General features: G+C 44.2%; 3 protein-coding genes across 3 annotated transcripts in view; all 3 read left to right on the top strand.

The window, feature by feature from the left end:
* Positions 1-7,149, top strand: part of LOC139401999 (cysteine protease atg4da-like) — an 8,556-nt gene extending 1,407 nt beyond the window's left edge. The window contains exons 2-11 of the mRNA XM_071146041.1: positions 491-800; positions 1,137-1,220; positions 1,372-1,545; positions 1,977-2,340; positions 2,841-2,905; positions 3,180-3,337; positions 3,455-3,533; positions 3,634-3,710; positions 3,843-3,962; positions 6,360-7,149. Coding sequence (XP_071002142.1) covers positions 539-800; positions 1,137-1,220; positions 1,372-1,545; positions 1,977-2,340; positions 2,841-2,905; positions 3,180-3,337; positions 3,455-3,533; positions 3,634-3,710; positions 3,843-3,962; positions 6,360-6,560 — 1,584 coding nt within the window. The 5' untranslated portion in view covers positions 491-538 and the 3' untranslated portion in view covers positions 6,561-7,149. The remainder of the gene's footprint in view (positions 1-490; positions 801-1,136; positions 1,221-1,371; positions 1,546-1,976; positions 2,341-2,840; positions 2,906-3,179; positions 3,338-3,454; positions 3,534-3,633; positions 3,711-3,842; positions 3,963-6,359) is intronic.
* A 6,170-nt stretch (positions 7,150-13,319) lies between these two features.
* On the top strand, positions 13,320-42,949 carry LOC139401993 (transcription activator BRG1-like). Its single transcript, XM_071146032.1, has 35 exons — positions 13,320-13,477; positions 14,027-14,314; positions 18,288-18,765; positions 20,473-20,783; positions 21,020-21,227; positions 21,669-21,764; positions 22,273-22,531; positions 24,024-24,150; positions 24,657-24,830; positions 25,376-25,549; positions 25,961-26,131; positions 26,441-26,491; positions 28,886-29,016; positions 29,130-29,184; positions 29,412-29,551; positions 30,583-30,736; positions 30,964-31,127; positions 31,711-31,777; positions 32,051-32,161; positions 32,361-32,603; positions 33,998-34,111; positions 34,406-34,513; positions 36,324-36,410; positions 36,552-36,598; positions 36,693-36,859; positions 37,277-37,440; positions 39,123-39,392; positions 40,056-40,133; positions 40,345-40,563; positions 40,768-41,030; positions 41,291-41,399; positions 41,476-41,577; positions 41,970-42,126; positions 42,307-42,458; positions 42,611-42,949. The coding sequence occupies exons 2-35, from the start codon at positions 14,090-14,092 to the stop codon at positions 42,644-42,646; spliced, it is 5,412 nt and encodes a 1,803-aa protein (XP_071002133.1). The 5' UTR covers positions 13,320-13,477; positions 14,027-14,089; the 3' UTR covers positions 42,647-42,949.
* Positions 42,950-66,266: 23,317 nt separating this feature from the next.
* The window catches only part of LOC139401991 (low-density lipoprotein receptor-like), a 19,669-nt gene continuing 13,846 nt past the window's right edge, over positions 66,267-72,089 (top strand). The window contains exon 1 of the mRNA XM_071146030.1: positions 66,267-66,609. Coding sequence (XP_071002131.1) covers positions 66,531-66,609 — 79 coding nt within the window. The 5' untranslated portion in view covers positions 66,267-66,530. The remainder of the gene's footprint in view (positions 66,610-72,089) is intronic.

Below are 72,089 nucleotides of genomic sequence, written 5' to 3'. Positions count from 1 at the left end.
GAAGGATTTCCTTCTGTGAACTGTAACTCAGTAAAATTTTAGAAATTGTAGCATTTCGCATTTAATTTTGTTCAGCGCAGGGGAAGGAGGGAGAAGTGGTTTACTTTGAAACTGACTGTGACTAATATTGTTTTTCCCAATAGCATTCACTAGCCTAACCACTGCGACAGCTGCTCTGGTCTGCATAATAATAGCAAAGTCGTCAAAAATGTTTAATCCCTGCCACTTTCAGATCCACTTTCTTGTGAATCAGCATGAAATGAGAGAAAATCGGCCTCGCATCAGTCATTGTTTAGACGTACAACTAGCTTAACCTTTCTGTCTTTCAATGTTAATGTTTAAACTTCATCTTAGTGCTGGACAGACAAAAGGAGAGCGACACATATAGCACTTACTCCATAGCTAATCAAATTACACATGCATGCACTGTCGTAGAAAATCAATGTTTATCTCTCTTCCCCACCCCTCTCTCATCCCTCTCTTCCGTCAGGTCCCTATTGCTATGAGGATCTGCAGAGCCCTGCTGTAAGCCTGAGCCATGAACTCTGTGTCTCCCAGTGCAGTTCAGTATGTGGGGGGAGTAGGAGTGGTGTGTCAGGATGACGCCCTCCAGAGAGAGGAGACCAAGAGGCCTCAGCAGCCACAGCTGGTGGACGCTGGTGGAGGAAGTGGCTTTGGGAAGTGGCAGGGTACTGATGTCGGTGGGGGTGGAACCAGAGATGCCGCCACCGCTGGAGAGCCAGACGAGGTGGACAAACTCAAGACCAAGCTGATGTCGGCGTGGAATAATGTCAAATATGGTCAGTCAGTGGGTTCATTTGAACTTTTTTCCATAAGGCGGATAGTTCTATATAGCTGTTTAACTAGCGACAAACATAACTTCCAGTTTTTCTATACAGTCAGTTTTAACAATGGCTTTTTATTTTCTTAAGAAATAGCAACAAGGGGGATTTTATAGTCTTTGTACTTTCTGTGTGAATAATCTTTGTTAGGTCTTTTTTTTTTCTCAACAGAAGTCTCATACAAAGCTATGTGTAATAGCCCTCCCGAAGTCAACTTCCCCCTTCCTCACCCAGTCATCAAGACATAAAGAATCCCCTCTAAAAAGGTCCGTTCTGTTTCTTTTCCCTCTTTAGGCTGGTCAGTCAAGTCGAAGACCACATTCAACAAGAGCTCTCCGGTGACTTTAATGGGCCACTCCTATCTGCTCAATAGTGAAGGTAGCTAACCTCCAACAACCCCACTCCCAACTTCAAAAGACTTCCTGGTAAAATAGATGACTCTCTCTGCTCCATACCCAGTGAGGAAAAACTGGTTGGAAATATGTATTTTAACCAGTTCTGCTCACTGGGTATCTCTCTACCCTTCCAGACGAGGTGGAGCGGTTCAGGCGGGCGTTCGTGTCTCGGCTGTGGCTGACCTACCGTAGGGAGTTCCCCCAGCTGGAGGGCTCCACCTTGACTACAGACTGTGGCTGGGGCTGCATGCTGCGGAGCGGACAGATGCTGCTGGCCCAAGGCCTACTGCTACATCTGCTGCCACGAGGTGAGACAACTCATAGAGTTAGAAAGAGGGCTCTCAATGGGTAGAGATACAAAGATGGGTCCTCTTCCTAACTCTGAGACAACTGCACCAAATCTGGCCCAATCCCAAATGGACCCCTATGCACATACAATTGTGGAGATCTGAGAGGATTTGTTTGGTATAAGAAATATGATCGGTGAAACTTACACCTAGCAGGGTGGAGCTATTAACATATTGCATACACCTGTCAGATCCTCTCTCCAACATTTGGTAGGGCGTAGGGGTCCATTTGGGATGGGGCCCCTGTCTCTCTCTCTCACTCTTGTTTCTCTTTCTGCCACATCTCTCTTCAACTGTTTCTCTCTCTCTTTCCTGGTCTGTCTCCCCTCTCTCTCCTCCATCCACCTCTCCATCGATCACTACTAACTAACTGTCTGTATTGTGTTGTCTAGACTGGTCGTGGCCAGACGCCCAGCAGTTCGCTGATGTAGACTTTGAGGCTCTGAGACCCCGCTCCCCGTCCCGTGCTGGTGGCGTACCCATCCCCTCCTTCGGCTACTCCTCCTCCTCGCGGACCCCCACCACGCCCCAGAAGACCTCCATGCCAGGGGGCACGGCTCTCAACCATACCCAGAAGAAGAGGCCCGAGTCGGGCAGGGACAGGCAGGCTGAGCCCCTCCACCGGAGGGTTGTGGCCTGGTTTGGGGATGAGCCCCCGGCCCCGTTTGGGGTGCACCAGCTGGTAGAATTGGGGAAGAGCTCAGGGAAGAAGGCGGGGGACTGGTACGGCCCCTCAGTGGTGGCACACATACTACGGTGAGGAGCCCTCCATGGGGTGTGGTCAAGATAATGATGCTGTCAGAGCATCAGCCATAGAAGTAGAATCTATAGAACATACCTCATTCAAGTCAGTGATGTCATTAGCATGCATTTGATTTCTGTACTTAGATTTTTGATAGATGTCTGTAATGCCATAGTGCATCAGAATGATCTCCAGCAGACATGTTTACTGATGCACCTTTATTGTGTAGATGTTTTGGCTGCTATTATATTTTTTAAGAAGGCTCGGTGGTATGCCTGACTGCATGTTGACGTTTACCAGGGTTGGAGTCAATTACATTACAATTCCACTCAATTCAGGAAGTAAACTGAAATTCCAATTGTTTTCAATGTTGTTCAATGAGGAACATTTGGAATTAGAATCAACATTTGGTTTACTTTCTGAATTGAAATGGAATTGAACCAAACCCTGATATTTACTTCATGCCCAGTAGCATCAGTATGTTGTGACATTAAACAACATACTTGTTTTCCAGAAAAGCAGTTGCCAAGACTTCTGAGGTTCACAACCTGGCTGTATATGTAGCGCAGGACTGTACCGGTGAGTTTGACTTTACACTGTACCTTTCCTACTGGTTGGTGTTGTCATTTGTCGAATTCACCAGATATTGTATGTTTGGTCTGTTCTGTTCTCGTCATAAGTGATGTTTTTGCCATTGGTCTTCTGAATGTAGCTTAACTGTGTCTCATTTCTGTATCACAATTAAATTACAAAATGGGGAGGGCAAAAATTACATTTCAGAATGGGGGGGGGGGGGGGACGACATGTCCCTAGTGAAACTTAGGCCCATAGTAGCATTGTGTGTTTCTTTCAGTGTACAAAAAGGACGTGGTGCATCTGTGTGACCAGTCGTTGAACCAGAGTATATCAGATCCTGAGCCCAGTGGTCCAGGCTGGAAGTCTGTCATCATACTGGTTCCAGTCCGACTAGGAGGAGACTCTCTCAACCCCTCCTACATCAAGTGTGTCAGGGTGTGTACACGCATGTACACACACACACTTTCATAACCTAACCTTCGTCACAAAGCTTGTTATTTCTCCATGGTTGATGTCGCTCTAACATGAATATGGATTTCTTTGTGTCTGAAGAACATTCTCAGGTTAGAATGCTGTATCGGGATCATCGGCGGCAAACCCAAGCATTCGCTGTTCTTTATCGGCTGCCAAGGTAAGAAATGCACTCTTCTTCCTGGTTCAGTTGCTTCTGATTGGACAGTGGGCTGTCATTTAACCTAACCTCGCCTTCTTCTTATTTCCTGTCCAATCAGACGAGCAGCTGCTGTATCTGGACCCTCACTACTGTCAGTCCGTGGTGGATGTCACTCAAGACAACTTCCCACTGGAGGTTGGTTGGACTTTATATCGCTCTGCTATGACACAGATAAGCATGTTTTGACTGGATCAAAGTAGGTCATTTCAGATTCAGATGTGTACCTTGTCTGTAATGCTCTCCCTCTCTCGCTCCCCACCTCCCCAGTCGTTCCACTGTAGCTCGCCCAGGAAGATGCCCTTTAGTCGCATGGACCCCAGCTGTACTATAGGCTTCTACGCCAAGAACAAGAAGGACTTTGAGTCTCTGTGTTCTGCCGTCTGTGTGGTGAGCTCAGCCTCTTGTCCTCATTTCAAGTCTCTTCTTACTCATGTATACATTCCTCACTTATGCATCATTTATACATTAGTTATGCATCACATATAGATCATTTATAGATCTTTGACGCTGATATGATTTATAGATGCATGAGTTGAAGCAACGCAACTTAGATGGCTTATTCGTCACTTATAGATAGATAGACATGTTACACGTCTCTTACGCGTCAGTGATACATCACTTATACATCAGTTACTGTATACATCACTTATACATCAGTTACTGGATACATCACTTCTACATCTGTTACTGGATACATCAGTTACTGGATACATCAGTTACTGGATACAGCACTTATACATCAGTTACTGGATACAGCACTTATACATCTGTTACTGGATACAGCACTTATACATCTGTTACTGGATACAGCACTTATACATCAGTTACTGGATACAGCACTTGTACATCAGTTACTGGATACAGCACTTATACATCAGTTACTGGATACAGCACTTATACATCAGTTACTGGATACAGCACTTATACATCAGTTACTGGATACAGCACTTATACATCAGTTACTGGATACAGCACTTATACATCAGTTACTGGATACAGCACTTATACATCAGTTACTGGATACAGCACTTATACATCAGTTACTGGATACAGCACTTATACATCTGTTACTGGATACAGCACTTATACATCAGTTACTGGATACAGCACCTATACATCAGTTACTGGATACAGCACCTATACATCAGTTACTGGATACAGCACTTATACATCAGTTACTGGATACAGCACTTATACATCAGTTACTGGATACAGCACTTATACATCAGTTACTGGATACAGCACTTATACATCAGTTACTGGATACAGCACTTATACATCAGTTACTGGATACAGCACTTATACATCAGTTACTGGATACAGCACTTATACATCAGTTACTGGATACAGCACTTATACATCAGTTACTGGATACAGCACTTATACATCAGTTACTGGATACAGCACTTATACATCAGTTACTGGATACAGCACTTATACATCAGTTACTGGATACAGCACTTATACATCAGTTACTGGATACAGCACTTATACATCAGTTACTGGATACAGCACTTATACATCAGTTACTGGATACAGCACTTATACATCAGTTACTGGATACAGCACTTATACATCAGTTACTGGATACAGCACTTATACATCAGTTACTGGATACAGCACTTATACATCAGTTACTGGATACAGCACTTATACATCAGTTACTGGATACAGCACTTATACATCAGTTACTGGATACAGCACTTATACATCAGTTACTGGATACAGCACTTATACATCTGTTACTGGATACAGCACTTATACATCAGTTACTGGATACAGCACTTATACATCAGTTACTGGATACAGCACTTATACAGAACCATTCAAAAGTTTTGACACCTACTCATTCCATGTTTTTTCTTTATTTTGACTATTTTCTACGTTGTAGGACAGTAGTGAAGACATCAAAACTATGAAATAACACGTATGGAATCATTTAGCAACCAAAAAAGTGTTAAACAAATCAAAATATATTTCAGATTGTTCAAAGTAGCCACCCTTTGCCTTGATGACAGCTTTGCACACTCTTGGCATTCTCTCAACCAGCTTCATGAGGTAGTCACCTGGAATGCATTTCAATTAACAGGTGTGCTTCTTTCCTCAATGCGTTTGAGCCAATCAGTTGTGTTGTGGCAAGGTAGGGGTGATATACAGAAGATAACCCTATTTGGTAAAATACCAAGTCCATATGGCAAGAACAGCTCAAAGAAGCAAAGACAAATGACAGTCCATCTACTTTAAGACATGAAGGTCAGTCAATATGGAAAATGTCAAGATCATTGACAGTTTCTTAAAGTTCAGTCGCAAAAACCATCAAGCACTATGAAGAAACTGGCTCTCATGAGGACCGCCACAGGAAAGGAAGACCCAGAGTTACCTCTGCTGCAGAGGACAAGTTCATTAGAGTTAACTGCACCTCAGATTGCAGCCCAAATAAATGCTTCACAGCGTTCAAGTAACATACACATCTCAACATCAACTGTTTAGAGGAGACTGTGAAAATCATGCCTTCATGGTCGAATTGCTGCAAAGAAACCACTACTAAAGGACACCAATAAGAAGATGAGACTTGCTTGGGCAATGTAGAAAATAGCAAAAATAATGAAAAAATCATGGAATGAGTAGGTGTGTCCAAACTTTTGACTGACTACACCAACTGTATACATCAGTTGCACTAACTGTTACTGTATACATCACTTACATAAAGCTCTTATCTTATTCTGGGTGACTTTAATAAGTGACCAATTCAACACTTTCATATTCCCCCCCCCCCCACCCCAGGCCCTATCGTCGCCCGAAGAGAAGTACCCCATCTTTACCTTCGTGGAGGGCCAGGCCCAGGACTATGGACTGGTGGGCCACAGCTCCTCCTATCCTCACTATGACACCTCCCCCACCCCTGGCCCCGCCCACATGCCGCCCCAAGGCAAGCTCAGCAGGAGCAACAACATAGGCAGCTCTGACGACTTTGTCTTCTTGTGAGTACTGGTTTGTGTTCCTGAGGAACGAAATGTAAGCAAACAGGGAAAGACTGACTTAGAATTTTGGGATGGATTCCATTTCCCTGTTTTTATAGAGCTCAAAGTGGATATATGCTTTCTGCTATATCACAAACTCTGGCATTTGTGTCCATCATATTCGAGGCGAGGCTTCAACTGAATCTCACTGTCGGCCTGTCTCTGTCTGGGCAGAAACAGGTCTTAGAAACTAACGCTAGGCATTACTAAATTGGATTGTTGCCCCATCCCAAATGGACCCTAAGCCCTATACACTTATGGAGATCTGACAGGTGTTAGTAATATAAACTAGGCTAGGTGTAAGCTTCACCATATTGCTTATTTATACCAATCAATTCCGCTCAGATCTCCAAGGCCGTAGGGATTTGGGATGGGGCCTCTGACTTCATTTTGGGAACAATAACAACTGGAAACACGGAGCCTGTATGCTACATGACAGGGGTCACTAGTAGTGGAAGACAAGGTACTCAGCCTTCTTCTCTCTGACTTGTATTATAATACTGCTGTACAATTCTTACATTAATTTCTGTTTTGTAAGATTTATTAAGTGTGTGTGTGTGAAATGAGTGTGTGAACTGAAGCTGTTGGTGTGTTGATTTGCTGTTACGTTCACATTCCTCTACTGTACTCTCTTGTATTCCCTATGCCATCTTAATTCAGTGTCATGGCTATAGTACTATATTCATACTACATGGCTATATGAATTTCATTGCAGCATTCCAACCCTCTCTTTAGTTGTGCTGTCCTTTGACATACCATTCAGGCAACAGTAAATGGCCTGAGCCGGGCTCCCTACCTAACCTCGCTCACTGTTTTCCAGAACTGGGTTCAAATAGTATTAGCTTTTTTTTCCTTCCAAAAGGCACTTACAGTGCCTTGCGAAAGTATTCGGCCCCCTTGAACTTTGCGACCTTTTGCCACATTTCAGGCTTCAAACAAAGATATAAAACTGTATTTTTTTTGTGACGAATCAACAACAAGTGGGACACAATCATGAAGTAGAACGACATTTATTGGATATTTCAAACTTTTTTAACAAATCAAAAACTGAAAAATTGGGCGTGCAAAATTATTCAGCCCCCTTAAGTTAATACTTTGTAGCGCCACCTTTTGCTGTGATTACAGCTGTAAGTCGCTTGGGGTATGTCTCTATCAGTTTTGCACATCGAGAGACTGAAATTTTTTCCGCCAAACATAACGTTTTGCATTGTTGCCAAAATGTTCAATTTTGGTTTCATCTGACCAGAGCACCTTCTTCCACATGTTTGGTGTGTCTCCCAGGTGGGTTGTGGCAAACTTTAAACGACACTTTTTATGGATATCTTTAAGAAATGGCTTTCTTCTTGCCACTCTTCCATAAAGGCCAGATTTGTGCAATATGCGACTGATTGTTGTCCTATGGACAGAGTCTCCCACCTCAGCTGTAGATCTCTGCAGTTCATCCAGAGTGATCATGGGCCTCTTGGCTGCAAGAGGGACGGCCAGGTCTTGGTAGATTTGCAGTGGTCTGATACTCCTTCCATTTCAATATTATCGCTTGCACAGTGCTCCTTGGGATGTTTAAAGCTTGGGAAATCTTTTTGTATCCAAATCCGGCTTTAAACTTCTTCACAACAGTATCTCGGACCTGCCTGGTGTGTTCCTTGTTCTTCATGATGCTCTCTGCGCTTTTGACGGACCTCTGAGACTATCACAGTGCATGTGCATTTATACGGAGACTTGATTACACACAGGTGGATTGTATTTATCATCATTAGTCATTTAGGTCAACATTGGATCATTCAAAGATCCTCACTGAACTTCTGGAGAGAGTTTGCTGCACTGAAAGTAAAGGGGCTGAATAATTTTGCACGCCCAATTTTTCAGTTTTTGATTTGTTAAAAAAGTTTGAAATATCCAATAAATGTCGTTCTACTTCATGATTGTGTCCCACTTGTTGTTGATTCTTCACAAAAAAATACAGTTTTATATCTTTGTTTGAAGCCTGAAATGTGGCAAAAGGTCGCAAAGTTCAAGGGGGCCGAATACTTTCGCAAGGCACTGTACTTTTGGGACTATTCTTTTTGCCCTAGCAAGCTCAGAAAACACCAAGCAAGCTCAGAAAACCAATACTAATTGAACCCCAGGTCTGCTACACTCTCACACTATTTCATCAGCTCTCTCTTGTCAATTAGTCTACCAGTATCAACTTGCAACACACTAACAGGAATCCACTATTACAACAATAGCCCCTTTTGTGTAATGTGTTACACTAGCTCCTATCTAGATGATGGTAAATGATCCATTTACCAAGAGGCTATGTCCAAAATGACACCCTATTCCCTACATCGTGCACTACATAGAGAATATGATGCCTTTTTGGATGAGGACAGTTTTTTGGTTGTAGTGAAACTTGTTGAATGAGTGATTCTGAACTCTATTCCTTTTAGGGTCCTCCATAATGTTTTTAACAAGGTGGTGCTGCTGAGTACTGGCAGGGGGGATGCCTCACTTTGGACTCAGATTTTTTGCATTTTTGAACACGTGTAACTTCAATTTATTATGGTAGAGTTAAAAGCCTTGAACTTTGGAGACCTGCATATTAATATCTAAGCCAGGGCTGTTCAATTCTGGTCCTAGAGGGCCAAAACAATTCTGTTTTCTTTGTTTCTACCTGGTAGTTAATTGCACTCACCTGGTGTCTCAGCCAGGTCTCTCCTTATTAGAAGGAGAGGATGAAAACCAGGACCGACATTGAACAGCCCTGATCTAAGCATTAAACCCCCCCAAGCTCCCTCAACCCCAAAATGAAATAGTCTGGGAAGTGGTTAAAACACTGTTGATTGGATGCTTGATCTCACATTTTAATTAGGCTTCTGACCTGTGTGCAACAGGTATCCTCTAAGGGGCAAATCTTGACTTTCACTTAACCTGAATGTTCACTGATCATTCATTGAAGTCAATGGGAGAATAAGTGAGAATGTGAGGTTAGCGAGTTAGGATTCACCCCAGTAATCTGTGTATTTCATTCTTGTCCATGTGTATATTATCTCATAAAGGTGACATTTATTTTCTAAATAAAGTGAAGAATTGGCATATGTAGAAGTCTTAAATGTGCTAATGACCACCCTAATAAGGGACTGCATTCATGTGGACAACATGACTTTGTAATACTGTTGTATAGAATGTTATTAAAGGTAACTTTTTTTGTATTTATTGTCTGAATATAAGATGAACTGAACTCTTGGCCTACATGTGTATGTTGTTTTTGTGCCAGCCAGGATTCTGGCGAGTAACAACCTCCTTATCCAAGTATCTATTGTCCCACAGTCACAATCTTTATCCTGTATAAAAACCACTATCTCCTACAGTGCCTTGAGAAAGTATTCACACCCCTTGACTTTTTCCATATTTTGTTGTAACAAATTGGGATTCAAATTAATTAACTTTTTGTGGAAGGAAAAATTCTAACACTTAAAAAAAATAATATATATATATATATATATATATATATATATATATATATATATATATATATATATATATATATATATATATATATATAGTGGGGAGAACAAGTATTTGATACACTGCCGATTTTGCAGGTTTTCCTACTTACAAAGCATGTAGAGGTCTGTAATTTATCATAGGTACACTTCAACTGTGAGAGACAGAATCTAAAACAAAAATCCAGAAAATCACATTGTATGATTTTTAAGTAATTAATTTGCATTTTATTGCATGACATAAGTATTTGATCACCTACCAACCAGTAAGAATTCCGACTCTCACAGACCTGTTAGTTTTTCTTTAAGAAGCCCTCCTGTTCTCCACTCGTTACCTGTATTAACTGCACCTGTTTGAACTTGTTACCTGTATAAAAGACACCTGTCCACACACTCAAACAGACTCCAACCTCTCCACAATGGCCAAGACCAGAGAGCTGTGTAAGGACATCAGGGTTAAAATTGTAGACCTGCGCAAGGCTGGGATGGGCTACAGGACAATAGGCAAGCAGCTTGGTGAGAAGGCAACAACTGTTGGCGCAATTATTAGAAAATGGAAGAAGTTCAAGATATACGGTCAATCACCCTCGGTCTGGGGCTCCATGCAAGATCTCACCTCGTGGGGCATCAATGATCATGAGGAAGGTGAGGGATCAGCCCAGAACTACACGGCAGGACCTGATCAATGACCTGAAGAGAGCTGGGACCACAGTCTCAAAGAAAACCATTAGTAACACACTACGCCGTCATGGATTAAAATCCTGCAGCGCACGCAAGGTCCCCCTGCTCAAGCCAGCGTATGTCCAGGCCTGCCAGAAGTTTGCCAATGACCATCTGGATGATCCAGAGGAGGAGGGGGAGAAGGTCATGTGGTCTGATGAGACAAAAATAGAGCTTTTTGGTCTAAACTCCACTCGCCGTGTTTGGAGGAAGAAGAAGGATGAGTACAACCCCCAAGAACACCATCCCAACCGTGAAGCATGGAGGTGGAAACATCATTCTTTGGGGATGCTTTTCTGCAAAGGGGACAGGACGACTGCACCGTATTGAGGGGAGGATGGATGGGGCCATGTATTGCGAGATCTTGGCCAACAACCTCCTTCCCTCAGTAAGAGCATTGAAGATGGGTCGTAGCTGGGTCTTCCAGCATGACAACGACCCAAAACACACAGCCAGGGCAACTAAGGAGTGGCTCCGTAAGAAGCATCTCAAGGTCCTGTAGTGGCCTAGCCAGTCTCCAGAGCTGAACCCAATAGAAAATCTTTGGAGGGAGCTGAAAGTCCGTATTGCCCAGCGCCAGCCCCGAAACCTGAAAGATCTGGAGAAGGTCTGTATGGAGGAGTGGGCCAAAATCCCTGCTGCAGTGTGTGCAAACCTGGTCAAGAACTACAGGAAACATATGATCTCTGTAATTGCAAACAAAGGTTTCTGTACCAAATATTAAGTTCTGCTTTTCTGATGTATCAAATACTTATGTCATGCAATAAAATGCAAATTCATTATTTAAAAATCATTCAATGTGATTTTCTGGATTTTTGTTTTAGATTCCGTCTCTCACAGTTGAAGTGTACTTATGATAAATTACAGACCTCTACATGCTTTGTAAGTAGAAAACACTGCCGATTTGGCAGGTTATCAAATACTTATTCTCCCCACTGTATATATATATATATATATATATATATACACACCAGTGCATTCTAAAAGTATTCATTCCACTTGACTTTTTCAGAATTTTGTCACATTACAGCCTTATCCTAAAATTGATTAAATTGTTTTTCCCCTTATCTATCTACACACAATGCCTCAATGACAAAGCAAAAACAGGTTTAGAAATGTATTAAAAATAAACTGAAATATCACATTTGCATATGTATTCAGTCCCTTTACTCAGTACTTTGTTGAAGCAGCAATTACAGCCTCAAGTCTTCTTGGGTATGACACTACAAGCTTGGCACACCTGTATTTGGGGAGTTTCCCCCATTCTTCTCTGCAGATCTTCTCAAGCTCTCAGGTTGGATGGGGAGCTTCGCTACACAGCTATTATCAGGTCTCTCCAGAGATGTTCGATCTGGTTCAAGTCTGGGCTCTGGCTGGGCCACTCAAGGACATTCAGAGACTTGCCCTGAAGCCACTCCTGCGTAGTCTTGGCTGTGTGCTTAGGGTCGTTATCCTGTTCCTTCGCCCCAGTCTGAGGTCCTGAGTGCTCTGGACCAGGTTTTTATCAAGGATCTCTCTGTGATGTGTTGTGTTGGATTTGCCCCAAACATAATGCTTTGTATTCGGGACATAAAGTTAATTTCTTTGCCACATTTTTTGCTGTTTTACTTTAGTGCCTTATTGCAAACAGGATGCATGTTTTAGACTGTTTTTATTCTGTACAAGCTTCCTTCTTTCCACTCTGTCATTTAGGTTACATTTGTGGAGTAACTACAATGTTGTTGATCCATCCTCTGTGTTCTCCTATCACAGCCATTAAACTGTTTTAAAGTTACCATTGGCGTCATGAGCAGTTTCCTGAGCGGTTTCCTTCCTTTCCGGCAACTGAGTTAGGAAGGACGCCTGTATATTTGTAGTGTATTGATACACCATCCAAAGTGTCATTTATAACATCTCCATGCTCAAAGGGTTGTTCAATGTCTGCTTTTTTATCATTGTTTTACCCATCTTCCAATAGGTGCCCTTCTTTGCATTGGAAAACCTCCCTGGTCTTTGTATTTATAAAGGATCCCGTCAGCAGCTACTCTTCCTGGGGTCCAGCAACGTTAAGGCAGTTATATACTATTTAAAATATTACATGACATTCCATAACCCTTTACACAATACATTGTGTTTGTGGTTGAATCTGTGTTGTGAAGGCACTGTATGCCCCTACGTGGATGGTGGTATTTGGTTTAGATAGAACATCTGTAACATGGCTTCAAATCAAATAGTATCCTTGGATCTGATGTTGATCTAAATTCAGTCTGGAAATAAGAGTCACTGCTCAGTCTGTGCGAATGATTCATCTTTGCATTGTTTTTTTTATCGAAATATCAATCATGAAATAACATATGACTTGGAAATCTAGACAAGACAAATAACTAAAATACAATGTACAGTGTGTATCCTAGCCTACGGTCAGTTTGTAACAATACACAATAGGCTACCTTGGCTCTGTTGCTGCACAGGGACGCATGCGCAATTCTCGGCGGCCGTGACTCTACAGTCGGTCCTCACTGCAACGGTGAGGGAGGGGGCGCTCGAGCCACGTCGTTGAATCAAATAACCGCTTCAAGCGCAGCTCCACTGTTTACGAAAGAGCAAGGGTGAGAACATTAATTACGACAGTCGCGACGTGTCTAATAGAACCAAATTCAGGACAACGGGACACCGGCGAGCCTTGAATTTATCCCGGGTAAGTCCGACTGTGGCACAATCACAGACAGTCCGCCATTCCCCCTTCATCGAGACTCCCATTTAATGCTCTATAGGCAAGGGATAATATAATGTTCATGTCTCCCCCTTTTTAAGTTGAGTCGATAGACCGACGTGTATAAACAGCGGTGTAATTGCTATGCAACGAGAGGCTGTGCGCAACGAGTGCTTTGATGCAGCGCAGGGTGTGAGTGCATCAAACTGCCAGACAGAAAGGATGGATAACTAGTGAAATCATATTTTTCTATGAAGCAATCGCGACTTAGTAGCGATAGACGGATAATCGATAGGTTATTGGCTTTATATATTTCTTCAATAACCTCCGGCATGTCATCATTCCAAACATTCATTTTATTATGGCCATACCATTTAGCTATCATGGGTGGGTCCTATTAAAACGCTTATTACATAGTAATTTATTTATAGACATGACAAACTACACACATTTTAAAAGATTAGGCCCAATGAGATTTCAGTACTAATTAATGATCAGTCTTAATGCACATTTATCCTCTGTCTCGCTCTCCAGTGGTCCTTACTATCATCCAATAGCAGGAGGATCTTCCCCCTCCAACCATCCCATTCATTCAGGATGTCCACTCCAGACCCTCCCATTGGGGGTACCCCTCGACAGGGTCCTTCCCCAGGCCCGGGGCCCTCTCCTGGGGCAATGCTTGGCCCCAGCCCTGGTCCTTCTCCAGGGGGGTCCTCTCACAGCATGATGGGGCCCAGCCCAGGGCCTCCATCTTCAGGTCACCCCCTGCCTCAGCCTGGGCCCTCTGGATACTCCCAGGAGAACATGCACACTCTGCACAAAGTAAGGACACCTTGTGGATTATTGAGTGCTACTGTACCTAACCAGCTGTACCCTTCAGAACCAAAGGCACATTTCCACATTGTGTGGACAATTACGTTTTTCTTCTTCTGTTGTGTTCTATTATATTCCATGCTACTTTGTCTGCCATCTACAGTGTCAGTCAAAAGTTTGCATAGACCTACACATTCAAGGGTTTTTCTTAATTTTGACTATTTTCTACATTGTAGAATAATAGTGAAGACATCAAAACTATGAAATAGCACATATGGAAGGAATCATGTTGTAACTAAAACAGTATTAAACAAATAAAAATATATTTTATATTTGAGATTATTCAAAGTAGCCACCCTTTGCCTTGATGGTAGCTTTGCACACTCTTGGCATTCTCTCAACCAGCTTCATGAGGTAGTCACCTGGAATGCATTTCAATTAACAGGTGTGCCTTTTTAAAAGTTAATTTGTGGAATTTCTTTCCTCAATGTGTTTGAGCCAATTAGTTGTGTTGTGACAAGGTATGGGTGGTATACAGAAGATAGTCCTATTTGGTAAAAGATCAAGTCCATATTATGGCAAGAACAGATCAAATCAGCAAAGAGAAACAACAGTACATCATTACTTTAAGACACTTTGACAGTTTCTTCAAGTGCAGTCGCAAAAACGATCAAGTGCTATGATGAAACTGGCTCTCATGAGGAATGCCACAGGAAAGGAAGAACCAGAGTTACCTCTGCTGCAGAGGATACATTCAGTAGAGTTGCCAGCCTCAGAAATTTCAGCCCAAATAAATGCTTCACAGAGTTTAAGTAACAAACATATCTCAACATCAACTGTTCAGAAGAGACTGAGTAAATCAGGCCTTCATGGTTGAATTTCTGCAAAGATACAGTGCCTTGCGAAAGTATTCGGCCCCCTTGAACTTTGCGACCTTTTGCCACATTTCAGGCTTCAAACATAAAGATATAAAACTGTATTTTTTTGTGAAGAATCAACAACAAGTGGGACACAATCATGAAGTGGAACGACATTTATTGGATATTTCAAACCTTTTTAACAAATCAAAAACTGAAAAATTGGGCGTGCAAAACTATTCAGCCCCCTTAAGTTAATACTTTGTAGCGCCACCTTTTGCTGCGATTACAGCTGTAAGTCGCTTGGGGTATGTCTCTATCAGTTTTGCACATCGAGAGACTGACATTTTTTCCCATTCCTCCTTGCAAAACAGCTCGAGCTCAGTGAGGTTGGATGGAGAGCATTTGTGAACAGCAGTTTTCAGTTCTTTCCACAGATTCTCGATTGGATTCAGGTCTGGACTTTGACTTGGCCATTCTAACACCTGGATATGTTTATTTTTGAACCATTCCATTGTAGATTTTGCTTTATGTTTTGGATCATTGTCTTGTTGGAAGACAAATCTCCGTCCCAGTCTTTTGCAGACTCCATCAGGTTTTCTTCCAGAATGGTCCTGTATTTGGCTCCATCCATCTTCCCATCAATTTTAACCATCTTCCCTGTCCCTGCTGAAGAAAAGCAGGCCCAAACCATGATGCTGCCACCACCATGTTTGACAGTGGGGATGGTGTGTTCAGGGTGATGAGCTGTGTTGCTTTTACGCCAAACATAACGTTTTGCATTGTTGCCAAAAAGTTCAATTTTGGTTTCATCTGACCAGAGCACCTTCTTCCACATGTTTGGTGTGTCTCCCAGGTGGCTTGTGGCAAACTTTAAACAACACTTTTTATGGATATCTTTAAGAAGTGGCTTTCTTCTTGCCACTCTTCCATAAAGGCCAGATTTGTGCAATATACGACTGATTGTTGTCCTATGGACAGAGTCTCCCACCTCAGCTGTAGATCTCTGCAGTTCATCCAGAGTGATCATGGGCCTCTTGGCTGCATCTCTGATCAGTCTTCTCCTTGTATGAGCTGAAAGTTTAGAGGGACGGCCAGGTCTTGGTAGATTTGCAGTGGTCTGATACTCCTTCCATTTCAATATTATCGCTTGCACAGTGCTCCTTGGGATGTTTAAAGCTTGGGAAATCTTTTTGTATCCAAATCCGGCTTTAAACTTCTTCACAACAGTATCTCGGACCTGCCTGGTGTGTTCCTTGTTCTTCATGATGCTCTCTGCGCTTTTAACGGACCTCTGAGACTATCACAGTGCAGGTGCATTTATACGGTGACTTGATTACACACAGGTGGATTGTATTTATCATCATTAGTCATTTAGGTCAACATTGGATCATTCAGAGATCCTCACTGAACTTCAGGAGAGAGTTTGCTGCACTGAAACTAAAGGGGCTGAATAATTTTGCACGCCCAATTTTTCAGTTTTTGATTTGTTAAAAAAGTTTGAAATATCCAATAAATGTCATTCCACTTCATGATTGTGTCCCACTTGTTGTTGATTCTTCACAAAAAAATACAGTTTTATATCTTTATGTTTGAAGCCTGAAATGTGGCAAAAGGTCGCAAAGTTCAAGGGAGCCGAATACTTTCGCAAGGCACTGTATGTAGTAACCAAAAAAGTATTTAAACAAATCAAATTAGATTTTATATTTGAGATTCTTCAAAGTAGCCACCCTTTGCCTTGATGACAGTTTTAAACACTCTTGGCATTGTCTCAACCAGCTTCACCTGGAATGATTTTCCAACAGTCTTGAAGGAGTTCCCACATATGCTGAGCAATTGTAGAATGCTTTTCCTTCACTCTGCAGTCAAACTCATTCCAAACCATCTCAATTGGGTTGAGGTTTGGTGATTGTGGAGGCCAGGTCATCTGATGCAGCACTCTCCCTCTTGGTCAAATAGGCCTTACACAGCCTGTAGGTGTGTTTGGGTCATTGTCCTGTTGAAAAACAAATGATAATCCCAATCCCCAAGCGCAAACTAGATGAGATGGCGTATCGCTGCAGAATGCTGTGGTAGCCATGCTGGTTAAGTGTGCCTTGAATTCTAAATACAGTGTCACCAGCAAAGCACCATCACACCACCTTCTCCATGCTTCACGGTGGGAACCACACATGCGGAGATCATCCATTCACCTACTCTGTGTCTCACAAAGACACGGCGGTTGGAACCAAAAATATCAAATTTGGACTCATCAGACCAAAGGACAGATTTCCACCAGTCTAATGTCCATTGCTCTTGTTTCTTGGCCCAACCAAGTATTTTCTTCTTATTGTTGTCCTTTAGTAGTGGTTTCTTTGGAGCAATTCGACCATGAAGTCCTGATTCACTCAGTCTCCTCTGAACAGTTGATGTTGAGATGTCTGTTATTTGAACTCTGTTAAGCATTTATTTGGGCTGCAATTTCTGAAGCTGGTAACGCTAATGAACTTATCCTCTTGCGACGGCACTTGAATAAACTTTCAAAGTTCTTAATTTTCTGCATATACTGACCTTCATGTCTTAAAGTAATGATGGACTGTCGTTTCTGTTTGCTTATTTGAGCTGTTCTTGCCATAATATGGCCTTGGTATTTTACCAAATAGGGCTATCTCCTGTATACCACCCCTACCTTGTCACAACACAACTGATTGGCTCAAATGCATTTAGAAGGAAAGAAATTCCACAAAATAACTTTTAACAAGGCACACCTGTTAATTGAAATGCATTCCAGGTGACTACCTCATGAAACTGGTTGAGAGAATACCAAGAGTGTGCAAAGCTGTCATCAAGGCAAAGGGTGGCTACTTTGAAGAATCTCTTTGTTTAACACTTTGTTTACTACATGATTCCATATGTGTTATTTCATGGTTTTGATGTCTCCACTATTATTCTACAATGGAGAACATAGTAAAAATGAAGAAAAACCCTTGAATGAGTAGGTGTGTCCAAACGTTTGACTTGAACTGGAACTCCTCCCTATAAATACAGTGCATACACTTTTTTGAAACAATTCCTTGCAACAATCAAAACCTGTTGCCATGTAGATATATCTACATTTGTTTGTATCTATGTCTCCCTCCCTGTAGCCACTGGAAGGTATGGAGAGAACTACCATGGAGAGGACTGCCATGGAGAGGACTGCCATGGAGAGGACTGGAATGGAGAGGACTGCCATGGAGAGGTCTGCCATGGAGAGAAGTGCCATGGAGAGAAGTACCATGGAGAGGACTGCCATGGAGAGAAATGCCATGGAGAGGACTGCCATGGAGAGAACTGCCATGGAGAGGACTGCCATGGAGAGGACTGGTATGGAGAGGACTACCTTGGAGAGGACTGCCATGGAGAGGACTGCAATGGAGAGGACTGCCATGGAGAGGACTGGTATGGAGAGGGCTGGTATGGAGAGAACTGGTATGGAAAGGACTGGTATGGAGAGAACTGGTATGCATGAGAAGGGCATGAGTGAGGAGTCCCGCTTTGCCCAGATGAAGGGCATGCCCATGAGACAGGGAGGGCACAGTGGCATGGGCCCTCCTCCCAGCCCCATGGACCAACACTCTCAAGGTAGGTACACACTCTCACCAGGGGTCTGTTCAGGAGGGTGCACAGTTGAACAATGTTCAGAAATACAGTGGGGCAAAAAAGTATTTAGTCAGCCACCAATTGGGCAAGTTCTCCCACTTAAAAAGATGCGAGAGGCCTGTAATTTTCATCATAGGTACACGTAAACTATGACAGACAAAATGAGAAAAAAAATCCAGAAAATCACATTGTAGGATTTTTAAGGAATTTATTTGCAAATTATGGTGGAAAATAAGTATTTGGTCACCTACAAACAAGCAAGATTTCTGGCTCTCACAGACCTGTAACTTCTTCTTTAAGAGGCTCCTCTGTCCTCCACTCGTTACCTGTATTAATGACCAAAGAGCTGTCAAAGGACACCAGAAACAAAATTGAAGACCTGCACCAGGCTGGGAAGACTGAATCTGCAATAGGTAAGCAGCTTGGTTTGAAGAAATCAACTGTGGGAGCAATTATTAGGAAATGGAAGACATACAAGACCACTGATAATCTCCCTCGATCTGGGGCTCCACACAAGATCTCACCCCGTGGGGTCAAAATTATCACAAGAACGGTGAGCAAAAATCCCAGAACCACACGGGGGGACCTAGTGAATGACCTGCAGAGAGCTGGGACCAAAGTAACAAAGCCTACCATCAGTAACACACTACGCCGCCAGGGACTCAAATCCTGCAGTGCCAGACGTGTCCCCCTGCTAGAGATCATTTTGATGATCCAGAAGAAGATTGGGAGAATGTCATATGGTCAGATGAAACCAAAATATAACTTTTTGGTAAAAACTCAACTCGTCGTGTTTGGAGGACAAAGAATGTTGAGTTGCATCCAAAGATCACCATACCTACTGTGAAGCATGGGGGTGGAAACATCATGCTTTGGGGCTGTTTTTCTGCAAAGGGACCAGGACGACTGATCCGTGTAAAGGAAAGAATGAATGGGGCCATGTATCGTGAGATTTTGAGTGAAAACCTCCTTCCATCAGCAAGGGCATTGAAGATGAAACGTGGCTGGGTCTTTCAGCATGACAATGGTCCCAAACACACCGCCCGGGCAACGAAGGAGTGGCTTCGTAAGAAGCATTTCAAGGTCCTGGAGTGGCCTAGCCAGTCTCCAGATCTCAACCCCATTGAAAATCTTTGGAGGGAGTTGAAAGTCTGTGTTGCCCAGCAACAGCCCCAAAACATCACTGCTCTAGAGGAGATCTGCATGGAGGAATGGGCCAAAATACCAGCAACAGTGTGTGAAAACCTTGTGAAGACTTACAGAAAACGTTTGACCTCTGTCATTGCCAACAAAGGGTATATAACAAGGTATTGAGATAAACTTTTGTTATTGACCAAATACTTATTTTCCACCATAATTTGCAAATAAATTCATTCAAAATCCTACAATGTGATTTTCTGGATTTTTTTTTCTCATTTTGTCTGTCATAGTTGAAGTGTACCTATGATGAAAATTACAGGCCTCTCTCATCTTTTTAAGTGGGAGAACTTGCACAATTGGTGGCTGACTAAATACGTTTTTGCCCCACTGTAACTGTATTGTATAGAACCTATATGATTATCTGTTATGGTAGAATTGGATATTGTGTCAAATCTTTTCATTTTTATATGTCATGTTTCACCTCACTAAATATCCCCTTTCTCTCTCTCTCTCTCTCTCTCTCTTTCCATCTCCCTCTCTCTCCACCAGGCTACCACTCCCCACTCGGCGGCTCTGACCACTCCAGCCCCGTCCCTTCCAACGGGCCCCCCTCTGGCCCTCTCCAACCCTCTAGCGCTGGCCCAAATCCCTCAGACACCTCCTCCAACCCAGACTCCCAAACCCTGGGGGGCCAGAACCAGCAGCAGAACCGGCCCGGTGGGCCCCAGCAAAGTGGCTCCGGCCCTGGCCCTCATGGCCCCAGCCCTGGCCCCACCACCCCTGGTGGCCCCGGAGGAGGCCCTACTCCTTTCAACCAGAACCAGCTTCACCAGCTGCGGGCCCAGATCATGGCCTATAAGGCATGTACAGAATATTGATGATTTAAGGGTTGAAAGACCGATACGTGTTTAAGATGATACATTATAACTGATATATAATGTGTAATGTGTAATGACTGCCTATGGTTATTTATAATGTCTCCAAACTCTGAGTGGTCCACAATGTTGTTTTTAATATGTAGCTAATATGCCTTGTCACCTGTTGTATAAATATTGTAGAGTGGATTGCTACTTTAATAAACTTTTGTCCCTGTAAGATGCTGGCCAGGGGGCAGCCACTACCGGACCATCTCCAGATGGCTGTCCAGGGGAAGAGGCCCATGGGGTGCAGCCCAGGGATGCAGGGTCAAGGGCCAGGGCAGGGGGGACTGGGGCAGCCCATGCCCAGCCTGGCTCCTGGAGGTCCTGGAGGTGTGGGACCAGGACCAGGAGGACCCATGGGCCAGGGCTACAGCAGAGCTCACGGTGAGGGAGGCAGAATGAAGAGCATTGGATATTGATCTATGTAATTACAGTAGCTAGTTGAAACGGGAAGATTGATAATTCAATCTGCTCCAGCCTCAGTCTGCTCCAGCCTCAGTCTGCTCCAGCCTCTCCGACCTAATGTGTGTGTATCGGGTGGGTTTGGATACAAAGCAGAAGACACATTTCCATCTCGTGTGGACTAATAAAATATATTTTATCTCAAGCATTTCACTGCACCCGCAATAACATCTGCTAAACACGTGTATGAGACCAATAAGATTTGATTTGATCAGTCAATTAATCAGCATCTAAATGCTGTGAGAAGTAGCAAGCTTGTATTGTTTTGATCTGGTACAGTAGCTGGATATCTGTTTTCCAATAGGTCTGAAAAGTATGAAACATGAGATTTTCTCTGAATATACCACTGATATAATGTTGTAGGGATGATGGGACCCAACATGCCCCCTCCAGGCCCCTCTGGTCCAACCGGCATGCAGGGACAGAACCCCAACGGACCCCCCAAGTCCTGGTCTGAAGGTGAACATAATAACACCAGCGTTATTGTCACTTTCTTCTGATTGGCAATGAGTTCAAGTTTATTATAGTTAGTCACATAGTAGGAACAGATGTGGGATCTTAATTTGATCACTGTTTTGTTGCTGAGAATTTTCCTTCAAAGCTGGAAATGTGAACATGTAGTGTATTTGAGTTTTTAAAAGTCTTCTAAAGTTTGTAATTTCCACTTTGAAATTGTTGACTTGATTTGCCCTAATGAACAATATATCAACCCATACAAAAATGTCCTGTTGCTGCAGGATTATTTTCCTGCTGTAGCAAACTAAGATCCTACATCTGTACTCACATAGTAGTTAGTCACATAGCAGTTAGTCAACACAGAGTTAATTGTTAAAACATTATTCATGATGGCATTTCATGATTTAGTCCTGTATATCATTTGAATCCATGTTAGGTTTTGGTCAGTTACAATCACATCAATAAATTGATTGATGGTTAGTTACCTTTGCCCTTTCTTTTCTTCCCCCAGGTCCGATGGTAAACGCCGCCGCCCCCTCTAACGCCCCCCAGAAGTTGATCCCTCCCCAGCCGACGGGCCGTCCCTCCCCCGCTCCACCCTCCATACCCCCTGCGGCCTCCCCGGTCATGCCCCCCCAGACCCAGTCCCCTGGGCAGCCGGTCCAGCCCTCACCCATGGTGCCCCACCATGCCAAGCAGAACCGCATTACCCCCATCCAGAAACCCCACGGACTCGACCCGGTGGAAATACTGCAGGAGAGGGAGTACAGGTAACCTATGAACCCTGACCCTTAAGCCCTGACTCTTAAGCCCTGACCCCGTGGAGAAACTGCAGGAGGGGGATTACAGGTAATACACTAACCCTGACCCTTAACCCCTGACCCCTAACCCGATACTGCAGGAAAGGGATTACAGGTACAGTACACCGTTAATCAAAATGTATTTATAAAGCCCTTTTTACATCACAAAGAGCAGTAACCTGGCCTAGACCACCTAGAGCAGTAACCTGGCCTAGACCCCAAAGAGCAGTAACCTGGCCTAGACCACCTAGAGCAGTAACCTGGCCTAGACCCCAAAGAGCAGTAACCTGGCCTAGACCACAAAGAGCAGTAACCTGGCCTAGACCACAAAGAGCAGTAACCTGGCCTAGACAACAAAGAGCAGGAACCTGGCCTAGACCCCAAAGAGCAGTAACCTGGCCTAGACCACCTAGAGCAGTAACCTGGCCTAGACCCCAAAGAGCAGTAACCTGGCCTAGACAACAAAGAGCAGTAACCTGGCCTAGACAACAAAGAGCAGGAACCTGGCCTAGACCCCAAAGAGCAGTAACCTGGCCTAGACCACCTAGAGCAGTAACCTGGCCTAGACAACAAAGAGCAGTAACCTGGCCTAGACAACAAAGAGCAGTAACCTGGCCTAGACAACAAAGAGCAGGAACCTGGCCTAGACCCCAAAGAGCAGTAACCTGGCCTAGACCACCTAGAGCAGTAACCTGGCCTAGACCCCAAAGAGCAGTAACCTGGCCTAGACCACAAAGAGCAGTAACCTGGCCTAGACCACAAAGAGCAGTAACCTGGCCTAGACAACAAAGAGCAGTAACCTGGCCTAGACCACAAAGAGCAGTAACCTGGCCTAGACCCCAAAGAGCAGTAACCTGGCCTAGACCCCAAAGAGCAGTAACCTGGCATACACCACAAAGAGCAGTAACCTGGCCTAGACCCCAAAGAGCAGTAACCTGGCCTAGACCCCAAAGAGCAGTAACCTGGCCTAGACCCCAAAGAGCAGTAACCTGGCCTAGACCTCAAAGAGCAGTAACCTGGCCTAGACCTTAAAGAGCAGGAACCTGGCCTAGACCTCAAAGAGCAGTAACCTGGCCTAGACCCCAAAGAGCAGTAACCTGGCCTAGACCCCAAAGAGCAGTAACCTGGTCTAGACCCCAAAGAGCAGTAACTTGGCCAAGACCCCAAAGAGCAGTAACCTGGCCTAGACCCCAAAGAGCAAACAGCATAATACATCATACATTAATTAATTGAATAGATAGATACATAGTTACACAGCTAGTTGTACTATATATACATTTATAATAGCAGACTGAGTTCTCTACAGCACTAGTACTGTCTCTCTCTCATACTATCCCCCTCTCTACTTTTCTCTCTCTCTCTCTCTCTCTCTCTCTCTCTCTCTCTCTCTCTCTCTCTCTCTCTCTTGCTCTCCTTTCTCTCCCTCCCTCCTCCCTATCTCGTGTCTCTGTGGTATCTCCAGACTGCAGGCTCGTATCACCCATCGTATAGCTGAGTTGGAGAACCTCCCTGGCTCTCTGGCTGGAGACCTGAGGACCAAGGCCACCATCGAACTCAAGGCCCTCCAGCTGCTCAACTTCCAGAGACAGGTAGACTACTGGCCCGCCCTGCGGATCACACACAGGACTGTGTTGTACTGCAGCACTCCTTCGTAGCGTCTACATGACACTGTCATTACAATGACCCTTCATAACGTCTACATGACACTGTCATTACAATGACCCTTCATAACGGCTACATGACACTGTCATTACAATGACCCTTCATAACGGCTACATGACACTGTCATTACAATGACCCTTCATAACGGCTACATGACACTGTCATTACAATGACCCTTCATAACGGCTACATGACACTGTCATTACAATGACCCTTCATAACGGCTACATGACACTGTCATTACAATGACATAACAGAAGTCCTATAAACAGTCATGACTCTTTAGCTGTGTTGTGCTGTTGTAACAGTCCTGAAAACACTGGAGCCTGTTGAGACCCTCTCCCCTACAGTATTCCCACACATGATGAGGACGATGATGATGATGCATTTATATCCACATTTCTCATGCCTCCGGTCTCTTCCAACCCCACAGCTGCGCCAGGAGGTAGTGGTGTGTATGCGTAGGGACACCGCTCTGGAGACAGCTCTGGATGCGAAGGCCTACAAGAGGAGCAAGCGCCAGTCCCTACGAGAGGCTCGCATCACAGAGAAACTGGAGAAACAGCAGAAGATCGAACAGGAGCGTAAACGTCGACAGAAACACCAGGTAGACTAACACAAACCTGGGGCCGGGTTACACCTGCTTCTAGACTAAGAACTATTTACAATGGAGATTATTTGCGGGAAGTGTTGTGCTTTTCAAGGCACAATGTCAGATAACATCCTTTATGAAGTTTAGATTATTTGAACTCCTTTTATCCGCAATGAGGATATTTGGGAGAAGTATATCTCACTCTAATATATTTCACTCTTTTGCTGTTCGTCATAAAAACAGAAGTTATTAGATACATTATGTTAATCAGTAGTAGTAGTAGCAGTAGGGAAGGGGGATATCTAGTCATGTGGAACAAACGAATGCCTTCAACTGAAATGTGTCTTCCACATTTAACCCAACCCCTCTGAATCAGAGAGGTGCGGGAGAGCTGCCTTGATCGACATCCACGTCTTCGGCGCCCGGGGACCAGTGGGTTAACTGCCTTGCTCAGGATTAGAAGCAGCAGTAGTAGTAGTAGCAGCAGTACCACCACGCCAGCTAGAAATGCTTGCTATGGGACAGAACTGAATACTGACTCTCATCTGGTCTGTCTCCAGGAGTATCTGAGCATTATCCTGGCCCACGCCAAAGACTTTAAGGAGTACCACCGCTCTATCACAGCTAAGATCCAGAAAGCCACCAAGGCCGTGGCCACATACCACGCCAACACAGAGCGCGAGCAGAAGAAGGAGAACGAGCGCATCGAGAAGGAGAGGATGAGGAGGCTGATGGTGAGGACCATTACATACATAGACAGACAGTACATATTCTTATTCACACACTTGTGTGTGTATAAAGACACACATGTGCAAACACTCATACTCTTTCCCGTACTTAGACACACACTCATGTGTATACAAAAACACACACTAATGTGGAAACACGCTCTTACAATGCACATTACTTTTCACTACTCTCTCTACTCTGATTCCCGCACACACACTCATCCGTCTCACATCAATGAGTTTTGTCTGAATATCTCCCCCACTCTCTCTCTCTCTCTCTCTCTCTCTCTCTCTCTCTCTCTCTCTCTCTCTCTCCCTCCCTCTCTACACCCTCTCTCCCTCCCTCTCCACCCTCTCTCCCTCTCCACCCTCTCTCTCTCTCCACCCTCTCTCTCTCTCCACCCTCTCCCTCTCTAGGCTGAGGATGAGGAGGGCTACCGTAAACTGATTGACCAGAAGAAGGACAAGCGTCTGGCCTACCTGCTGCAGCAGACGGATGAGTACGTGGCCAACCTCACTGAGTTGGTACGGGCTCACAAGCTGGTACAGGCCCTCAAAGAGAAGAAGAAGAAGAGGAAGAAGAAGAAGGTATGAGAGAGAGAGAGAGAGAGAGGTGCGACAAAGGACACATACACACATCCAATAGGTTCAGGTGCTGGACAGAAGGGGGGACGGGGACGTATGCCCATGACTGATATGTTCCTGTAGTGATTCGTTGAGACGGACACATGACAGACAAGGTTTCAACCCGACTGGGATCTCCTGAGGAATTTGTGTGTGTAGATGTGGTTGTGAGCTGTCGTCAGCACTAGTCTCTGTAGGGAGTTGATAGAGTCGGTGTGTAGATGTGGTTGTGAGTGTGATAAACACACTGATGTGTGGATGTCTTTCCTACAGAAGCTGGAGAACGCTGAGGGTCAGACTCCTGTACTGGGACCTGATGGAGAAGTGAGTGGGATATTAAACTAACGTACTGGACATTTGAGTCATTTATCAGATGCTCGTATCTAGAGAAACTTACTGTAATGAGTGCATATATGTTCATACTTTTTCATAACCAATCTACAGTACACTGTTATAGATACATCACTATGGTTACCAGTATGTTCCCTGTTGTTATACAGTACTACTAGACATAGTATTTGCCAGCACAAAAACATTCTGTGGCGTACTGCACTAGCATTGAATAGTCCCCACGATATGCAACTTTTCAGGGAAGTCAGGAACAAATACACACAGTCAGTCAGGAAAGCAAAGGCTAGCTTTTTCAAGTGGAAATTTGCATCCTGTAGCTCTAACTCCAAAAGGTTTTGGGACACTGTAAAGTCCATGGAGAATGAGAGCACCTCCTCCCAGCTGCCCCCTGCACTGAGGTTAGGAAACAATGTCACCACCGATAAATCCATGATAATCGAGAACTTCAAGAAGCATTTCTCTACGGCTGGCAATGCTTTCCTCCTGGCTACCAGAACCCCGGCCAACAGCTCCGCACCCCCGCAGCTACTTGCCCAAGCCTCCCCAGCTTCTCCTTAGCTGATATTCTGAAATAGCTGCAAAACCTGGACCTGTACAAATCATCTGGGCTAGACAATCTGGAACCTCTCTTTCTAAAATTTTCCGCCAACCATTGTTGCAACCCCTATTACTAGTCTCTTTAACCTCCTTCGTATCGCCCGAGATCCCTAAAGAAAACTGCCGCGGTCATCCCCCTCTTTGAAGGGGGTGACACTCTAGACCCAAACTGTTACAGAACTATATACATCTTGCCCTGCCTTTCAAGTCTTCGAAAGCCAAGTTAACAAACAGATCCCTGACCATTTCGAATCCCACAGTACCTTCTCCGCTGTGCAATCCAGTTTCCGTGCTGGTCACGGGTGCACCTCAGCCACGCTCAAGGTACTAAACGATATCATACCCGCCATAGATAAAAGACAGTACTGTGCAGCCGTCTTCATCGACCTGGCCAAGGCTTTCGACTTTGTCAATCACCATATTCTTATCTACAGACTCAACAGCCTTAGTTTCGCAAATTACTTCCTCGCCTGGTTCACCAACTACTTCTCGGATAGAGTTCAGTGTGTCAAATCGGACGGCCTGTTGTCCGGACCTCTGGCAGTCTCTATGAGGGTACTACAGGGTCAATTCTCGGGCCGACTCTTTTCTCTGTAAATCTCAATGATGCCGCTCTTCCTGCGGGTGATTCCTTGATCCACCTCTACGCAGACGACACCATTCTGTATACATCTGGCCCTTCTGTGTTAACAAACCTCCTAACAAGCTTCAATGCCATACAACACTCCTTCTGTGGCCTCCAACTGCTCATAAATACAAGTAAAACTAAATGAAGGCTCTTCAACCGATCGCTGCCCGCACCTGCCTACCCGACTAGCATCACTACTCTGGACGGTTCTGACTTAGAATATGTGGACAACCTCAAATACCTAGGTGTCTGGCTAGACTGTAAACTCAACAAAGCCTCATTCACTCATGCTGCCAAACATAGCCTGGTAAAATTGACTATCCTACCGATCCTCGGCTTCGGTAGTGTCATTTACAAAATAGCCTCCAACACTCTCCAGCAAACTGGATGCAGTCTATCACAGTGCCATCCATTTTGTCACCAAAGCCCCATATACCACCCACCACTGCGACCTGTATGCTCTTGTCGGCTGGCCCTCGTTACATATTCGTCGCCATACCCACTGGCTCCAGGTTATCTATAAGTCTTTGCTAGGTAAAGCTCCGCCTTATCTCAGCTCACTGGTCACCATAGCAACACCCATCAAATACAACACCTCTTTTGGCCGCCTTTCCTTCCAGTTCTCTGCTGCCAATGACTGGAACAAATTGCAAAAATCGCTGAAGTTGGAGACATATCTCCCTCACTAACTTTAAGCATCAGCTATCTGAGCAGCTTACCGATCGCTGCAGCTGTACACAGCCCATCTGTAAATAGCCCATCCAACTACCTACCTCATCCCCATATTGTTTTCATTTACTTTTTTGTTCTTTTGCACACCAGTATTTCTACTTTACACACCATCATCTGCACATCATCATCTGCAAATCTATCACTCCAATGTTAATTTGCTAAACTGTAATTACTTTGCTACTATGGACGATTTATTGCCTTACCTCCTTACTTCATTTGCACACACTGTATATAGACTTTCTATTGTGTTGTTGACTGTACTTTTGTTTATCCTATGTGTAACTCTGTGTTGTTGTTTTATGTCGCACTGCTTTGCTTTATCTTGGCCAGTATTTGTAAAGGCCAAGAATAGTATAGTTCCCCTTCAACGTCAGCATCCAGTGTTTTTCTGATTCACCCCCCTCCTCCAGCCTCTAGATGAGACGTCCCAGATGAGTGACCTACCAGTGAAGGTGATCCACGTGGAAAGTGGTAACATCCTGACAGGGGCGGACGCTCCTAAAGCTGGACAGCTGGACACATGGCTGGAGATGAACCCTGGGTACGAGGCTGGAGGAGGAGGATGAGATGGGCCTATTAGGTTTTTAGGGGTATATTTTAGAGGGGGTAAAGGTATGTTTGTGGTTGTAATACTGATGTTTTCTGCTGTTCCAGGTACGAGGTGGCCCCTCGCTCTGACAGTGAAGACAGTGGATCGGAAGAGGAGGAGGTGGGTTGGGTCATAAAAGATAGTACCCAACCATGACTAAACTCTTATTATAGAGATTACAGGATGAAAACGCTACAAGTAGGAACCAAATCAACTGAATTGGTTGAACAGTCATAAAGACTAGATCCATTCCACACTCTCTCTGTACCAAAGCTATGACCAGTCTGTCTGAGTGGTGATTGACAGGTTGTTGTTGTCCCGCCCCTGGCCTGTCATTGGCCTGTCAGGAGGAAGAGGAGGAGCCCCAGCCGGCAGTGCCTCCAGTAGTGGTCCTCCCAGTGTTAGTGGGGTTAGAGGAGAAGAAGAAGAAGATCCCAGACCCAGACAGTGAAGAAGTATCAGAGGTGGACGTACGACACATCATAGAGTGAGCACACTACAGCTGGGTCCCTATAGAGTCATAATACCCATAAAACCTAGCGGTCAAGCAGGGAAATGGTTCCAATTGTCACCATTCCTTTTTCCCACGTCAAGATTTTAGAAAGACTTAAAATTAGGGCTGTGTTTCGTGTAGGCTTACCCTGGCATGACATTTTGATAACCATGGAAACCTCTCTATCAATATTTACCCCAAAAAAATTGAATGCTAATGAGCTCCTAATGTAGCATTTTCTAATCGTAGTAAATTGAGACAAATATATTGATTAAAGTCACCTTGTCCTAGAGAGATTTACATGGTTATCAAAATGTCATGTAAGCCTACACGAAACACAGCCCTTATTTTAAGTCTTTCTAAAATTGAGACGGGATTTGACTTAAATTGTTTGGAAGGGCCCATAAGTAAGCATTTAACTGTTAGTCCACACCTGCTGTTTACAAGGCATGTGACAAATACATTTAGATTAGATTAGATGATGTGAAATGTCTGGTGTATGATTCAGGGTTGGAGTCAAAAGAAACATTGATTTTCAGTGAGGAATTGGGTGAATCTCAAACCTCTGACCTTCTCCAATGTGTTTTGAGGAGGCAAGAATAAAGGTTACAAGGAGACACAATTGAGATTCACCTGTTGTGCACTCCTGCCTACACATGGGATTTATTTAAATAAGCCATAAAGACAGAAATGCCTACAATTCAGGTTTGGGGTCAAACGTTCCATTTAATATTCAGTGAGAAATTGACCCTAATGCTGTTTTGCTGACTTGCAAATCCTTATCAATGACGGAGTGAATTTTCCAGCTAAAGATGCTGATCTCTCATAGCGCTAGATTTTTTTTCTTTTTTTAAACTTACTTTATAGGACTTACTTTATAGGACTCATGCCAATATGTAATAATAAATAATAATACATTGAATTTATAACACGTTTTACATTGAAAAACTATCTCAAAGTGCTACAGTGATTGCATTCAAGCCATTCAGCCACTGATATTGTTTCTTCCCTGGTTCCGTCCCTAGGCACGCTAAACAGGATGTGGATGATGAGTATAACAGTGCAGAGGCAGCGTTCGCTCGGGGACTCCAGTCTTACTACGCTGTGGCCCATGCTGTCACTGAGAGAGTGGAGAAACAGTCCACGATACTCATCAACGGACAACTGAAACAGTACCAGGTGAAGCAGCACTGACAAGAGGCTGAATAAGCCTGAGAAGTGACATTTCCTTTCTTAAGTCATTAGAAGAGACCCAGGCCAACCTGTACAATTTTGGCTGGCTGACATTGTCCTTTGTCTTCCTCTGTTGATTCTCTCTCCTCTCTCCTCTTCCTCTCCTTGTCTCTCTCCTCTTTCTTTCCTTGTCTGTCCTTTCCACTCAAACTGTTTGTCCCTCCCTCCCTCAGATTAAAGGTCTGGAGTGGCTGGTGTCTCTCTACAACAACAATCTGAATGGTATCCTGGCTGATGAGATGGGACTAGGAAAGACCATCCAAACCATCGCTCTCATCACGTACCTGATGGAGAACAAACGAGTCAACGGACCTTTCCTCATCATAGTACCGCTCTCGTGAGTACTGTACCGCTCTGCCACGCACGGAGAACCATGGCTTCAATTACAATTAAACTTTAAAGGGACATTACACTCCAAAATCAATCCCGTTTTCAAGACCCCAACATTGGTCGTATGTTGAGCTACTGTAAGTCCGTGTCACAGGCCGTTTTGTAGATTCAGCGATGTGCCACAGTCCAAAATGAATGGAAGACAGAAGCTCCACATCATTTCCAGATTTCCTGTGCTTATTTTATCCATTCATTTGTGGTTGACGGACAAGTATATAGCTGGGTATACACAACTGATGGTGTGGGACTTTTGAAGAGTACTGTCCCTTTAATTGTAACTGTATTCATAGTACACTTAACGTGACTGTCATACATGATATGATGGAGTACAGTACTAATGAGAGGGAAACAATGATCCGGAGAGAGGGGTGGGTAAAGTTTGGTACAGTCGCATAATTAAAAAGTCATAATTAAAATAGAAATAGAATAGTAATATATATATATATATGTATCTATCGCTATGGGTACAGTGCTATTTGTTTGCTTAGGTAAGTTTGGCCCTCTGTTTTCCTCTCTTCTCACATTGACAGAACTCTCTCTAACTGGGTGTATGAGTTTGACAAGTGGGCTCCGTCTGTAGTGAAAGTCTCCTACAAGGTGAGTTGGAGCAGCTAACCTTCCGCCAACTATATGGTAACCATGGAAACACTGATTACTTGGGGTCCTGAAATACAGCCATATGGGCGACCGTGTGGAAGCCTGTCTATAATGCATTCAAATCAAAAGTGTATCACTTGCAGCCAGAGCAACAACAACTAGGCCTATTATGAATACAAATGTAATGTCACGCCATTCTAGTAATTATTCATTTAATTAATTCATTAATGTCAAGTTAAATCCGAGTTCCTGTCCTTCATGTTGTCTCTGTAGGGTTCCCCTCAGGCCAGAAGGGCCTTCATCCCCCAGCTACGCAGCGGCAAGTTCAACGTTCTCCTCACTACCTATGAGTACATCATCAAGGATAAACAGGTCCTAGCCAAGGTAACACACTGACACACACTCTACCTCCAGCGTGATTCTGAACAACTCTCACCATGACCATTTGACTGATGACCTATACACCCTCTTTCTGTCTTCTCGTACTCCCCAACCCTCTTTCTCCCCCTCTCTCTCTCTCTCTCTCTCTCCTCCTCCTCCTCCTCCTCCTCCTCCTCCTCCTCCACTCCCTCTCCTCCCACAGATCCGGTGGAAGTACATGATCGTGGACGAGGGCCACCGGATGAAGAACCACCACTGTAAGCTGACCCAGGTCCTCAACACCCACTACCTGGCCCCCAGGAGAGTTCTCCTAACTGGGACACCGCTCCAGAACAAGCTGCCTGAGCTCTGGGCCCTGCTCAACTTTCTCCTGCCCACCATCTTTAAGAGCTGCAGTACCTTTGAACAGTGGTTCAATGCACCATTCGCTATGACTGGAGAGAAGGTGAGTTTTTTTTAGCTGAAACAAGTTGAGAAATGCTATATAAACTGAGGAAAAATATGAACGCAACATGTAAAGTGTTGGTCCCATGTTTCATGAACAGAAATAAAAGATCCCAGAAAGTGTATTTCTCTCACATTTTGTGCACAAATTTGTTTACATCCCTGTTAGTGAGCATTTCTCCTTTGCCAAGATAATCCATCCACCTGACAGGTGTGGCATATCAAGAAGCTGATTAAACAGCATGATCATTACACAGGTGCACGTTGTGCTGGGACTTGAAAATGTGCAGTTTTGTCACACAACACAATACCACAGATGTCTCAAGTTTTGAGGGAGTGTGCAGGGAGTGTGCAATTGGCATGCTGACAGCAGCAATGTCCACCAGAGCTGTTGCCAGAGAATTTAATGTTAATTTCTCTACTATAAGCCACCTCCAACGGCGTTTTAGAAAATTTGGCAGTATGTCCAACCGGCCTCACATTGTTAATGTTGTAAATTACTATTGTAGCAGGAAACTATTGGCAGTTCCTCTGTCCAGTGTCTGTGTTCTTTTGCCCATCTTCATCTTTTATTTTTATTGGCCAGTCTAAGATAAGGCTTTTTCTTTGCAACTCTGCGTAGAAGGCCAGAATCCCGGAGTCGCCTCTTCACTGTTGACATTGAGACGGGTGTTTTGCGGGTACTATTTAATGAAGCTGCCAGTTGAGGACTTGTGAGGCGTCTGTTTCTTAAACTAGACACTCTAATGTACTTGTCCTCTTGCTCAGTTGTGCACCGGGGCCTCCCACTCCTCTTTCTATTCTGGTTAGAGACAGTTTGCGCTGTTCTGTGAAGGGAGTAGTACACAGCATTGTACAAGATCTTCAGTTTCTTGCCATTTCTCGGAACAAGAATAGACTGACGAGTTTCAGAAGAAAGGTCTTTGTTTCTGGCCATTTTGAGCCTGTAATCGAACCCACAAATGCTGATTCTCCAGATACTCAACTAGTCTAAAGAAGGACAGTTTTATTGCTTCTTTAATCAGAACAACAGTTTGCAGCTGTGCTAAGATAATTGCAAAAGGGTTTTCTAATGATCAATTAGCATTTTCAAAATGATAAACTTGGATTAGCTAACACAATATGCAATTGGAACACAGTGGTAATGGTTGCTGATAATGGGCCTCTGTACGCCTATGTAGATATTCCATTACAAATCAGCCGTTTCCAGCTACAGTAGTCATTTACAACATTAACAATGTCTACACTGTATTTCTGATCAATTTGATGTTATTTTAATGGACAAAAAATGTGCTTTTCTTTCAAAAACAAGGACATTTCTAAGTGACCCCAAACTTTTGAACAGTAGTGTACCTTTAGTCATTTGTATACATTTCGTTCTCTTCTTCTCTCCAGGTGGATCTAAATGAAGAGGAGACCATCCTGATTATCCGTCGCCTCCACAAGGTGCTCCGCCCCTTCCTGTTACGCAGGCTCAAGAAGGAAGTAGAGGCTCAGCTACCGGAAAAGGTATAGTACGTCTCTCCATCTTCACATTTCTTTTAAATACAAACTCATGTTCACAGCTTTCTTCAGTATCTTGTCCGTTGGGTGTCCTCTTACCTATGTTGTCAAGTATTTTTTAGCTGCATAATATCTTCATTCTGTGGTTTTAATTGATTGATTGGTTTATAGATCTCTCTCTCACTGCGTCTCTCTCTCGCTATGTCTCTCTCTCTCTCGCTTTGTCTCTCTCTCTCTCTCTCTCTCTCTCTCTCTCTCTCTCTCTGTCTCTCTGTCTCTCTGTCTCTCTCTGTCCTCCAGGTGGAGTATGTAATAAAGTGTGATATGTCAGCGCTCCAGAGGGTTCTGTACAGACATATGCAGGCCAAGGGAGTCCTACTGACAGACGGCTCTGAGAAGGACAAGAAGGTGAGAAGGAATAACTCAAGTTCTTTGTCCAAAACATACAGTTTGTAAAATATGCTTTTTTTTAGATCATATTCTGTATATATGAATATGTGTAAGAAGCTTTTTGATTATATTGCAAGGTGAAATAATTATAAAATGTACAAGGCAGTGTTAGTTTAGTCTTGTTTTAAAAACATTCTCACATGCCTCACTTCCATAAATTCAAAGCTTGTGGTGGCTAAAGTCAGCTGACGTAGTTGCAGTTTAAAGAAAACAGATTAGTTTCATATACTATTTTCATAGTGAGGAACCATCTAACATCAAGTGGTAAAATCCTGAACTCCTCCTGTAATATCTGTGTGTCTATTGTATGGTAAATCCTCCTGTAATATCTGTGTGTCTATTGTATGGTAAATCCTCCTGTAATATCTGTGTGTCTATTGTAGGGTAAATCCTGAACTCCTTCTGTAATATCTGTGTGTCTATTGTAGGGTAAATCCTCCTGTAATATCTGTGTGTCTATTGTAGGGTAAATCCTGAACTCCTCCTGTAATATCTGTGTGTCTATTGTAGGGTAAATCCTCCTGTAATATCTGTGTGTCTATTGTAGGGTAAATCCTGAACTCCTCCTGTAATATCTGTGTGTCTATTGTATGGTAAATCCTCCTGTAATATCTGTGTGTCTATTGTAGGGTAAATCCTGAACTCCTCCTGTAATATCTGTGTGTCTATTGTAGGGTAAATCCTCCTGTAATATCTGTGTGTCTATTGTAGGGTAAATCCTGAACTCCTCCTGTAATATCTGTGTGTCTATTGTAGGGTAAATCCTCCTGTAATATCTGTGTGTCTATTGTAGGGTAAATCCTGAACTCCTCCTGTAATATCTGTGTGTCTATTGTAGGGTAAATCCTCCTGTAATATCTGTGTGTCTATTGTAGGGTAAATCCTGAACTCCTACTGTAATATCTGTGTGTCTATTGTAGGGTAAATCCTGAACTCCTCCTGTAATATCTGTGTGTCTATTGTAGGGTAAATCCTGAACTCCTCCTGTAATATCTGTGTGTCTATTGTAGGGTAAATCCTGAACTCCTCCTGTAATATCTGTGTGTCTATTGTAGGGTAAATCCTGAACTCCTGTAATATCTGTGTGTCTATTGTAGGGTAAATCCTGATCTCCTCCTGTAATATCTGTGTGTCTATTGTAGGGTAAATCCTGAACTCCTGTAATATCTGTGTGTCTATTGTAGGGTAAATCCTGATCTCCTCCTGTAATATCTGTGTGTCTATTGTAGGGTAAATCCTCCTGTAATATCTGTGTGTCTATTGTAGGGTAAATCCTCCTGTAATATCTGTGTGTCTATTGTAGGGTAAATCCTGAACTCCTCCTGTAATATCTGTGTGTCTATTGTAGGGTAAATCCTGAACTCCTCCTGTAATATCTGTGTGTCTATTGTAGGGTAAATCCTGAACTCCTCCTGTAATATATGTGTGTCTATTGTAGGGTAAATCCTGAACTCCTGTAATATCTGTGTGTCTATTTTAGGGTAAATCCTCCTGTAATATATGTGTGTCTATTGTAGGGTAAATCCTCCTGTAATATCTGTGTGTCTATTGTAGGGTAAATCCTGAACTCCTCCTGTAATATCTGTGTGTCTATTGTAGGGTAAATCCTGAACTCCTCCTGTAATATCTGTGTGTCTATTGTAGGGTAAATCCTGAACTCCTGCAATATCTGTGTGTCTATTGCAGGGTAAATCCTCCTGTAATATCTGTGTGTCTATTGTAGGGTAAATCCTGAACTCCTCCTGTAATATCTGTGTGTCTATTGTAGGGTAAAGGAGGTACCAAGACTCTGATGAACACCATCATGCAGTTGAGGAAAATCTGTAACCATCCCTACATGTTCCAACAGATAGAGGTACAGTGGGAATACACACGCACGCACGCACGCACACACACACACACACACACACGCACACACACAGATAGAGGTACATACAGTGGGAGTATACTTTCTATTGATGACCTAATCCCACCACAATTCTGAATTTGTTCACAGGAATCTTTCTCTGAGCATTTAGGATTTTCCGGAGGGATAGTGAGTGGGTAAGTGCATAAGTCGATTGAGAGTAATTTTCACAACAACGACCCGAAATGCTTTCACTCTATTGGCCTGGTTGTGTTCTCTCTCTGCCCCTAGTCTTGACCTGTACCGAGCCTCGGGGAAGTTTGAGGTGCTGGACCGTATCCTGCCCAAGCTGAGGGCCACCAACCACAAGGTGTTGTTGTTCTGTCAGATGACCTCGCTCATGACCATCATGGAGGACTACTTCGCCTACCGCAACTTCAAGCACCTGCGTCTGGACGGTACGGTGTGTGTGTGTGTGTGTGTGTGTGTGTGTGTGTGTGTGTGTGTGTGTGTGTGTGTGTGTGTGTGTGTGTGTGTGTGTGTGTGTGTGTGTGTGTGTGTGTGTGTGTGTCGGTATCAGAACTGGGTTCAAATAGTTACTTGCCGTCTTTTCTAATACATGCCTGGTGCAATGGAACAAATGGTACAAAACCCACCCATCTGGCATTCCATAAAGACTCAATCATACTCAACGTATTTTATAGTCTAGAAAAGAAATACTCTTTGAACCCATGTCTGCTACTCATATGATACAAAATCAAAGTTGGGATTTCTGTCTCTCTTAGATGCTGTGTTTTACTCATCCACTTCCCTCTCCCCTCCTCCCTCCCTCCGCCCCCCTCTCCCTCCCTCCGCCCCCCTCTCCCTCCCTCCAGGCACCACCAAAGCAGAAGACAGGGGCATGCTGTTGAAGGCGTTTAACGACCCAGCCTCCCAGTACTTCATCTTCCTGCTCAGTACCAGAGCCGGCGGGCTGGGCCTCAACCTGCAGTCAGCTGACACCGTGGTCATCTTCGACTCTGACTGGAACCCTCACCAGGTAGGGGGAGTAACACACACACACAACCCCTAAGGGATTGGCTGGAGCCCACAGCAGGTAGGGGGAGTAACACACACACACAACCCCTAAGGGATTGGCTGGAGCCCACAGCAGGTAGGGGGAGTAACACACACACAACCCCTAAGGGATTGGCTGGAGCCCACAGCAGGTAGGGGGAGTAACACACACACACAACTCCTAAGGGATTGGCTGGAGCCCACATCAGGTACACTTAGTAGTGTTAGTAGTTGAAGTCATATTTTAACATTACTTGAGTGAGTATTCAGTTAGAAGTACAAAATATCCCACTGAACTTACCATGTTAAATCTAGAATCAGCCTCCTATTTCGCAACGAAGCATCCTTCACTCATGCTGCCAAACATACCCTTGTAAAACTGACCATCCTACCAATCCTCAACTTTGGCGATGTCATTTACAAAATAGCCTCCAATACCCTACTCAACAAATTGCATGCAGTCTATCACAGTGCCATCCGTTTTGTCACCAAAGCCCCATATACTACCCACCATTGCAACCTGCACGCTCTCGTTGGTTGGCCCTCGCTTCATACTCGTCGCCAAGCCCACTGGCTCCATGTCATCTACAAGACCCTGCTAGGTAAAGTCCCCCCTTATCTCAGCTCGCTGGTCACCATAGCATCTCCCACCTGTAGCACACGCTCCAGCAGGTATATCTCTCTAGTCACCCCCAAAACCAATTCTTTCTTTGGCCGCCTCTCCTTCCATTTCTCTGCTGCCAATGACTGGAACGAACTACAAAAATCTCTGAAACTGGAAACACTTATCTCCCTCACTAGCTTTAAGCACCAACTGTCAGAGCAGCTCACAGATTACTGCACCTGTACATAGCCCACCTATAATTTAGCCCAAACAACTACCTCTTTCCCTACTGTATTTATTTATTTATTTTGCTCCTTTGCACCCCATTATTTTTATTTCTACTTTGCACATTCTTCCACTGCAAAACTACCATTCCAGTGTTTTACTTGCTATATTGTATTTACTTTGCCACCATGGCCTTTTTGCCTTTACCTCCCTTATCTCACCTCATTTGCTCACATCATATATAGACTTGTTTATACTGTATTATTTGTATGTTTGTTTTACTCCATGTGTAACTCTGTGTTGTTGTATCTGTCGAACTGCTTTGCTTTATCTTGGCCAGGTCGCAATTGTAAATGAGAACTTGTTCTCAACTTGCCTACCTGGTTAAATAAAGGTGAAATAAAATCAAAATAATAAATGTTAGTATTGACATGCCACCATGGGCCAGATACTAACTGAATCACTGCCATCGGAATATGAACTACGAATGTCTTAACGATTCAGCCCAAAGTATCCTACCGTATTCTAACCACCTCCCCTCCCTCTCTCTCTCCAAAGTATCCTACCGTATTCTAACCACCTCTCCTCCCTCTCTCTCTCCAAAGTATCCTACCGTATTCTAACCACCTCTCCTCCCTCTCTCTCTCCAAAGTATCCTACCGTATTCTAACCACCTCTCCTCCCTCTCTCTCTCCAAAGTATCCTACCATATTCTAACCACCTCTCCTCCCTCTCTCTCTCCAAAGTATCCTACCGTATTCTAACCACCTCTCCTCCCTCTCTCTCTCCAAAGTATCCTACCGTATTCTAACCACCTCTCCTCCCTCTCTCTCCAGGACCTGCAGGCCCAGGACCGCGCGCACCGCATCGGCCAACTGAACGAGGTCCGCGTCCTGCGTCTCTGCACCGTCAACTCCGTAGAGGAGAAGATCCTGGCGGCGGCCAAGTACAAACTCAACGTGGACCAGAAGGTCATCCAGGCCGGCATGTTTGACCAGAAGTCATCGAGCCACGAGCGCCGTGCCTTCCTGCAGGCTATCCTGGAGCACGAGGAACAGGACGAGGTCGGGGCCCCGGGCGGCGTGTGGAAGTCTGGGGGGTCTTGGGTGGGTGTGACCGACGAAAGCCCGGAACTCCCACACCCTCAGAATTCCCACGCTGCCCACTGACACACCTACCTCTCTCCGTTGTACTGTTCTTCCCTCTTCCTCTTTTTCATCCGTTATACCTCTCTCTCTCTCTCTCTCTCTCTCTCTCTCTTTCTCTCTCTCTTTCTCTCTCCCTCTGTCTCTCTCTCTCTCTCTCTCTCTCTCTCTTTCTCTCTCTCTTTCTCTCTCTCGCTCTCTCTCTCTCTCTCTGTCTGTCTTTCTCTTTCTTTCTTTCAATCCCTCTTTCTTCTTTTCACCACTCTCTTTCTCTCTCACACATTTTGTCCGTTGTGTATTTGTCTTCGGTGGACAAACACAATGTGGATTGTATTTCATCTACACTTCTTTTGAATGCTAATAGTGTTTTAAAGACTTTACATGTTGTGTATATTGACCCATTCCTTGATGTTGTCACAGAGCTCTTCTTTACAGAGTGGTGGATTAGATAGTCTGGTCCCAGACCTGTTTGTTCTGTCTGACAATTCCTCTTGTCATTGGTCATATGGTCACAAACAGATCTGGAACCAGGCTAGAGTGGATAGAGCTTTAGCTTTGCTCATGTCCTCCTGTCCTGCTGTGTGTTGTGTCTGTCTGTCTATTGATGTGTGTTTGACCGCTCAGGAGGAGGACGAGGTGCCAGACGATGAGACGGTCAACCAGATGATCGCCAGGAGCGAGGAGGAGTTTGACCACTTCATGGTTAGTTAGTGTCTGTTGGTCATCGTGGTAATTTCTCTGGGTCAATGTATCAAGGGCCAATCCATAATCTAGACATACAATGATGCAGAATACTCTGTTCTTTTCTCTTCCTACTACCTTACACCTTCGTTTCCTCTTTCTCCTCTCCTCCCTCTACCTCTGTCTTCTCCTCTCTCCTGCCCCTTCTCCTGGTCTCTATCTCCCCCTCCAGCGTATGGACCTGGACAGGAGGCGTGAGGACGCTCGGAACCCCCGCCGTAAGCCCCGTCTGATGGAGGAGGACGAGCTGCCCACCTGGATCATGAAGGATGACGCAGAGGTGGAGAGACTCACCTGTGAGGAGGAAGAGGAGAAGATGTTTGGGAGGGGGTCCCGCCAGCGCAAGGAGGTGGACTACAGTGACTCACTCACCGAGAAGCAGTGGCTCAAGGTTAGAGGTCAAGGATCAGATTACACTCTGGGATTGGTGTATTCATTTGATGTTGTTTATTAAGTGACAAGGTGCTCATCATGTTTGCCTCCCTCTCTCTCTTGCTCTCTCGCTTTCCCTCTCTCTCTCTCTCTCTTTCTTTCTCCCTCCCTCCCTCCCTCTTTCTCTCTCTCTCTCCCCCTCCCTCTTTCTTTCTCCCTCCAGGCCATTGAGGAAGGCACGTTAGAGGAGATCGAGGAGGAGGTGCGTCACAAGAAGACCACCCGGAAGCGAAAGCGTGACCGCGATGACCTCCCTGGCCCCTCCTCTTCCTCCTCGGGGGGCAGGCGGAGCCGGGACAAGGACGAGGACGGGAAGAGACAGAAGAAGAGGGGACGCCCCCCCGCAGAGAAACTCTCCCCCAACCCCCCCGCTCTCACCAAGAAGATGAAGAAGATAGTGGACGCTGTTATTAAATACAAAGACAGGTAAGACCGGGGCTGGTGTTCTCTTCAGCTTGCTTTGCCATTTTGACTTACATGCTGGTTGGAGCTAGCCTGGGTACCAGTTTGTTTGTGCTGTCACGCCACTCCTTGTCATGCCAAACGTGTTTGGGACCAGGCTAGGTTGGATCAAGGTGCTTGCAACACCAGAGTTGTGAGACAGATTCCCATATGGGCCACAACATGCTGCGTAACATCGGTACTACGGGCACTAACATCAGTATCTCTGGTGATGTCTTTCACAGCAGTAATGGTCGTCAGCTGAGTGAGGTCTTCATCCAGCTGCCCTCGCGCAAAGAGCTGCCAGAGTACTACGAGCTCATCCGCAAGCCTGTCGACTTCAGGAAAATCAAGGTAAATTAACACACACACACACTCTCATTCCCCCTCTAATCTCTCTCTCCCGCTCTCCTGTCTGCCCCTCCTGTAGGAGAGGATCCGTAGCCACAGATACCGTAGTCTCGGAGACCTGGAGAGAGATGTGATGCTCCTCTTTCAGAACGCACAGACCTTCAACCTGGAGGGATCACTGGTGAGACACACACACGTTACACTGGAATGAGTACACAACAACACAAGAACATCGATGACAATAGATGTAACAGCAGATGAAATAAGTGAATGACTTTGTGTGTTTATCGACTTTAGCTCACATCGTCCAGTAACTTCATTAGAGATGCTGATTACAGGAGTTGGAACTGCTCTTCCTGTATTCCCTCTTGTTACTGTATAACAATGTATCAAAGGACCAGTCCTTTTTTTGATCTACTTTTTTATTTGAATGTTTTGAAGCAGGTTAAGGCTGAATAACAATAAGCAGTGGACCAAATAACAATACCATTGTTGGAACATGTCCAACTGCGTCTGTGCATGAGCCTAAAATAGCCACATCGGTCTATCGTCTGGTTGCTGCCTCGTTCCCAGATCTACGAGGACTCCATCGTGCTCCAGTCGGTGTTCACCAGTCTGAGACAGAAGATCGAGAAGGAGGAGGACAGCGAGGGAGAGGACAGTGAGGAAGAGGAGGAGGACCTGGACGAAGGCTCCGAGTCAGAGTGTGAGTCATCACTGAAGAAAGGAAGTAAGGAACGAAGAAGCACAGGAAGGAAGAAGGAAAAAATATATATATTGAGAAAAATAAAGAATGAATGAAAGAGAGAGAAAGAACGATTAAACCAGCCACCTCTGTGACCTTGCAATAAACTGTGTTGTGTTGATCCTGTGGTGTGTGTGTGTGTGTGTGTGTGTGTCCATCCTCTAGCCCGCTCAGTGAAGGTGAAGATCCGTCTGGGACGGAGAGAGAAGAGTAGTGACCGGGGGAAGGGTAGGAGACGTCTGGGACGCACCCGAGCCAAACCTGTAGTCAGCGACGACGACACTGAAGAGGAGCAGGAGGAGGTGAGGGGAGAGGAGGTGTGTGTGTGTTTGCACCTTCCATCTTTGATGTTTTGTTTTATAATCCCTCTGCAAAAATGTGTTGCACATATTGTGCATGGCACCCAGAAATATCCCCCCCCTCTCTCTCTCTTTATGTTTCTGTCTCTCTCCTGTTCCACCTCTCACAGGAACGCTCCCCCAGTGGCACAGATGAAGAATCCTAAATGGAAACTAGCTACTTACTCCAACTCTACTTCCATTATTACCAGGTTTTGTTCAACTCCATTTCATATCTACTTGGGACTGGGGGATTTCACTTAATATTGATGCCAACTCTCTCCCTGTTATGTACATTAGCACAGCTTTCATAACAACTACTGGACCTGAAGCACTGCTTAGGTGTGGAAAATAGACTAATTCTGCCTCATACTGTTAGTCGATCTAAACAACCTTGTTAATGTAATATGTGTCAATTACTAAAAGTGTTATTTATTATGTCTGGTGTATTTTGGGGGGTAAGTTGAGGCCATATAGAGCGCCTTCAGTAAGTATGCATACCGCTTGGCTTATTCCACATTTAGTTGTGTTACAGCCTGAATTCAAAAATATTTATATATTTTTTGACACCCATCTACACAGAATACCCCATAATGACAAAGTGAAAACATGTTTTTAGAAATGTTTGCAAATCTATTGAAAATGAAATATCTAATTTACATGACTTGAATCAATACTTTGTAGAAACATCTTTGTCAGTGATTACAGCTGTGAGTCTTTCTGGGTAAGTCTCTAAGATCTTTACACACCTGGATTGTGCCACATTTGCCTTTTATTCTTTTCAAAATTCTTCAAGCTCTGTCAAAGTGGTTGTTGGTCATTGCGAGACAACCGTTTTCAGGTCTTGCCATAGATTTTCAAGTAGATGTATGTCAAAACTGTAACTCGGCCACTCAGGAACATTCACTGTCTTCTTGGTAAGTAACTCCAGTGTATATTTGGCCATGTGTTTTAGGTTATTGTCCTGCTGAAAGGTGAATTCATCTCCCAGTATTTGGTGGAAGGCAGACTGAACCAGGTTTTCCTCTAGGATTTTGACTGTTCTTAGCTGCATTGTTTCTTTTCTATCCAGAAAAACTACCCCAGTCCTTAACAATTACATTATGTAGAGTGGTACTTGGTAATGGATTTGCCTCCAAAAACATTGCATTGCTTTTCCACATTTTTTTGTAGTATTACTTTAGTGCCTTGTTGCAAACGGGATTTAATTTTATTCTGTACAGGCTTCCTTCTTTTCACTCTGTCATTTAGGTTAGTATTGTGGAGTAACTACAGTGTTGTTGATCCATCCTCAGTTTTCTATCACAGCCATTAAACTCTGTAACTGTTTTAAAATCACCATTGGCATCATGGTGAAATCCCTGAGCAGTTTCCTTCCTCTCCGGCAACTGAGCTAGGAAGGACGCCTGTGTCTTTGTATCGACTGGGTGTATTGATACACCATCCAAAGTGGTATTAATAACTTCCCCATGCTAAAGGGGATATTCAAAGTCTGCTTTTTTATTTTATTTTTACCCATCTACAAATAGGTGCCCTTCTTTGCTAGGCATTGAAAAACCTCCCTGGTCTTTGTGGTTGAATCTGTGTTTGAAATTCACTGCTCGACTGAGGGACCTCACAATTATCTGAATGTGTGGGGTACAGAGAGGGGGTAGTTATTCAAAAATCATGTTAAACCCTATTATTGAACACAGAGTGAGTCCATGCAACTTATTATGTGACTTGTTAAGCACATTTTACTCCTGAACGTATGTATGCTAGCCATAACAAAGGGGTTGAATATTTATAGACTCAAGACAATTCAGCTTTTAATTTCTTATTAATAAAACATTTATAATCCACTTTGACATTATGGGGTATTGTGTGTAGATCAGTGACACAAAATCAATTTTAAATTCAGGCTGTCACAACCAAATGTGGAAAAAATCAAGGGGCGTGAATTCTTTCTGAAGACACTGTAGGTGTGTGTTAATCGTCTATTTTGACAGAGGCCTTCTGTTAGAATTGCCACCGTTTCTTTCTGTGGTGGTTCTAGGAATCTGTGTACATTTGAGCAAGGCTCCGTCCTAAACTGACTTGAGTTGAAATGGAATTGACCCCAAGCTAAAACTGACATACAGTACCTGTCCATGTATTATACCATAACTCGCCCAGTAACTGCACCAGAGCTGCTGCTTACAGTAGTTATTACTATACTATTACAATACACTCTGTTATTACTGATGATTGTATAACGATTAATTAAGGGGCAAATCCTAACTTCCATTTAGGTCAAATTTTCACTTAGTCTCACTTAGGCCTGGATTCAATCCAGAAGCGTGGATGATCCTCGTTATAGCGCACTTGACATTTAAAGGTAATTCCCGATTGAGCCTACATAGGCAGCATTTACCGTGAATGCGGTCTCTGCCAACACGGAAATGTTGCCTTTCAAAGGTGCATAGCCGGAAAGGGCCAATCGAATGAAATGTATCCCAAAGTCTCCCATTGACGTCAATGCTGACCACGTGAAAATTATATTTAAATGGGAGTTAAGTTTGCCCCTAAGTATTAATAATACATTTAAGTTATGTAGCAGTACGTGAAATTTCAAATGCTTCTATTTGGATGTTGTGCTGCTTTCCTAGCGTAGCTAAACAAAATGTCAGACTGTTTGAATCTACTTTTTTGCACATTTTCTTCCATGTTTGTTGTTTTTAAGATGACGGACCAGAGGGACAGTAGTTCTTCTCTGTATTCATGTACGGCTCATGGCGGTACGGTGTTAGATATCTATGGTTATGTCATTCTAGAGATGCATGTATACACTGAGTGTACAAAACATTAGGACCACCTTCCTAATATTGGGTTGCGTCTCCTGTTGCCCTCAGAACAGTTTCAATTCGTTGGGGCATGGACTCTATAAGGTGTTGAATGCATTCTACAGGGATGCTAGCCCTTGTTGACTCCAATGCTTCCCACAGTTGTGTCAAGTTGGCTGGATGTCCTGTGGATGGTGGACCATTCTTGATACATATGGGAAACTGTTGAGCGTGAAAAACCCAGCAGCGTTGCAGTTCTTGACACACTCAAACCGGTGCACCTGGCACTTACTACCATACCCCGTTCAAAGGCACTTAAATATTTTGTCTTGTCCATTCACACTCTGAATGGCACACACACACAATCTATGTCTCAATTGTCTGAAGGCTTAAAAGTCCTTCTTTAACCTGTCTCCTCCCCTTCATCTACACTGATTGGAGTGGATTTAATAAGTGACATCAACAAGAGATCATAGCTTTCACCTTGATGCACCTGGTCAGTCTGTCATAGATAGAGCATGTGCTCTTAATGTTGTGTATACTCAATGTATGTGTGTAGAATACAATCCAATGTACTGTATTTTCTTTCACATGACAAAGTTAATGTTATGAGTAGGTCTGAGCGTTTTGTGCAATTATGTGACATGCCTGGATTTGAACCTTTTATTTAAAGCTTTTTCATCAAACTGTCCTCTTTTACTTTCATGTCATATAGGTCAGGGCCATCCTACGTCAATTGCTTCGATTTTTGGTGTAATTATCATTTGTAGAAAAGGTTTTAGATACAAGATAAATGATTGCGCAAAACACAGGGCCCTAGAAGAGTTATCAACCGAAGCGGCAGTATTCGACTCCCTCATTCGATGTTGGGGAGCTCTGTATCGTGTTGTCATTCACTGGATCTTCAAGACTACAATACACTACAGTAAGGAAACCATTAAGATATATAGGCTGCAGTATTCATATTCAATTTCTTGTAAAGAAACGTGATGATTTCAATTTGATTTCAGATCTACAGGTAATTGTGCTTAGTGCATGATGGTGTAATGGCAGATCTTGTCCACAGTGAGGCGATCTCACTCAAACCTTCCAAGCAGCCTTTCCCAGCTGAACTGAGGTGTGTTCTTATCTTATTAGTAGACTAGATAGGTCAGATAGATCTTTTGTTAATGCCTTTTTATTTCTTCTGTGATCCTTCTTCCGTCTCAGTCTGAGTGAATGAGTGTGTGTGTGTGTGTGTGTGTGTGTGTGTGTGTGTGTGTGTGTGTGTGTGTGTGTGTGTGTGTGTGTGTGTGTGTGTGTGTGTGTGTGTGTGTGTGTGTGTGTGTGTGTGTGTGTGTGTGTGTGTTAGTGGGCTATTTTGACAGAGGGTGTATGACTTGGAAGGGTTTCTCTCTGACAGAGAAACAGTGATGCGAAGAACACTTCTTGACAGGTCAACCTCAACCAAAAACACATTTTATGTTATTCCACAGACACAAACTCTCATCATCAAGAGGTTGCAAGAGGTCCATTTAAGGTCAGGTGACTCAGGTCAATTAATTCATGTCTTTCTATCTAACCTGTTTAAACAACATGGAATACGCCAATCAGAACTGATGTTTATTTTTGAGGCACATTGGGTGGATTGGGGCACCAGGCAAAGGCCCGTCACCTCATTGGGAAAAAGCTAGTAGGGAGCAGCAGCCTTCTCAAATAGAACAGTTTAGGGCACTGGTTTATTTATTTTTTAGCTAGGATTTTTAGCCCATAGATGTTGTTGTAATGTTTGAGTCACTCAAATATCACATGAATAAACATTAGACATGGCAAAATGTATATAATTGCAAAAAGAATTAGCTTTAAACTGCTAAATGTTCTCTCTGCCAACAAGAGGGGTGTGAACAGTTTGAAATAGACGTGCAGCGTGCGTACGGTGGGCGGGATGTTCCCCCAATGGGACCTGAGTGAAAACGTTTGGGAACCACTGATTTAGGGGGTTAGAAATCAATTCCGATGCCACCGTGATGTAGACTAGAATAGCATTCTGGAGATATTTGGGCATTTATACCAATAGAAGGGGGACGCAAACTCTTTTTTTGTTGAATGTTAAATGAAGCAGCCAATAGAAGAGCGGACGCGTGATGGCGGTAGGCTATAACAGTTATTTATTCAGACCCATAACCATTCAATCTTCGTGAAGAGAAAACCTTCTGAATCTAATTCTAGTTCTATATTATACAAGGATGTCATAGGAATGATGAAGATAAGGACATCCAAACTTATTTCCTTTAACTGTTGAAAGCGAGAAAGGAATGAAGCAACATTGGAGCGAGAAAGAGGGGGTAGGCTAATAACATTAGGGGAAATATTATGAAAGGAATGAAGCAACATTGGAGTGAGAAAGAGGGGGTAGGCTAATAACATTAGGGGAAATATTATGAAAGGAATTGACACGTCAGTTTACTATTATTATAGGCCCTATTATATTTCAACATTTAAATCCAATTTGCTAGCCTATACTTGTAACTTTGTAGGCCGCATGTGCTGCACCAGAATCACATGTTCTCTTATGCTTTATCATGGTTTGAACGATATGTATAATTCCAGTCCGTATTATACACTACAGTAATACAGTTCACACTCAAAAATGAGTCTATTGGAGCTAATTTCAGGTATTTACCCAAGAGAGCATATTGCTAGCTACATCTATGGGCGTTTATGTTTTTTCTGTTGTGCGAAGCCTTTGTACATCATATACAGTGCTTTCCCGAATGTATTCAGACCCCTTGACTTTTTCCACATTTTGTTGCTTTACAGCCTCATTCTAAAATTGATTACATTATTTTGTTCTCATCAATCTACACACAATACCCCATAATGACAAAGCAAAAACAGGTTTAGACATTTTTGCAATTCTATTGAAAATGAAATACAGAAATACACTGCTCCAAAAAATAAAGGGAACACTAAAATAACATCCTAGATCTGAATGAATGAAATATTCTTAAATACTTTCTTCTTTACATAGTTGAATGTGCTGACAACAAAATCACACAAAAATTATCTATGGAAATCAAATTTATCAACCCATGGAGGTCGGGATTTGGAGTGACACAATTAAAGTGGAAAACCACACTACAGGCTGATCCAACTTGGATGTAATGTCCTTAAAACAAGTCAAAATGATGCTCAGTAGTGTGTGTGGCCTCCACGTGCCTGTATGACCTCCCTACAATGCCTGGGCATGCTCCTGATGAGGTGGCGGATGGTCTCCTGAGGTATCTCCTCCCAGACCTGGACTAAAGCATCCGCCAACTCCTGGACAGTCTGTGGTGTTGGTGGATGGAGCGAGACATGATGTCCCAGATGTGCTCAATTGGATTCAGGTCTGGGGAACGGGCAGGCCAGTCCATAGCATCAATGCCTTCCTCTTGCAGGAACTGCTGACACACTCCAGCTACATGAGGTCTAGCATTGTCTTGCATTAGGAGGAACCCAGGGCCAACCGCACCAGCATATGGTCTCACAAGGGGTCTGAGGATCTCATCTCGGTGCCTAATGGCAGTCAGGCTACCTCTGGCGAGCACATGGAGGGCTGTGCGGCCCCCCCAAAGAAATGCCACCCCACACCATGACTGACCCACCGCCAAACCGATCATGCTGGAGGATGTTGCAGGCAGCAGAACGTTCTCCACGGCGTCTCCAGACTCTGTCACGTCTGTCACGTGCTCAGTGTGAACCTGCTTTCATCTGTGAAGAGCACAGGGCACCAGTGGCGAATTTGCCAATCTTGGGCTGTAAGCACAACCCCCACCTGTGGACGTCGGGCCCTCATACCACCCTAATAGAGTCTGTTTCTGACCATTTGAGCAGACACATGCACATTTGTGGCCTGCTGGAGGTCATTTTGTAGGGCTCTGGCAGTGCTCCTCCTGCTCCTCCTTGCACAAAGGCGAAGGTAGCGGTCCTGCTGCTGGGTTGTTGCCCTCCTACGGCCTCCTCCACGTCTCCTGATGTACTGGCCTGTCTCCTGGTAGCGCCTCCATGCTCTGGACACTACGCCGACAGACACAGTAAACCTTCTTGCCACAGCTTGCGTTGATGTGCCATCCTGGATGGGTTGCACTACCTGAGCCACTTGTGTGGGTTGTAGACTCCGTCTCATGCTACCACTAGTGAAAGCACCGCCAGCATTCAAAAGTGACCAAAACATCAGCCAGGAAGCATAGGAACTGAGAAGTGGTCTGTGGTTGCCATCTGCAGAACCACTCCTTTATTGGGGGGTGTCTTGCTAATTGCCTATAATTTCCACCTGTTGTCTATTCCATTTGCACAACAGCATGTGAAATTTATTGTCAATCAGTGTTGCTTCCTAAGTGGGCAGTTTGATGTCACAGAAGTGTGATTGACTTGGAGTTACATTGTGTTGTTTAAGTGTTCCCTTTATTTTTTTGAGCAGTGTATATGATTGGAGTACACCTGTGGTAAATTCAATTGATTCAATTGACACCTGTCTCTATAAGATCCCACAGTTTACCGTGCATGTCAGAGCAAAAATGACCTGGTCTGATTAAACCAAGATTGAACTCTTTGGCCTGAATTCCAAACGTCACGTCTGGAGGAAACCTGGCACCATCCCTACGGTGAAGCATGGTGGTGGCAGCATTATGTTGTGGGGATGTTTTTCAAGGGCAGGGATTGGGAGACAAGTCAGGATCGAGGGAAAGATGAACGGAGAAAAGTACAGAGAGATCCTTGATGAAAACCTGTTCCAGAGCGCTCAGGACCTCAGACTGGGGCGAAGGTTCACCTTCCAACAGGACAATGACCCTAAGCATACAGCCAAGACAACTCAGGAGTGGCTTCGGGACAAGTCTCTGAATGTCCTTGAGTGGCCCATCCAGAGCCTGGACTTGAACCCGATGAAACATCTCTGGAGAGACCTGATAATAGCTATGCAGCAACGCTCTCCATCCAACCTGACAGAGCTTGAGAGGATCTGCAGAGAATGGGAGAAACTACCCAAATAGACGTGTGCCAAGCTTGTAGCGTCATACCCAAGAAGACTCAAGGCTGTAATTGCTGCTGAAAGTGCTTCAACAAAGTACTGAGTAAAGGGTCTGAATACTTTTGTAAATGTGATATTTCTGTTTAAATGTTTAATAAACTAGCAAAAAAATGTTTTAACTGTTTTTGCTTTGTCATTATGGGGTATTGTGTGTAGAATGATGAGGGTGGAAACAACTATTTAATCAATTTTAGAATAAGGCTGTAACCTAACAAATGTGGTTAAGGTCAAGGGGTCTGATTACTTTCAGAAGGCACCGTGTATATATCTCACACACACACACCAGTCAAAAGTTTGGACACACCTACTAATTCAAGGGATTGTCTTTATTTGTACTATTTTCTACATTGTAGAATAATAAGTGAATACATCAAAACGATGAAATAACACATATGGAATCATGTAGTAACCAAAAACGTGTTAAACTAAATATGTTATATTCGATTCTTCAAAGTAGGCACCCTTTGCCTTGATGACAGATTTGCACACTCTTGGCATTCTCTCAACCAACAAAAAAAGAGATATCTAGCTTAAAGGAAAAATCCACCCAAAACCACTCATTCATTTAATTTACAGTGTTAAATAACACTAATATGTGAGATCAATATTTTTGGTAAACAAATGTTTCATTTTGGCATTATAATAAGGTTGGTAGCAACTGCAAAATCCATAATGCAGTGCTCTCTCTATTGGCTGACTGGCTAGTTAGCTAGCAAACGTAGCTACACACAATAATACCAAAGACAATTTCAGCATGTAAAGTAGCTAGTTAGTGCAGTTTGTTTAGGTGAGTTTGCAGCTATCAATTTAGGAGTCTAAAATCTCACCATGTTCAACCTGCAGATCGATGTCCCACAGAGTGGAGTCTGACATTCGCAACGGCAGATATACTTTTGAGGAGATGGGAAACGTTGCCCATGTTACGTCAATGGGACGCGCTCTCCTTCGAGGAGTGAATAGGAGTCTATTGGGCGCTAGCTCAAAAACCCAACATTAGCACGAATTTCGTCAACAAGAAGTACAACATTACATATATTTTCCAAGATGTGAGAATAATAGGCAAGTTTCTCGACACCGAACCTTGAGAAGGGATTGCGTGATGATTAGCTTACCAACCGCGTAACACAGCATGACAACGTGAACGCGATTGGTCGACAGTCTGCTGGTTTGGGGCGTTAATTGGATTCATTTATCCTCTCTATAATATCTCTGGCAATGGCACCATGCAATGCACCCTGGACTAGAGGCAGAATTTGACAAATGTACTAGACACTGTTAAATTACACATTTTTCGAGGTAGGAATATCACAAAAATATGATCAATGGCTCATTTGAGAGAAGACATCCTCCCGAGTTATGACATCGGCCAGTATTGAAATTTGACATGTATGATAGACGTTTCTGCCGATGTTAAAGTCTTCTTCCTGTTCACTTCCAGTGAAGCGAGAGACTTTATCTCAGTGTTACGTCATACCGTCCGGATTTCTGCCTGCTTGAACGCTTATAACTCAGATACACATGAAAACATGAAACGACGAAGGAAATTGATAGAACATCACTCAGAGATGCACAAAAACAATATAATATAAAGCATCAGTGAACCTTTCCTTTAAACTGATGATGAGTTATGGTATGGAGCCTATATTTTTGTTTCTGGTTGATGTTAAGCCACAACATTAGGTCAAAGTTCAACCTTAACTTAATTAAAAACACATTTCATGTTCGTCCACAACATGACAAGGGGTCCAAGACATTACTCACTGTCTGACTGATATAAACAACCTGGATTACACCAATCAGAACTGATGTTTATTTTTGTGGAGCATTGACAGTAGGCACAGGACAGAGAACGGTCAGTGTAGTGTGCAGTCTTTCTAGGGGGGCGAGTTGATGGCAATAGAGTGTGTGTGTGTTTTGACAGGAGCCCCAATGTTTGACTTGGAAGGGTTTCTCACTCTGGAGCCATGCTTCGAGGAACACTTCCTGACTTCTAGGAACCCCTTGTCTGGACCTCTGGAGGAACTCGCACACACACATCCAGAGCAAGTCTCAGCCAGCTGTTCACATCTGTCAAGGGGGAGGGGCGGCACGTTCATGTTCTCCCAGTTGGAGGAAGGATGGGGAGTGGGAAAGCCATGTGCATAGCTAACTCAAAGCCATGTACATAGAAAGGGTCCTAAACGTGAGTAGAACAGGTAGGGTAAACACTACCTAACTTGGAACACAAGTTGTTGTTTTGAATGTAGAGTCCTTAGGATTGCTATCTAAAGGTCACATGAAAAAGGTTATATGAAGTCAATCAATAGCCTCTGAGAAAATATGTTTTGCACTCGCACACACCAACAGGGCCAGACAAGATTAAAGCCGTCCTGTCCGTTACGAGGGATGGGGAGAGGTCCCATTTTCACAGGCCACATGAGTCTGTGTGTGAGTGCTAGTGTGTGTATGGACACAATGGTCATCACCCCTCTTGCTGTCCAAAGTATGAAGCACTTCTCAGAGTCAGAGGTCTTAAACGTTAGGCCCTAATTGGAGCAGAGTGTAGCCCTCTTCCTCCCACCCTATCCTAGCACTGGAGATGCTGTATACAGAGTACAGGGCCGTGGTGTCAGCTTCCAGTCCAACCGGCACATGGCACACTGGCTGCATCTATCAATCTATCAATGACACACACACACACACACACACACAATGTTACTTGATTGAAACCTACTGCACTGAAAACCCTGTGTTGTTAGATAATGTGATATAGGATATTGCTGGAGTGTTGCCCAGGCAGGATGTTTGGTTCCCACAAATGCTCCATGTTGCACTTTCTGTCTGAAAGCGAGATCAGTTGTCAGCCTCGGGGTTCGTTTAAGTTCAAGACTCCATTGTGTTTTATAGGAGTCAATGATTCAAATCAAACGTCATTTAAAGTGCATTTAAAATCACAACACGCGTTACAGAAGTAAAAGCAGATAGGAGCAGTGAAAGGGATGCATGAATGAACATAAAAAACACAAAGGATGTCGAAAACAATCCAATCCAAGGTGTGACAGTGGTGTGAACTACCTTGATTCAGCACCTGAGTGAGCCAACTCATCCAGCATGCAACAGTAGATAGGATGGAATGTGATGAAAATGAGTCATCGTTATCAACAAGAAGTGTAGGAAAGTAATCAATACTTCACAGTTTCTGTTGGGCAATCATTTTTGGTAACAGTAGTAGCCCTAACCCTACCTTCATGTCCACATCTTATTTTCACTGGCCAAGTGTGTATGGACACAATGGTCATCTCCACTCTTGCCGTGGCAGAGGATGAAGCACTTATCAGAGGCCTTGATAGTTAGACCTGAGATGGAGCAGAGTGTGGCCCTCCTCCCGCCCTATCCTATAGAGCTGGGCCTGAGAGTACAGCAGTGGAGGCTGCTGAGGGGAGGACTGCTCGTAATAGTGGCTGGAATGGAGTGGTATCAAATATATTCTGTAGTACCATTCCATGGACTCCATTCCAGCCATTATTATGAGCCATCCTCCCGTCAGCAGCCTCCACTGGAGTACAGGTCCGTGGTGTCAGCTTCCAGTCCAACCAGCACATCTGGCTGCATCTCTCTATCTGTCAAGGACACACAGCACATGGCCTGACTGGCTGCATCTCTCTATCTGTCAAGGACACACAGCACATGGCCTGACTGGCTGCATCTCTCTATCTGTCAAGGACACACACGCACAAAACATTCTACTGTTCAGCAGAAAACAAAATAATCACTCTCTAGGACCTACAGTGTAGACTACCACTACCCCTGTGTTTTTAGATAATGTGATACAGGATACGGCTTGAGCGTTGCTCAGTCAGGATGTTTGGTTCTTTAATGTTCTGATGTACTCTGTCTGAGAGAGACATATCCATTGTGATAGGAGCCACTGATTCATATATGTGACAGTGAACGCCTTGATTCAGCAACCAAATAATCCAGCATGCAACAGTAGATGTAATGGAAATGAGTCGTCATTATCAACATGAAGTGTAGGAATGTAATTAATACTTACAGTTTCTGTTGGGCAAGAATTTTCAGTAACAGTAGTAACACTAACCCTAGTTTCATGTCCACATCCCAGTTCAACCCTAACCCTAGCTTCATGTCCACATCCCAGTTCAACCCTAACCCTAGCTTCATGTCCACATCCTAGTTCATCCCTAACCCTAGCTTCATGTCCACATCCCAGTTCAACCCTAACCATAGCTTCATGTCCACATCCCAGTTCAACCCTAACCCTAGCTTCATGTCCACACCCCAGTTCAACCCTAACCCTAGCTTCATGTCCACATCCCAGTTCAACCCTAACCATAGCATCATCCCTAACCCTAGTTTCATGTCCACATCCCAGTTCAACAGTAACCCTAGCCTCAACACTAACCCTAGCTTCATGTCCACATCCCAGTGCAACCCTAACCCTAGCTTCATGTCCACATCCTAGGTAAACCCTAACCCTAGCCTCGACCCTAACACTAACCCTAGTTCAACACTAACCCTAGCTTCATGTCCACATCCTAGTTCAACCCTAACCCTAGCTTCATGTCCACATCCTAGGTAAACCCTAACCCTAGTTAAACCCTAACCCTAGCCTCAACCCTAACACTAACCCTAGCTTCATGTCCACATCCCAGTTCAACCCTAACCCTCAACCCTAACACTAACCCTAGATTCATGTCCACATCCCAGTTCAACACTAACCCTAGCTTCATGTCCACATCCCAGTTCAACACTAACCCTAGCTTCATGTCCACATCCCAGTTCAACCCTAACCCTAGCATCAACCCTAACCCTGCCCACATCCCAGTTCAACACTAACCCAAGCTTCATGTCCACATCCTAGTTCAACACTAACCCTAGCCTCAACCCTAACACTAACCCTAGTTCAACCCTAACCCTAGCATCAACCCTAACCCTGTCCACATCCTAGTTCAACCTTAACCCTAAGCTTCATGTCCACATCCTAGTTCAACACTAACCCTATATTCATGTCCACATCCTAATTCAAACCTAACCCTAGCCTCAACCCTAACACTAACCCTAGATTCATGTCCACATCCTAGTTCAACACTAACCCTAGCCTCAACCCTAACCCTAGCTTCATGTCCACATCCTAGTTCAACCCTAAACCTAGCCTCAACCCTAACACTAACCCTAGTTCAACCCTAACCCTAACCCTAGCCTCAACCCTAACACTAACCTTAGTTAAACCCTAACCCTAGCCTCAACCCTAACACTAACCCTAGCTTCATGTCCACATCCTAGTTCAACACTAACCCTAGCCTCAACCCTAACACTAACCCTAACCCTAGCCTCAACCCTAACCCTAACCCTAGCTTCATGTCCACATCCTAGTTCAACCCTAACCCTAGCCTCAACCCTAACACTAACCCTAGTTAAACCCTAACCCTAGCCTCAACCCTAACACTAACCCTAGCTTCATGTCCACATCCCGGTTCAACCCTAACCATAGATTCATGTACACATCCCAGTTCAAGCCTAACCGTAGCCTCAACACTAACCCTACAACATAGTTACTATGGATACCTTAACAGGAAGTGTCAGTCAGGGAGTTGACCCACATCCACTTCCTGCTCACCTATGTTCCTTCCAGTAGAAGTCAGAATATAATGTAGTTTACAATGACAGGAAGTCACAACTATCGTAAACCATGTTTAGTTTGATAACTTAAAGGAAGTCAAGGCCATAGAGTACATTGTATAGTGAACATTTCCACTTAATAAGTTACATATTTGACCACCCATATCTAAATTGGAATAGGATGGAAGATAGTTTATTGCCCATGAACAAAAGATGACAGGGATTTGCTCTGACAATGATTAACTCAGTACACAAGTATTTCTGTTACTACTATTTGTTCTTCTTCAGTCATGCCATGCTGTATGTAGGTAGGTAATTAACGTGCCTCTTTCTATGTCAGTCTGTCTACATATATGTGTAGGTAAGGAATTAACATACACTAATTCATACACTTGTCTCTGTCATGTTAGTCTTGTGTATTTATGTATGTATTTACACTACATGATCAAAGTATGTGGACACCTGCTCATCGAACGTCTCATTCCAAAATCATGGGCATTAATATGGAGTTTGTCCCCCCTTTGCTGCTATAACAGCCTCCACTCTTCTGGGAAAGCTTTCCACTAGATGTTGGAACATTGCTGCGGGGACTTGCTTCCATTCAGCCACAAGAGCATTAGTGAGGCCGGGCACTGATGTTGGGCGATTAGGCCTGGCTTGCAGTTGGCGTCCCAATTCATACGAAAGCTGTAGGATGGGGTTGAGGACAGGGCTCTGTGCAGGCCAGTCAAGTTATTCCACACCAATCTCGACAAACCATTTCTGTATGGACCTCGCTTTGTGCACGGGGGCATTGTCATGCTGAAACAGGAAAGGGCTTTCCCAAAACTTTTGCCATAAAGTTGGAAGCACAGAATCGTCTAGAATGTCATTGTATGCTGTAGCGTTAAGATTTTCCTTCACTGGAATTAAAGGGCCTAGCCCTAACCATGAAAAACAGCCCCAGACCATTATTCCTCCTCCACCAAACTTTACAGTTGGCACTATGCATTGGGGCAGGTAGCGTTCTCCTGGCATCCGCCAAACCCATATTCGTCCGTAAGACTGGCAGATGGTGAAGCGTGATTCATCACTCCAGAGAACGCGTTTCCACTGCTCCAGAGTCCAAATTTGGCGGGCTTTACACCACTCCAGTGGACACTTGGCATTGCGCATGGTGATCTTAGGCTTGTGTGTGGCTGCTCGGCCATGGAAACCCATTTCATGAAGCTCCAGACGAACAGTTCTTGTGCTGACGTTTCTTCCAGAGGCAGTATGGAACTCGGTAGTGAGTATTGCAACCGAGGACAGATGGTTTTTACACACTTCAGCACTCTGCAGTCCCGTTCTGTGAGCTTGTGTGGCCTACCACTTCGTTGCTGAGCCGTTGTTGCTGCTAGACATTACTATAACACTCCATTACTAATAACAGAACTTACAGCTGTCTGGGGCAGCTCTAGCAGGGCAACAAACTGACTTGTTGGAAAGGTGGCATCCTATGATGGTGCCACGTTGAAAGTCACTGAGCTCTTCAGTAAGGCCATTCTACTGCCAATGTTTGTCTATGAAGATTGCATGACTGTGTGCTTGATTTTATACACCTGTCAGCAACGGGTGTGGCTGAAATAGCAGAACCCACTAATTTGGAGGGGTGTCCACATACAATTATATATACAAAAGTATGTTTGTATGTACAGTATGTGTGCGTATGTGTATAAACAGATATTTATACACAGTTACACATACACTCGTCTCTGTTTTTCAACAACAGACGGGCCGCCCCTAGGTGGTAAAGGTAGGTAACAATACATCTGCCATGAGGATCCTCAACACGGGGACCCCTCAAAGGTGCATGCTTAGTCCCCTCCTGTACTCCATGTTCACCCACGACTGCATGGCCAAGCACGACTCCAACACCCTCATTAAGTTTGCGGACGACACAACGGTGGTAGGCCGGATCACTGACAATGATGAGACAGCCTATAGGGAGAAGGTTAGAGACCTAGCAGTGTTGTGCCAGGAAGACAACCTTTCCCTCAACTTGATCAAGACAAAGGAGTTGATTGTGGACTAATGGAAAAGGAGTGCAGAGCTCGCCCCCATTCTCATTGAAGGGGCTGTAGTGGAGCAGGTCTAGAGCTTCAAGTTCCTTGGTGTCCACATCACCAACAAACTATCATGACAGTCATGAAGAGGGCACGACAATGCCTATTCCCCCTCAGGAGACTGAAAAGATTTGGCATGGGTCCTCAGATCCTCAAAAATGTCTACAGCGGCACCATCGAGAGCATCTTGACTGGTTGCATCACCCACCGCCTGGTATGGCAACTGCTTGGCATCTGACTACATGGCGCTACAGAGGGTAGTGCGTAAGGCCCAGTACATCTGCTGAACAGTTAATCAAATGGCTACACGGACTATTTGCATTGGCTGGGCTTTTTTTACGCTGCTGCAACTCGCTGTTTGTTATTTATGCAGAGTCACTTTACCCCTACCTACATGTATATATTACCTCAATTACCTTGACTAACCTGTACCCCCGCACATTGACTTGGTACTGGTACCCCTTGTATATAGCCTCGTTATTGATGTTTTATTGTGTTACTTTCTTAAACGTTCATTAAGTAAACATTTTCAAAACTGCATTGTTGGTTAAGGGCTTGCAAGTAAGCAATTCACTAAGGTTGTATTCGGCGCATGTGACAAAACATTTTATATGATTTTATGTAAATCCGTCTGTGTTTGTAGGTATAGAAGGAGGAGCATGTCAGTCTTTCAACGTACAGTATGTTGGATGTTGCAGGAGGAGCTACACATGAGAAGAGTAAAATAGGTTAAGATTATGGCTGAGCTCTGTTGGCAACCCACTACTATATCTATGGTGATATACAGTTATTAAAACACTACTATATCTATGGTGATATACAGTTATTAAACCACTACTATATCTATGGTGATATACAGTTATTAAACCACTACTATATCTATGGTGATATACAGTTATTAAACCACTACTATATCTATGGTGATATACAGTTATTAAACCACTACTATATCTATGGTGATATACAGTTATTAAAACAGTACTATATCTATGGTGATATACAGTTATTAAAACAGTACTATATCTATGGTGATATACAGTTATTAAACCACTACTATGGTACCAAAACATTTTGGTACCATTTTCCAGAGTATGTGGTGAATTAGTACAAAACTCTAAACTGGTAATACTTGTTACGCAGCCAGTCTTATATTTCAAAAACGTTAATTGTTCATTCATTTTGTTTGTAGACGTATATATATAAAAACTGTAACACTGTAACACACACTCGGCCCTTTGTTCCGGTCCCTGAAGGTGTGTGTGTGCATATGTTGAGTCATTATGGGCTTTCTGAAATATGTAATCCAGCAGCCATTTCAGCATTACAGGAAGGAATACCAGCCTGCTACCTTAACTACCAGGAATACCAGCCTGATACCTTAACTACCAGGAATACCAGCCTGATACCTTAACTACCAGGAATACCAGCCTGATACCTTAACTACCAGGAATACCAGCCTGCTACCTTAACTACCAGGAATACCAGCCTGATACCTTAACTACCAGGAATACCAGCCTGATACCTTAACTACCAGGAATACCAGCCTGCTACCTTAACTACCAGGAATACCAGCCTGATACCAGGAGTACCAGCCTGCTACCTTAACTACCAGGAATACCAGCCTGATACCAGGAGTACCAGCCTGCTACCTTAACTACCAGGAATACCAGCCTGCTACCTTAACTACCAGGAGTACCACCCTTCTACCTTAACTACCAGGAATACCAGCCTGATACCTTCACTACCAGGAGTACCAGCCTGATACCTTAACTACCAGGAATACCAGCCTGATACCTTCACTACCAGGAGTACCAGCCTGATACCTTAACTACCAGGAATACCAGCCTGATACCTTCACTACCAGGAGTACCAGCCTTCTACCTTCACTACCAGGAGTACCAGCCTGATACCTTAACTACCAGGAATACCAGCCTGATACCTTCACTACCAGGAGTACCAGCCTGATACCTTAACTACCAGGAATACCAGCCTGATACCTTCACTACCAGGAGTACCAGCCTGATACCTTAACTACCAGGAATACCAGCCTGATACCTTCACTACCAGGAGTACCAGCCTGATACCTTCACTACCAGGAGTACCAGCCTGATACCTTAACTACCAGGAATACCAGCCTGATACCTTCACTACCAGGAGTACCAGCCTGATACCTTAACTACCAGGAATACCAGCCTACCAGGAATACCAGCCTGATACCTTCACTACTACCAGGATACCTTAACTACCAGGAATACCAGCCTGATACCTTCACTACCAGGAGTACCAGGAATACCCAGCCTGATACCTTAACTACCAGGAATACCAGCCTGATACCTTCACTACCAGGAGTACCAGCCTGATACCTTAACTACCAAGAATACCAGCCTGATACCTTCACTACCAGGAGTACCAGCCTGCTACCTTAACTACCAGGAGTACCAGCCTGATACCTTAACTACCAGGAGTACCAGCCTGATACCTTAACTACCAGGAATACCAGCCTGATACCTTCACTACCAGGAGTACCAGCCTGCTACCTTAACTACCAGGAGTACCAGCCTGATGCCTTAACTACCAGGAATACCAGCCTGATACCTTCACTACCAGGAGTACCAGCCTGCTACCTTAACTACCAGGAATACCAGCCTGCTACCTTAACTACCAGGAGTACCAGCCTTCTACCTTAACTACCAGGAGTACCAGCCTTCTACCTTAACTACCAGGAGTACCAGCCTGCTACCTTAACTACCAGGAGTACCAGCCTGATACCTTAACTACCAGGAGTACCAGCCTGCTGCCTTAACTACCAGGAGTACCAGCCTGCTACCTTAACTACCAGGAGTACCACCCTGATACCAGGGTACCAGCCTGAATCATTCACTACCAGGAGTACCAGCCTTCTACCTTGAGTACCAGCCTTCTACCTTCACTACCAGGAGTACCAGCCTTCTACCGTCACTACCAGGAGTACCAGCCTTCTACCTTCACTACCAGGAGTACCAGCCTTCTACTTTGAGTACCAGCCTTCTACCTTCACTACCAGGAATACCAGCCTTCTACCTTGAGTACCAGCCTTCTACCTTCACTACCAGGAGTACCAGCCTTCTACCGTCACTACCAGGAGTACCAGCCTTCTACCTTCACTACCAGGAGTACCAGCCTTCTACTTTGAGTACCAGCCTTCTACCTTCACTACCAGGAATACCAGCCTTCTACCTTGAGTACCAGCCTTCTACCTTCACTACCAGGAGTACCAGCCTTCTACCTTCACCACCAGTAGTACCAGCCTTCTACCTTCACTACCAGGAGTACCAGCCTTCCACCTTCACTACCAGGAGTACCAGCCTTCTACCTTCACCACCAGTAGTACCAGCCTTCTACCTTCACTACCAGGAGTACCAGCCTTCCTCCTTCACTACCAGGAGTACCAGCCTTCTACCTTCACTACCAGGAATACCAGCCCTCTACTTTGAGTACCAGCCTTCTACCTTCACTACCAGGAGTACCAGCCTTCTACCTTCACTACCAGGAATACCAGCCTTCTACCTTCACTACCAGGTGTACCAGCCTTCTACCTTCACTACCAGGAGTACCAGCTTTCTACCGTCACTACCAGGAATACCATTCTGCTACCCTGCCTCAACTAGTAACTTACTAGCCCCTCCCCCCATCGAAAACACACACATCACCCAATTGAAATACTTCCTCTGATTATTAACTATCCTACCCCATCCACACACACAGACAGGCAGATACACACCTCTCAAGCAGCTAACAGGGGCCGACCAGAAGTGAACTGTACATTTCCCCTCTTGGAGGATGAATAAAGTAGTATCTTATCTTATAACTGATAACTAACTAACCCCTCCTACTGAAACACAAACACACATATCACCCCATGGAAAGATTTCCTCTATTCTATAAATGTTAACAAGGCTTCCCCCTCTTACACGCACGCACACACACACACACACTCTCTTCATTCCAATGGGCTTGCTCACAGACGACCTCTCGGTCTTTCCTTTATCCACTAGGGGTGTGTGGGACATGTCCTCTTGACATGTCATGTTTTTTGTGTTTGAATTCCTGGTGATTTTACCGTGGAGAGTTCCCAGAGTTCCATGTAATATATTCCAGGAAAATGTATGACTTTCCTCTAAACAACTAGAGGGGCTGGATAGAGGAGAGGAGGAGCGGAGAGACTAGGAGAGAGAAAAGGGGGGCAGGATTTCCATCATCCCTTCCTAGTCTTATTCCGGGAATCCCCAACCAGCCTCCAACCGATGATTGTACACCAAACTTGTGCATCAATACAGGCTGAATGGAGGGGACAACATGATGGCAGGAAACATAACATAAACATAATAACATTAAACGATTGTGTCAACAATGATTTTCATTTATTTTGTCCTTCCAGTTACTGAATCTGTGTAAAAAACAGATTTATATATAAATACTCACTAAATAGAAGAGTGACAACAATGTGGAGAATAGATATTGAATATACAGTGTATATACATAGATAGATATGATAGCTAATGAGATTTAAAGGTATCTTCTAAGTGTGATATCCCTCCCACTCTGTCTGCTGGGATCTCCTGTTTGGCAGTCTGCGTGTTGCAGGAGGCCAGTGGGCAGAGCTGGGAAGATCATCAGCTGATGTGGCGCACCTGGGCAGGCTTGGCCTGCAGGCTATAAAGGGTTGACCCATCAGCCAACTCTCGGTCTTCCCTGACTGGCAGGCCAAGCCTGCCTTTAGTTTATATTGGTCTGTTTCACTGATCCTACAGACGTCCACAGTATGTTACATTTTTGTATTTCTTATTATTTCGTTGAATAAATGTATTCCTTTTTGCATTTAAGTCACGTGTGGTCTCCCTTTGTGGTTACGAACTACGAGTCAGGTTGTAATGCAAGTTACTAAATCTGTTTCGAACTGTCTGTCACACCCTTGGGAGTCAAGGCATCTTGCTCAACAACCCAAATACCTCAACAACCCAAATACCTGAGTTACATCAGCCAATAGGACACCTATAAGGAGTAGCCTGTTCACTCTAGTCAAACTTCACATAGAGCAAATAATTTATGATCCACAAGACTTATGTTTTGCAATATTTATTAAGCCTTACATTTGTTTTGCAAATCTGCCCACGTTGCTTACTTAGAGAAACTAGGCTACATACAGGATGTGGTAGAAATGATGAACATTTGAATACAGATAGCATGCTGCCATTGGCTCAGGATAGACTTGACAGTATGTAAAGTAGTGTCTAGTTGATTTCGATATTTTAAAATGTTCCATTCATTTAATACATTTTCCAAAACAAAAGTCTGTCTAGGTGAAGTTGAACTTTCTGCTGTGAGAAAGAGCCTTCGATTCAAGGGGGAGCTGCTATTATTTCTATTCAAATTGGTTCCAGTGCAAGAGAATGGTTATTGGATTCTCAGACCGGTTTTGATATGGAATAGAATGTGACCGCTTACATCATAACTGTTATCTTGTGTAAATGGCACTTTGTTCATGGGAGTAACATTGAAACTGTACAATTGTATTGTGTAACCGTTTTGAAATACTTTTCAATGGCCAAGAACATACCACTGAAGCTTAGATTGACACAGCTGCCAAAGGCTTCTAGTGAGTTTCCTAATATTGGACTTCTTGAAACTATCTTGCAAATTCTCTGCAAAGCATTTGGCAATGATTTCACTACTGAATAGGGCATTTTCTTATGTACTACTTACAATAGGCTTCATGTATGATTCAACAAAGATACATTCTTACATGTACAGTAAAATAGCTTATTGTTGTTATTGTATAACACTTAAAAAATTACATGTGATTTTACCTCCACCAAACTTTACCCAGGTGGTAAATTCTATATCTTGAATTCATCCTGTTTAACTTTATTAAATATTTAATTTCTTGTTTTTAATTCTTCTTCTTCATGAACACAAAACAGAAAAACACCAGCTTTTCTTTTGCACATGATTTGTGTACATGTGCCAGCCACAAGACCACAACAATAGTGCCCTGAGTGTAAAACATCAATGGGAACGTCCTAGACTAGAGAGTGGTATTTTATGGGAAGGAATTCTGAAGGCCTCTGTCTCTCCATTTCTCTCAGGGGAGAGATCAGATGACACACACACAGGAGAGGGGCTGGAGATGCACACTCACCCTGCCCTCGCCCCTCCACACACACCCACCCCTCCCACACACCCGCAGAGAGAGCGAGAGAGAGAGAGAGAGAGAGAGAGCTTTTGTGAGTGTAATGTTTACTGTTTCTTTTTATAAACTCAGCAAAAAAAGAAATGTCCTCTCATTGTCAACTGCGTTTATTTTCAGCAAACTTAACGTGTTAATATTTGTATGAACATAAGATTCAACAACTGAGACATAAAATGAACAAGTTCCACAGACATATGACTAACAGAAATGGAATATGTGTCCCTGAACAAAGGGGGGTGGGGGTCAAAATCAAAAGTAACAGTCAGTATCTGCTGCATTAAGTACTGCAGTGCAGCTCCTCCTCATGGACTGCACCAGATTCGTCAGTTCTTGCTGTGAGATGTTACCCCACTCTTCCACCAAGGCACCTGCAAGTTCCCGGACATTTCTGGGTGAAACTGCCCTAGCCGTTGCCCTCCGATCCAACAGATCCCAGACATGCTCAATGGGATTGAGACCCAGGCTTTTCGCTGGCCATGGCAGAACACTGACATTCCTGTCTTGCAGGAAATCACGCACAGAACGAGCAGTATGGCTGGTGGCTTTGTCATGCTGGACGGTCATGTCAGGATGAGCCTGCAGGAAGGGTACCACATGAGGGAGGAGGATGTCTTCCCTGTAACACACAGCGTTGAGATTGCCTGCAATGACAACAAGCTCAGTCCGATGATGCTGTGACACACCGCCCCAGACCATGACCATGACCTCTACCTCCAAATCGATCCCGCTCCAGAGTACAGGCCTCGGTGTAACGCTCATTCCTTCGACGATAAACGTGAGTCCAACAATCACCTCTGGTGAGACAAAACCACGACTTGTCAGTGAAGAGCACTTTTTACCAGTCCTGTCTGGTCCAGCAACGGTAGGTTTGTGCCCATTGGCGACGTTGTTGCCAGTGATGTCTGGTGAAGACCTGCCTTACAACAGGCCTACAAGCCCTCAGTCCAGCCTCTCTCAGCCTATTGCAGTCTGAGCACTGATGGAGGGATTGTGCATTCCTGGTGTAACTCAGGCAGTTGTTGTTGCCATCATGTGCCTGTCCCGCAGGTGTGATGTTCGGATGTACCGATCCTGTGCAGGTGTTGTTACACGTGGTCTGCCACTGCGAGGATGATCAGCTGTCCGTCCTGTCTCCCTGTAGTGCTGTCTTAGGCGTCTCACAATACAGACATTGCAATTTATTGCCCTGGCCACATCAGCAGTCCTTATGCCTCCTTGCAGCATGCCTAAGGCATGTTCACTGAGGTGAGCAGGGACCCTGGGCATCTTTCTTTTGGTGTTTTTCAGAGTCAGTAGAAAGGCCTCTTTAGTGTCCTAAGTTTTCCTAACTGTGACCTTAATTGCCTAACGTCTGTAAGCTGTTAGTGTCTTAACGACCGTTCCACAGGTGCATGTTCATTAATTGTGAGAAACAGCCTTTACAATTTATTTTATTTAACTAGGCAAGTCAGTTAAGAACAAATTCTTATTTTCAATGACGGCCAGGAACACTGGGTTAACTGCCTTGTTCAGGGGCAGAACAACAGATTTTTACCTTGTCAGCTCAGGGATTCGATCTTGCAACCTTTTGGTTACAAGATCTAGCCTAGGCTAGTCGCTGGGCTACCTGCCGCCCCGAGCTACAATAAAGATCTGTGAAGTTATTTTGATTTTTACAAAGTATCGTTGAAAAACAGGGTCCTGAAAAAGGGACGTTTCTTTTTTTGTTGAGTTGAGTTTATTTCACTTGTATCTACTTCACTTGCTTTGGCAATGTTAACATATATTTCCCATGACAATAAATTGAATTGAAGGTGGGGCCAGGCTAGGCAAGACAGGGAAGCCAGCCCATCCAGATAATGATAACAGTAACATTGTGGTTGGGTGACTCTTTCTTTCTCTTCCTCTCTGTCAGTGACTGCTGTAGCTCCACCCCTGCGGTGCTGATGTCGAATTTCAAATATCACACCACTCTGCTGATCCCGCCCACTTGTAGGACCACATAGAAATAGTCAGAAGTGACTCAAAAAATTTAATATTTCTCCCTGGCACTAGACCTAGACACAGGCGCACAGTAAATCTTCTCTATATACCCAAACAACAGTCATTCGTTTATCCCAGTTTGTTTTAGCTGTGACTGCAACATCCACAAATATATAGAGTCATCTCTCAGTTGAGTTGAAATAGTGCTGTTCAGTAGGCTAGCTGTCAAACATTTTGCGTGCCGGGTGGTCGATATTAGACCAAGAAGAAACACTTCGAATTGCGTGGAAGCCCAAAGGAGTAAAGATGCTACCGACTCGTGTGGGAATCACCGGGGTGACAGCATGTTGCCTGGTGTTGCTTTCCCACTGTTTTGCTCCTACAGGTAAGGATGTGAAGTCAATTGTATCATGCAAGATGCTTATGATGCGTATTTTGGGGGCTGACTCCGGCTGAGTGCAGAGCGGGTTTTGCCCTTGGGATTCTCTGGTCTAAACGATCTGACATGGAATTTGACATCTTTAAATTACTTATAACATGACATAGTTGTCAATTGCCTATATTTCAGTGATCTTTTTATTTTATGTCTGACATGGAATTGCAAATGCAACCGTGCTCCTCACATAGAATAAATGGCTAAATTGACATTTTCTGAATTAATTTCTGTTTTGGTGCTTACAATACCAGTCGAATGTTCAATTAAACCAATGTTTATACACTCGTGTCCTAGGCTGAACTTGTAAAATTGGGTTTAGTGCGCAGGAAGGGGGCATGTTCTTGACATTGAGAGTCAAGTGCTAACAGCTTTTCAAGACATTTTCCTTTTCAAAGCCGATTAAAGATGAACTTAACCTATAATTTTCGTTGACAATATGTTTATCTATAAAAGTTCAAATTTATCTATTTCGTCCGTATGAACGGAAGCTACGCTCGGGAAGTCGATTGGCTGTTCTTCAAATAGTATGTAGCCGCGAGCCAATCCGAATGAGAAATAGGCTCGTCACATCCGGTAGGTCCATATGTCAAAGCTGTCTGGTTTTACCTGTGGGCTTGACGTGTTGGAGGAAAAAGACGATTGTCACCGAGAAAGGGCGCGGCAAAAGGGCGTCTAGCCCAGCTTCTATACCGTGTGGCAAGAGGTTATTTAGCCCAGCTTCTGTGCCATATATGGAGGAAATAGAACTTGGTTTTATTTTACACCTGAAGGATAGACTATTTTGCTACAAAATTCTGATTGTTGCAGACCTTCTTGATCACTAATTTTATGCATTTGTAGGTTAGATGTAGCTTAATGTCAAAATACATTCTCAATTGGCATTTAAAATCATAGCTTTTGTCATCAACAATGAAATGTAATAGGCTTATTAATAGATGCATGTTATGAGGATATGTTTATCACCTCAAGCAAAGTCTGCTTCCTTCTTTAGATGTCTTGATATGATAAAAATCCACCAACTTCCTTCACCTTTACTTCTGTGGCCCCCAACCAGCAACCCACAGTAGGAACTAAACACACTATCACACAACTCACATGTCCATTAACTTATTTGCTAACATTATTACAATGTATTACATTGTATTGTATTGCAATGCATTAACAGCAGTCAAGGCAAATTCCTTATTGGTTTCAGTAGGTAGGCTAAGGGTGAACTTACCGGCCTCTAGGTTAATATTGTGTTGTGTATTAGTCTAGTTGTGGCTACATTCTGCCACCCCGTTCTACTGTTATCCCTCAATCTTTAAGGTTGCATCCCAAATGGCAACATATTTCCTTTAAAGTGCACTACTTTTGACCAGAGCCCTATGGGACTATGCCATTTGCGATGCAGACTAACTCCTGCTCTCAGGGATTTGAAGATTAGAACTTCCATCCAATGTTTATAGTTCAAGGTATTCATTAATGTAGCAATTAAATCTGCTGCTGACATGTGCAGAGTGTGTATGTCCATGTGTGTGTGTGTGTGTGTGTGTGTGTGTGTGTGTGTGTGTGTGTGTGTGTGTGTGTGTGTGTGTGTGTGTGGCCCCCAACAGTAGGTCAGCTGTTACTGTATGTGTGGGGCCCCAGCAGTACTGTAGGTCTGCTATTACTGTATGTGTGGGGCCCCAGCAGTACTGTAGGTCTGCTGTTACTGTATGTGTGGGGCCCCAGCAGTACTGTAGGTCTGCTGTTACTGTATGTGTGGGGCCCCAGCAGTAGGTCTGCTGTTACTGTATATGTGGGGCCCCAACAGTAGATCGGCTGTTACTGTATGTGTGGGGCCCCAGCAGTAGGTCTGCTGTTACTGTATATGTGGGACCTCAGCAGTACTGTAGGTCTGCTGTTACTGTATATATGGGGCCCCAACAGTAGATCTGCCGTTACTGTATGTGTGGAGCCCCAACAGTAGGTCTGCCGTTACTGTATGTGTGGGGCCCCAACAGTAGGTCTGCCGTTACTGTATGTGTGGGGCCCCAGCAGTAGGTCTAGTGTTACTGTATGTGTGGGGCCCCAGCAGTAGGTCTGCTGTTACTGTATGTGTGGGGCGCCAGCAGTAGGTCTGCTGTTATTGTATGTGTGGGGCCCCAACAGTAGGTCTGCCGTTACTGTATGTGTGGGACCTCAGCAGTACTGTAGGTCTGCTGTTACTGTATATATGGGGCCCCAACAGTAGATCTGCCGTTACTTTATGTGTGGAGCCCCAACAGTAGGTCTGCTGTTACTGTATGTGTGGGGCCCTAGCAGTAGGTCTGCTGTTACTGTATGTGTGGGGCCCCAGCAGTAGGTCTGCTGTTACTGTATGTGTGGGGCCCCAGCAGTAGGTCTGCTGTTACTGTATATGTGGGGCCCCAACAGTAGATCTGCCGTTACTGTATGTGTGGGGCCCCAGCAGTAGGTCTGCTGTTACTGTATATGTGGGGCCCCAACAGTAGGTCTGCTGTTACTGTATATGTGGGGCCCCAACAGTAGGTCTGCCGTTACTGTATGTGTGGAGCCCCAAGGGGCTGTATTAGTTGACACCATGGAGAATAATGGGAAAATCCCTGTAGAGTTGCATCAGTGGTTCTAGAATAGAATAGATTCTAGAATAATCCCCATATGAATCATGCAGCCCCAAGAGCATCTGATAGGCATCGCATGATGTACATTCTCCTAACACACCAGATCTCTCAATCAGTCACCAGTGGCATGCAAAAACACCCTTAATAACCTCACAATGAAGGTCCAAGTGGAATTGGATGAACTAGTATAAGCCAAGTGCAGTTAGATTAACTAGTATAAACCAAGTGCAGTTAGATTAACTAGTATAAGCCGAATGCAGTTGGATGAACGAGTTTAAACCAAAAATGCAGTTAGCTGAACTAGTACAGACTGAGTTCTGTTGGTTTAGCATCTTGACAGATGACCATCAGTGCACATGTCATCTAGTTCTAAATTAATCTGTGGCTATGGAAAGACCAAGCCCTGACCTTTGGCAAGATTTGTGTTTACATACAAACACTTTTCTCGCCGTGGGTGTGTGTTTGCCAAAACAAGCAGAAATGCATAGGCAAACTAACTTAAAATAAACAAGCCTGTCACACACAATGACAAGGGCGTTGATGAGGACTCCAATATTAGCCTCACCTTTGACCTATATGGACCGTCCTCCTGTTGTCATCCAGTGTAGCCTTTCATACACTTCAACTAAAGCTGCAGAGACGGTTGGTGTTGCTGCTAAACAATATAGTCTTTCAGCTCTAGTTTTACATTGACATTCTAGTAATTTAGCAGACACTCTTGTCCAGAGTGACTTACAGTTGGATTCATTCATCTTAAGATAGCTAGGTGGGACAACCACAAATCTCAGTCATAGTAAGTACGTTTTTCTTCAATAAAAGGAGCTATCAGCAAAGTCAGAGCTAGTAAGGCGGAGGAGTTACGTGTTGTTGGATTACTTAAGATACTCTTTGAAGAGGTAGGGTTTCAGATGGTTTTCTGAAGATGGGCGGGGACTCAGAGGGAAGATGGTTCCACCATTGGGGTGACAGGACAGAGAAGAGCTTTGACTGGGCGGTGAAGGAGCTGCCCTCTTGTAGGGTTGGGAGGGCCAAGAGACCAGAGGTGGCAGAACAGAGTACTCGGGTTGGGGTGTAGGGTTTGAGCATAGCCTGAAGGTAGGGAGGGGCAGTTCCTCTTGCTGCTCCGTAGGAAAGTACCATGGTCTTGTAGTGGATGCGAGCGTCGACTGGAAGCCAGTGTGGAGTGGACTGGAAGCCAGTGTGGAGTGGACTGGAAGCCAGTGTGGAGTGGACTGGAAGCCAGTGTGGAGTGGACTGGAAGCCAGTGTGGAGTGGACTGGAAGCCAGTGTGGAGTGGACTGGAAGCCAGTGTGGAGTGTGCGGAGGAGAAGGGGTGACATGGGAGAACTTGAGAAGGTTGAACACCAGGCAGGCTGCAGCTTTCCAGTTCAAATATATAACAGGTTACATGGAGGACATTTGGGGCTATTGGAAAGTCCATTGCAGACTAGGGGCTGGTGTTTAGTGAGCACGTTCTTTCTCTTCCATCCGTAGCATCAGTGTTGAAGGACCTTACATGGTCAAGTTGTCATCAAGCAGGCAGGCAGCGTTTATTAATAGAACCTGATGGAGATTGGGAGGTGGGGACTCTCTCTATAAAATGTTTCTCACTCTCTTTTTCTCTCTCTCTCTTTTCTCCCGCTCTCTCTTTCTGTCCCTCTAACTTCCTCTCTTTTTCTCTCTCCTTCACTGTCTCTTTCTATCTCTCTCGCTCTGCCTCTCCTCGCTCAGCAGCACGGCTAGATCAAGGTGATTTCCGTTGTATGTAGGCAGCCATATGAAGGTCTATTCAGGTCGTGGTGTAACTTGGTCATGATGCTAACCTTTTGAAGACAGTAGGCGTACATTACAAGAAGTGAGCTCAGTCTGTCTGCCAATAGGGCTTCCTGTATTTAACAGTGAGCCAGTAGCAGTGGATAGGTCCTTACGGGAAATTGGCCGCATCCAACAAGCACCTAACTACATTAAGGCCCTGTCCGGATGGCAGCTGTGGTCAGCTGTGTGTCTCTGCTAAAGGTGCGCGGGTCAGCTGTTTATTCACCAACACCCGCCCGCAATTGCTAATAAGCCATCCACAACCGCCAGATCCATTGTAATTCTGAGGCACACACCCAACCCTAACCCACACAAAATGGAAAATGCCCTATAAGCTACAGTCAAAGACGGCAGAAGATTTTTTGACATCAGTTTGACCAGTTGTAAGGAAAAAGAAAGCTGTGAAAACGACCGGACCCAACGTGTTTCTGATAAAATGTGCATCGAAGCCCAACTGAAATCTTATGTTGTTCAAATCAAATCAAAGTTTATTTGTCACGTGCGCCGAATACAACAGATGTAGACCTTACAGTGAAATTCTAACTTACAGGCTCTAACCAACAGTGCAAAAAAGGTATTAGGTGAACAATGGGTAGATGAAGAAATAAAACAACAGTAAAAAGACAGTGAAAAACAGTGGCGAGGCTATAAAAGTAGCGAGGCTACATACAGTGGCGAGGCTATAAAAGTAGCGAGGCTACATACAGTGGCGAGGCTATAAAAGTAGCGAGGCTACATACAGACACCGGTTAGTCAGGCTGATTGAGGTAGTATGTACATGTAGAAATGGTTAAAGTGACTATGCATATATGATGAACAGAGAGTAACAGTAGCATAAAAGAGGGGTTGGCGGGTGGCAGGACACAATGCAGATAGACAGCCCGGTTAGCCAATGTGCGGGAGCACTGGTTAGTCGGGCCAATTGAGGTAGTATGTACATATGTACATGAATGTATAGTTAAAGTGACTGTGCATATATGATAAACAGAGAGTAGCAGCAGTGTAAAGGAG

Source organism: Oncorhynchus clarkii, unplaced genomic scaffold, assembly GCF_045791955.1.
Source record: "Oncorhynchus clarkii lewisi isolate Uvic-CL-2024 unplaced genomic scaffold, UVic_Ocla_1.0 unplaced_contig_4448_pilon_pilon, whole genome shotgun sequence".
NCBI classification, from domain to species: domain Eukaryota; kingdom Metazoa; phylum Chordata; class Actinopteri; order Salmoniformes; family Salmonidae; genus Oncorhynchus; species Oncorhynchus clarkii.
Note: the sequence above shows the minus strand (reverse complement) of the source record. Positions and strands in the feature narration are given on the sequence as shown.

What these genes read in the sequence shown, in the direction of transcription:
- LOC139401993 (XM_071146032.1), top strand. Translation starts at nt 14,090, where the DNA reads ATGTCCACTCCAGACCCTCCCATTGGGGGTACCCCTCGACAGGGTCCT. An exon ending in TAGTGAAAGTCTCCTACAAG is followed by an intron (nt 31,778 to 32,050) that starts GTGAGTTGGAGC and finishes TTGTCTCTGTAG; the next exon opens with GGTTCCCCTCAGGCCAGAAG. An exon ending in CCGAGAAGCAGTGGCTCAAG is followed by an intron (nt 40,564 to 40,767) that starts GTTAGAGGTCAA and finishes TTCTCCCTCCAG; the next exon opens with GCCATTGAGGAAGGCACGTT.